Here is a 52,643-nt window from a genome sequence, read left to right as displayed (position 1 = left end):
TTTTAATTTCAATTGTGACTACTCTTTTCGTGACTTAGTTCAGCCAACTTAGTGGGTTTTTGTTATTCTGTTAAAAATTATGAGAAAAAAAGGATTAATTTAACCAAAATAAAAAAAGCAATAAAACTGCAAAAATGAACATATGCATATTTCAGTGTTCCATTTCGATTTGCCACAAATTTATTAGTAACTTTGTTGACCTAATGGCTGTTATAGTCAAACACCTCTTTTTTTTAAATTGCAGAATCAGTTTGTTATAACCAGGACTTTGAATTTGACATGATATAAAGCAATTAGGAGTTTTTCGAAAGTGAGAGTTTAAAGGAAATTTAAGCAAAATGGAGATTGCTGAAACTGGATTTATGTCTATGATGGGTTTCGGACTCATTGCAGTTCTTGGTGGACTTATTATGGCCGCCATCTCATTCTTCAGGTGTGTTTGAAAAGCAAAATGAAGTTTCTATTCTGTGCATTTAGTTAAGAGGAACAAATATTTAAAAACCTGAACGTCTATTTTTCTGAATGATTAACAAGATAGAAGATTGTTTTATACTAGTTTGTGTATTTTTACTAGTTTGTTTTTTAATGTCCATGCTTCTATATGTCTTACAAAAATAAACCTAAACCCACTTTACTTTCATGTTACTGAAATATCAATGATTGATTTATGATTAACTTTTCCTGCCTGTGTGTTATACAGTATTAAAGTATTGTTTTAATGCATCTAAATTTACCTTTATTTGGTTTTAGCATGAAGGAGACCAGCTTTGAAGATGTGGTCGCCGCACAAAAACGCAAAAAGGATGAAGAGGACAAGGAAAGGTCGCGCCTCAACAAACAGAAACGCGAACACTTCAAAGAAAAGTTCAAGCAGAAGAAAAAGAAAGGTTTGTCTTTGAAATGAAATGTTAATCTGTAGCAGACTGTTTGTCTTTCAAAATGTTAATGCATAGCATTTTTAATAAAGTTCTATTTTACTGTTTCTTACCTAAAACAGGTTTTTGACTGTTTTTTCCAATTGGTAAATTGATGTGTGTCCTAAATTTTACTAAATTTTGTTTTTGTTTTCCAAAAATTATTCATTTTAACACCGAACATATTACAAAAAGTCAATTTGTATTTTAATGCAAAATTCTACAAAGTTTTGTGTCATGAATTCTTTTAATCTTTGTAGTTAACAAGAATGATTTGTTTGGTTAAAAATAATTATTAAACAGCAACACACACACACTCCACAAAACACACTTACGTATTACTGTTCACACATATTTAACCAACTAAATCATTTAAAAGAAAAGCAGTATATACAAATGTTTTTCTATTTATTTTCGACAGAAGTCAACGGAAAAGTGCCAGAAAGTGTTTCCGCAGCTCATGAGGTCCAAATCAAGCGATCCGTTCCTGTCCCCAAAAAAGCCCCTGTTGCCCCGGTTGCACCAACCCAAGCAAAACCGAACCCCCAAGTTGAACAAAAGAAGGCCAAGGCTCTGAAGCAGACTGATCAGACGGCAGCGAAAGCAGTGAAAAAGACAGAAGTCCCAGCTCCAAAGGTAAATTTTAGTTTGTTTTTATACATAGGCAATTCCTTTCTTATATGAAAACAAGCCTTTACCATTTTTGTGTCCTTTTTTAGTCCTATTATTTCTGTATATTTTTGTTATGCAAAGAAATACTAATTAAAAATAGATATCAATCCCTTGTTATCTAAATATTCGCAAATACAGCAAAGTTATATGATTTTTTTTAAGTTTTAATATAAATCTGTGGTTTTTATCAATTTGTTAAAGTGTGAAAATATTAAATTATTTGTTGTACTTACTATTATTTAAAGATTCGTTGGAGTCGGAAATTCTATTTTTTTGGGCTGCTGCTCTTTTTTCTCTTCGCATTCGTATTATGTTTTGAAATCTTTAACTATAACATTTGTTTAGTATTAATGTTTGTTGTAAGAACACAAAAATACCTTTGTAACACTAAAATACGGTAAAAAAGCTAGACTTTTTGTGTCTCTTTCCTACTAAATTATGAGCATTAATGCCTCTGCAGTTATGTAAAGCTGTTGGAAAAATCAATAGAGCAAAAACCTTTTTAATCAAAAATTCTGTTTAAAAGGTATTTATTGATTTTTGCTGCCAATACCTATGCATTGGTTTCTATATATGAAAAGTGCACTAAATTCCGTTTATTAGTTTCATTAAGCACCTGTTTTAATTGGCATACCATCAGAATTTACATTAAAACAAAACTTGTCAGAGTGAAAGAAACAGTATACTGTTTTAATGGTACCCGATGTGAGACTCATTTGAGATATATATTTAATTTGGGAAATACACTTTGTTAGTTACAAAATTAAGCTGTAACACTTTAGAAAAGTAATCTCCCAAGGACAATAAAATGTAAAAGAAAGATTCTTGTCTTTGTATTCAAAGATCTTAAGACTGTTTATTTATTAAAACAGATAAAACATAAAATCATTTCTTAAAATCTTTCAGAAATATATATTACGCCCATAAGGCATTGGCAGTTTCTGCACAAAAAAAGTAAAAACGCCAATATTAGTAGTTACTGACGATGCCTTATGGGCGTAATATATATTTCTGAAAGATTTTAAGAAATGATTTTATGTTTTATCTGTTTTAATAAATAAACAGTCTTAAGATCTCAGTTAAAATTAGTTTGAATTTTTAAGATAATACAATTTACTATCTTTACTACATTGTGGAATATCCTTAATCAAATCCAAATAAAAAGGCTAGCATAATTCAGATGTATTAGCCCCATACCATCTCTCTACAGTTTGAGGCATTTTGTCCAATTAGGTCTTATTCTAAAGAATTGGACTTTTTCCAAAAGGTTAAGTACTTAGGTATTCAAACCATTTTTAGGTATTCAAACCATTTTGTCATAGATATCGCTGCATATCATGTTGTTGCTCTTAATACTTGAATGGTATCATAGATTAATCTGCTACTGTAGTTCTTATTGTATGTCACTTTTGATTCCTACAGCCCCAAGTTGTGGCTGCGTCCACCCAAAAATCTGGCCAACCAGCCAAGTCAGCTGCCAAAGCACCAAAACAACCAGTAAAGCAGCCAGTGGCCAAACCAGCGCCAGTCGAGCAACATACAGCACCCAGCAAAAAGTCAACCAAGCCTCGTGAGCACAAGGTGTCATTCAGCGAGGATGTTCAAACCGTTGAAAAACCCGTTGTTGCCAGCGTGGCTGAAGAATTAGGAAAGCAAAAGAAAAAAGCAAAGAAACAAGAAGGTATGGATTTGTGACTTTTTATGTTTTTGTTTTTTTATTACAGAGATTGTTTTATCAACATGGTAATATTAACATATTGTGTCTGTTTCAGTTTAAAAATTGTAAATAAGATGATTTTTTCACTAAAAGTATTTGCATATTTTGCCTTTTAATAATTTATTAAAGCACTGTGGTTACCAAGCACTTTAAAGAAGGCAATAAACCATTGTTTCGCATCCTTTTTTGTGGCCAGAGACCCAAACATTTTACTGAACTTGTTGTTAATTAACAAGTTGAATTTCATTGATATGATGTACACAGGGTCTTCAAACTGCTTTCACAAAATTTAGCTCGGAACCCATCTTAATAAATTTACCCATTGGAAAACTACTACCCAACCAAACCAAATGGCACTTAAAGATGAATGGGTTAAAAAACACTGCCATAAACTTTTTTCCTTTGGCATTTCAGAAAATCCAGTTGTTGAAATTGTCAAGGCAGCTGAATTGAATCGCGATGTGGCAAAGAAACTAATTGACGTCCTCAAAGCAAAAACAGGAAATGATTTGTTTTCGGTGAGTCACACTGATTTGTGCAAAATAAACATGCAAATGTACACATGAACTCTGCACCAACTTAATTAAAATAACAAACTATATTCTTTGTTTTTAAATTTACCGAATTACTTTGTTTTTAAACTTCACTGGATAATAATCAAATTTCAATTCAAATTTTATGTTCTAAAAATACACAAATGTGTTTTTTCGTATTTATTAAAATAACAAACTCTTTCCATTATTTTAGAATTTACCGATTTAATTTGCTGTTTTGTTTGATATTTAAAACTAAAGTAGAAATCACATGTCAATTTAAATATTATGTTCTAGAGTAGCGGTTCCCAAACTGGGGTCCGCGGACCAACTGGGGTCCGTAAAGCATTTTCAAAGGGTCCGCGAGGAGAATTAGTCTTTAAGCTTTTCAACATTAGGCTTTAGCGAATGTTTTTAAACATTATCTGTCATCATTATTAGTCTTATAGTTATGCTTAATTATTGGATCATAAAGCGTGTTTTATGATGTCTCTCGTGATATCAAAGCATCTATTATGCTGTACTACCAGCGAATCGTTCGCATTAGTTAGAAAGTTGTTACTTAGAAAGAATCGTGACTGCAGTAGTGTACTACAAGAAACATGGGTCATCCGACCCTTGAATTTTTATAGGGCCGCGAAATTTTAAAATAATTGCAACGGGTCCGCCAGGCAAAATTTTTAGAAAAGTTTGGGAACCGCTGTTCTAGATAATACAAATGTTGTTTTGTTTTTCTTGCCATATTTGTTATTTAGAATAAAAACTTAGCACAGAGTAAACATTATTTGCTATGCTAATGCTATGTAATAATTAATTACCGCCATGTGCTGTTAACACAACGTGTTTTCAGTCGATTCCAGAGTTTCTTGATCTCAAGGTCAAACTAAAGTCAAAGGAAGCGGAAAATCAACAAAATTACAAAGAATCCGCTTCCAGCAAAATCAAGATCCAAGAACTCACTTCTGTAAGTTAAAACGCCCAACCTTTTCACAAAAAAACAATCAGTTTCTCTTTGTTTACAAAAGTGTTAAGGTTAATTCTTGAAATTGTTCGTACATACTACAATAAAAAATGGGGTAGTTTAAGAAATAAAAATATTCCTGATTAAACCACGAAAATTTTTTTTTTTTTTTTTTTGATATTAATGCCCTATATCAGTGGTTCCCAAACTGTGGTACGCGTACCACCGGTGGTACGCGAGAGTCTTTCAGGTGGTACGCGACTACGTATAAAATTTTCAAAGCATCTGTATACATTTCCGAAAACTTTCAACTTTTAAAACTTTCAGATTGGGTAATTTGCAATCTTGCGTTTTAGTTACCTTTAATTTGAGGTTTCGCATGTTTATGACGTAACACTTATCTTGTTCAAGATAATAAAACGTTAATTGTTAGCAGCTGGTGGAGAAAAAACAACTACATAAATCGCATTAAAACTATTTGCTGTGTTTTGTTTAATTTGTGGCGTTTATGTCTTCTTGGAACGACATATGTCAAACTTTAATACAGCTACATGCTCATTTTCTTATATGCTAAAATAGCTATAGTTTGAGATATTCTAGTCAGATGTAGGCTTAACTTAAGTGGTACATGAACACTGTACAAAATCTTAAAATGGTACGCGAGAAAAAAAGTTTGGGAATCACTGCCCTATATTGAAATGAAATATATAAAAAACGTTAAATTGCCAGTTTGTTATTTAAATAATCTGGGAATATGTTAGAATTATAACTAGCCAACTTAATATATCAACTGTTAGTTTGTAAAAACTGTTTTCTAACATTTTAACAAACTGTAATTTTATTTTCTTCCAGAAAATCGAAATGGAACGTCAAACCAACGAGCACAAAATCTTCGAGTTCCAGAGCGAATTGGAAAAAAGCAAGCAAAACAGTGAGAACTTGGCACAGCAACTTCAGATTCTCACACAACAACATTCACAGGTGGGATATCAATTGTCTGTTCGCATACCTTTGTCCTTCTTAGAAAGCCAGCCATTGGATCTCATTTGCCCGGGGCTGTATTTTGTGTGTATGTTCAAGATTAGAAGGCGCAATAGATAATTACCACCTATGGCTTCCATTCCCACTTAGCTTTGATCAGAGAGTCTTTTCTTTCTTCTGCTGCTTTCCTGAAGTAAGATAATTATGCCCAACTTTGCAATCTGGAAGGTTTTGCTTTGGTACATGAGTAAAATACCTTTTTTTGTTTTATAGTTAAGGGTTTGTTAAAAAAAACTTTCTGTATAAACAGCAAGCAAAAGTGAACTACATATTTGTTAGGTCTATTATATACATTAAAATATATATTATTTATTGTTTAGGATGTTTAGCTATTTTTACGATTGTTTTTAATGTAATTAATCTGTAGCCGTGCTAAATTATTTTGACTGACAATAACATACTATTCCGAACCCAACTTTGCGACACACCATTTTTTAAACCATATTCTACTGAGCTTTACAATGGCAACTAAAATATACATTAGTAGAATTCCAATCACATTGACTTTTTACAAACAGAAAGTCAGTGCACAAACACAGCGTACAACTGATTTGGAAAAGATACCTGTTCTTTCGTGTACACTGTGTTTGAATTAGGGCTGCATAGTTTTAGGTGTATTGTTTGGGAAACAGGTTCCCAGGGAAGCGAAAGACCGTTAGGTCATCAAAGTCAGCCGCTCCCTGATAGCAATGTCATCATAAAACATGTACAGGTATACGACTATACGTTTAAGAGAAAGTCTGTTGGAAAAAGACCCAAGTTTGATTCGTGAACTGACTATGAGATAGAGTCGCGACTCTGCTGCCCTGGTTTAAATGCAACGTACAATATGTCATATGAATTTGGCATTTGGGATTAATAAGCCAGTAGTCATCAAAAACAGAATTTAGTAGATTTCATTTTGAATGTTTCAAATATTTATTAATCTATTTTCAACATTGTCATGAAAAGAGTAATTTGATTAGTTATATATTTACTTCTTGCTAATCAAAAAGCTGATTGACTGCCTTAAAATTGTAAAACTTGCAACTTAGTATTGTTATAAAAAATATGGTTAAAATCTAGACAAACTTTAAAAATATGATTAAAATAAACCAAGCTATTATTATTTTGCAGAGACAAGTGATGGCTGTGAGCAACGATAAGCTAAAGCAACTTAAAGACGAAAATGAAATTCTAAAACTTACAATCCAATCAAACGCAAATGAGTAAGTTTTGTCTATATGTGTGATTATGGATCTTTCTTTAAATTTGGATACATTTTTGTAAGAAGATGAATAAATATAACCATTTCTACTTTGTAATATATTTTAGTTTTTTTTTGGAACAAAAATCATTTCTAGGAAAATATGAAGTATTTTCCAAAAATAGTCGTTTTTTATATTTTCTCTATTTACTCTCTCATACAACAAGATTTCCTAAAAGTGAAAATATGTATATATTAATATATATATTCAAAAAAATGTCTAAAAACAGCTTATTTACATTGCAAACATTCTAATTAATACAGTGATACTGCTGAATTGCCAAAATGAAAATATTTTTTTTTACTACCAATTTGTAAAAAAATAGCAAGCTGAGTTTGTTTTTTGCTTGTGCAGAGTTCAGGAGAAAAATCGCATCGCGGTCGAACTGAAAGCAGTCCGTGACCAACTTCAACTGAGCGAAATCGCCAAAAAAGACTTGGAATGTAAAGTCCAGGAGTTTAACGGTTCTATTCAACAGCGTCAGGTCAGTAACACCTGCTTTTCGGTGATGTGTTGGGGGTGGATAAAATAGTGGCCTGTTTTAGTAAATGTGCAAATATCCTAAGATTGATGCCTTGTACTGTTTTTACTTTTAATAAAGCTTTTTCTGCTTACATGGAATGATTTTGCCAATTTAAAAAATTTGACCTAAAGTTTATCACCCCATTACAAAAATACCCTACCTAAAGTTGAAAAAATAAAAAATAAAATGTTGAAAAAAAAAATATTTCAATTGAAAAAAATATTTACTTCTCATGTGTTTTAATATTTTTAAGTAGATTCAACATTATTTTACCATCTCATTCTACAAGGCACTTTACTATTAACATCAATCCTAATTTTCACCCCATAACTTTTTTATTTACTTCAATTCATATTTCCTTCTGTTTACATTTACCATACATAGAATATGTTTTATAATTTTGGTGCGTTGTGTCTTAAAATATTATTGGCATGTGATGCGATTAGATTTCTGATCGACTTTGCTTGTAGAATGATAGTAAGCACTCTGCCACATTTTCACAATATTACCAAGAATGTAACACTTCCTTTACTTGATTAGTTCAATGTTGTAGATAGAAGCTTGCATGTAGTGAGTTAAAAAATCCAAACGATCAAATTTTGCCACAAATACAAAAAACAAATTTGCGAAAAAAACTGTTTTGTCATTTTGTTTTTAATTTCAAAGTATAAAGACAGAATTTTGACATATAAATCCCACTTCAGGCCGATATAGAGAAATCCTATTCGCTAAGATTGGAAGAAATGACCGAAAAACTCCACGCGGCCCAAGGCCAATATGATCACCTCGAATCTGATTTCCAAAAAGCCCAGTCAGATTTGCAATTAACTCAGGTGGGGGTTTATCTGGTGTTGGCTGCTTTTTGTGTCTCTATGTGCACTGCATGCCTTGTTTTATTGCGCTGTAACAATGCATGTTGTTGCATTTTTTTTTATTTTATGTTCAGATTTCATATCGTTTAAAATTTGCTGCAGACAAATAGACGGTTATGCAGAGTACAAATTCCTTGTATATTTATACTTTTAAGCATTTGCCATTGGCTTGTAGAAAACTAGGTGTAGTAGATTGTTTGGTATAGTATTGATACCAAACCCAAGTAAAACATAACAACTTATTAAACAAAAGTAACTAATAAAAAATTGAAAACAGCCCATTTCATATTTGTATTTGTACAAAAATTATTTTAACACTTTTTAAGCATTTTAATTTAACCTTTTATTAATTATATATATATATATATATAAACATGTAAATTCTTTTTTTGAAAATATTAACAAAAATTATGATACTTTCTGCCTTGTAAAGTTGGTAATAATTACAACAAATAGAGCTTAATAGTTTGTCCCGTGTATGGTGCATAAACGTTAAACATGCTTTACGCTAGTGACTTCCTAAAATAGTTTTTGTGATGTCATTTGCATTCATGGCAAAATGCCAAATATGGGTATATCACATTGTATGCCTAAAGTTATAATTGTGACACTATGACATGGTTTAGTTTTTACTGATTTTATCAAATTTCTTATTCGTTCTTACACTTAATAATAAAATATTTGACTATTAAACATAGTGCCTCCTGATTATTAAAACATTGAAACTAACTTAGTTACATTTCATTAATTTGCATGATAGTGTATGAAGCACTTTATGTACAACAGACATTTTTATCTAATTTTACAAATTTAGATAAAAAAAATGTGTTATAAATCACTGTGTGCATGTTGTCTGCATAGAAACCTTAATCAAAGTTTTTATTTTGTGAAAAACAACATTGCAAATGCAATCGAACAGCATTTTGCAGGAAAAAAGTTGTCACCGTTTTTGAATGAGTGAGCGGACTTTTCTTCCGCATGCCTCACTAGGTTTCATTTTTATTTTTTTTTTGCTCGATGCTGCCACCTAACAGACGGAGTCTGCTAAACTTTTGGACCAGGTCGTGCTCTTGACCGAGGCCAACGAGCAGAAAAGCGTCCAGGACGACGACCAGTACAACAGTCTCATGGAGACCAAGCAAGAACTGGAACGGCGTCTCGACGACATGGACGCTAAGGACAATGAAAAAGCGGATGAACTTGCAGTAAGTTTTTTTTTTTTTTTTTTTTTTTTTTTTCAATTTAATAGTGTAAAAAATGTTTGTAGCTTTTTTTTTAATTGCATGACTGTTAGGTTGTGTATTTTATTTCTAGGATTTCTTTATCATTTACCATTTATGCAAACTTTTAACATTAAATCTTAACACTTTTTTTTTTTATGGTTTTGAAAATTATTGTCACTGAGCTGAGTTGAGTATATGCTAAATTTCTCCAACAATAATTTTTTGTTTTACAACTTTCAATAAATGCTAATCATGATAATAAAATCACCTATTAACCTTGTGCGCAATTTTTTTATGTATGATTTTCAAATACATACAAAGTAGCTATTAAAAATGGTTTGTCTTGCCCAAAAAACTTACTCGACAATATTTGATACGATTAGAAAGCAAGTTATTAAAAATGGTGTTTGTTTTACCTTGTAAATTTCAACAGCGCATTATTTTGTGTGTTTTTTTAGAAACTCAACATGACAAACAAAGACCTGAAAAAGAAGTGTGATCAGCTTTCTGCTGAAGTTGAAAAACTGCAGATAAACATAACAAACAACAAGGTAAAGAATACAATTACAAAAAAGTAACATAGTATATGCTTATATTTTCAACCCAGTTTAATTTCCTTCTTCTGTTGGTGGTGCAGCTCGACATAAAGACCGTAAAGGTTCTTTTCGTTGTCCTTGTGTGTTATTTTTTATGCTCTTTTTTTTAAATGTTTGCAAGGAAGCACAAAAATAATTGAAACTTGTAGGATCTATAATTTACCAGTGAATAAAGTCTATTTTCCATTTTGTTTTAATTAATTTGCCCAAATGTAGCGCAATGGTAAATTGCCTATTTCTTTCAGAATGATTCTTCCTCTCTACAGCAAGATATTGAAAAGCTCAAGTCACAGTGAGTATATTTCGTTTATTGATTGTAATGAAGTTAAATCTTGTGTATGTTTAAAATCCCAAAACCAAAACATTTTTAAACTTTTTTTGTGTTACACATTTTCAAACTTTTTCTACATACCAAAAAGTTATTTTTTTTAAGTTTCAAAAGTGTTATTCCACCATAAAAAAAATCTATGGTATGTTTTATTTTCTCATATTTTTTTTAGCTTACTGATGATTTAATCACAACAAACATATCCAGAACAAATAATTTCCTTATAAATATAGATTTCTTTAGGTTTTGCCGTGATGATAGGAGTCAATTATTTTAAATATTGTAAGCTGGAGATTTATTAACTTTTTAAGGATCAACGAAAAAGTTGAAAGAATATCTTGCCTTGAAAAGCAATTGAAAGACACAACCGGCGACATCGATCAAAAACACCAAGCGGAGGTTGAAAAGCTCAAGAAAAAGAACAATGTAAGCTTTCTTTTAATATAAAGGCAATTTCCAAACCCCAAAAAATTATAAGCTGTACTATTGCGATTTTTTTCCCTCATTCACATTTCAACCAACACAGGATCTTCGTGAGCGAAATTGGAAAGCAATGGACGCGGTTACAGCTGCCGAAAAACTGGCCAAAGATCGCCTGGCTAGCGCCAAGGTTAGCAGAGTGCATGCAACAATATCCTATTGTGCATTAGGGGGCAAGCACGATAAACCAATTATCTGCTAATGCACAGCCAGAGTGGTTTAATAATGGATAGAGATTAAGCCCTTTTTCATGCATTCTAATTATTTGGCTATTTGTTGTCTTGTTTGCTTGTATTGTGCTGTCCTAAGTTTGTTTAATTTTTTTGTTTTTGTTACCTTTTTTCTGCCGTCTTTTTTTTGCATACAGCGAATCAAAGGAATTTTGTTTTAACGGAAAACCATAATACAATAAGAACAAAATATTCCACGTTGTTAAAAAAGCAATTTAATTAATCTTTAATTTTAATTGTAGTATATTATTAAATGATTTAAAAACAATTGTCACTGATTTCAAACTATTCATTTCAAGGTTTAAAACATATAAAAGTAGGCGAATTTGGTTTAAAACATATAAAGTAGGTGGATTTTTTTAAACCTCCATCCACCCTGGCTTGGGTTAATTAGATTTGAAGATTTGCCCTGCTTCTGGTAATCCAATATTGCCATCCATTAAATAATTCATCATTTTGCAACCCTTGTTTGTAGATAGCGTATAATGTGGATAACAAATGAGCTGTTTAATGATTCACTCTTATACGCTATTAGCTGTTAGCTGTTCTTCCTTTTAATTTTCCTTGAGGAATACAACTGCTGGCAAAATCTTGCTGTAGTTGTTAGTTTGAAACTAGTACACATCATTTTAAATAAACAACATCTGTGGGTTAATGGTCATCGCTTACATAACAATCAAGTTACTTTGCATTTTTCATCATTTAGAAATTCTAATCTTATAATACCAAACAGGCATAAAGTTTAACATAGATACTATGATTGGCGAGTTCACAGAATCCTTAAACAGTGGACTTATATTATTAAATATATTTTAATTGTTGGTTGTATTTTTTTTGTGTTGTTTGGTATGATCATTTGTCTGTTTATGTGGTGTATTTATTTTAACTTGTTCAGCCTAATTTCACCAGCTTATAACAATTACTAGACTTGCTTTCTCTTTGATTTTACTACACAACTGCTTAGCAATGTTTTGCAATTTCTGTTCTTGTTTTTAAACTGCATTTGTATAATTTCTTTAATTTTGCTGGCACACAAATATAGTGCAAGACTTAATTTGCTGGCACACAAATATAGTGCAAGACTTGGTACTGAACATCGAAAGAAATCCTGAAAATCGAACTTATGCAGAGAAGATAATTTAAATGTGAAAGCAAGAGATTTATCCTAAAACCTAATATCTTAAATTTCCTTGTGAAGCAGACGCTATAAGTCAAAACAACCGAAAAGCTGTTATGAAATAATGCTAGTTTTCTTAATCTGTTACCTATTTTTGGGTAAGCTGCATTATTTTTAACCGTTTGATTGTTGTTTGTTTAGGATGACCTTGAGGCAACCTTGTCAAAAACCCACGTGGAAGTCAAAAGTGCACTTCAAAAAGCTTTCCCAACCGTCGAGTGCAATTGCAACGTAAATTAAATGTTTTATTACTTTTATCTAAATATTATTCTAACTATATTAGTATTTACAAAAATGTTTTTTCCATAAACAACATTGTTCAGCTGCTCAACACATATTTTTTTTTTTTTTTTCTGACCTGTATAATATTGTTTAGTTTTCTTTCTACCGTATGTCTGCTTATTTTAAATCTTTTTCCAACCTGATCCGTAAAAAACACAAAGGTTTAAAAAGAAAATCACTTTATTGAAAGTACAATACTGCCGTTACGAAAATGGCATTATCAGTTTTGCTAAAAACTTTAAATAGAAGTTACTTTCCAAAATTTTGCTACTTTTTTCAATTTTGTATTTGTGCAATTACTTTGCAACAATTTTCTTTCTTAACTTGTTTAAGACACTAAACCCTTCAAATAATGTGCTTTTTTCATTTCAAACCTTTTTCCAACTTTTACTACTTGTTCTTTGTCCCAATAGTTTTCAAACAGTTTTTTATGTAAACCCTTCAAATTTTTTTTGTCTTTCTTGTGAGCTGTAAAATGTTGTATTGTGATTTTGCAGGACTTCAATGAGTGGGTTATTAACTTTCTCACTTCGGCTTCGCAATCAGTTGTTGTGGAGAATAAAGTTGTCGAATCCACATCTAGCGAAGAATTGGAGGCCCTTAGAAAGGTAAGAAGACTTGGAAAGAGCGTGTTTCAAATTTGAACTGATTTTCTAAACGGTGTATATATCAACAGTTTTGATACAACGAAGTACTATGGGTTAAGCCATTGTTTCTTCGCCATGGGTTGCAAGTCAATATTGAGTCGTTATATAATTTGGTTGGTTCTCCAATTGCCAGCAGTTTTGTATGTTTCGATTTATTGAGAGTAGTTTGAAGCAAATTTCTCCAAAATTTGGAAATATAGCGGAGGCAATACAAAGACCATATTAATTTAATTTAAAAGTTGTGAATGCTAAAATCTTGTGTTTTGTTGACTTTCAAAGGTTGAGGAACACTGGATTAAAGTGTGGGGTTACATAATATAGAACTGTAACTCCTGTAAAAGCAAATAAAATTTGCAGATTCACATTAAAACTTCAAAAGATTTTTCCATTAAATTTATGTTGAAAGCAAGCTAAAACAAATTTAAACTGTGCTAAAAATGCGAACAACAAAATCTAACAATCTGCTGTTCGAAATTCGCAGGAAAAATCTGCCTTGGAGGCGAAGGCGGAGAAACTTGGTTCAAAGAGCGACGCTCTCCAAACATCGCTCAGTGCTGCCCTCCAGCGGAACAAGGAGTACGAGGAGCTGACGTCATCCCAAGAAAAAGACATCGCAGCAACCAGGACCGAGCTGGAGAAATTTAAAGTAGCAATCAGCTCCACTGTGAGTTGCCAAAAAAAGACAAAAAAGATATAAAAGCATTTTTTTTTGTTTTTCTAAATAATTTCAAGTATAGTAGGATTGAAAATTAAAATCCTTTTAGTAGCCTCACTTGATAACGAATACTTTTGCATATTATGATATGGTGGGTTACAAGTAGTCGAAAAAATGGCCAGTTAAAGAAATCATATATATGGATGGATCTTAATAGATACTTACACACATACTATGTGTACAAAAATTAGGCTAAAGTCGTTTTTTTGATAAAAAATAACGGCTTCTGTATCATATAGTACACTGGAAGCCTTTGCCAGACTAACCGAACATGTTTTCAAAAAAATATCTAGCTAGTTTTCAAAAATGTTGTTAAATCCACACTGCAAAAATATTGGTTTGTCAAGTGTGGTAACTGCAAGGCAATTTTATGGATTTATAATCCTACTATTCTTGGAAGTTTTAGAATTGCTTTTAACAAACTGCTTTCATTTTAATTCACCTTTTTATTTAAAATAGTATTTAAAAAAAAAAACTTAAATTTTTAACAAAGTTTGCTTTGTTTTCACCGCCGTTATATTTTCTCCTATTTCTCAGGAGGAACATCTGATTCAACTTCAGAGCGCCGCAGAAAAAGAGGAAAAAGAGAAGGAGCAGCTCATCTTAAGAGCAAAGGAAGAGAAAGAGAAAGCGCTCGTGGAGGAGAAAAAACTGAGGGAGGAAATCGAAAAGGTGAGATTCAAAAATGTAGCAAGAATATTAAAGCCCATATACATGTGTGGGAAGCACTTCAAACGTTTTAAACTTCTCTTAATTATGTTCTAACATCTTGAAATGAATAAAGAAATATTCGAACCCTCGCTCACAGTATGTTTTAAAAAACATTCTGACGATGCCTTTACTGGCGATATATATATCTTTAAAAAAATTTTCCTCCAACTGTTGTGCTCTTAAAGTTGCTGAAAACATTGGTCTAGAAAATGTTTAGTATATCTCGATTTTTTCAAGTTTAATGAATAAACCAACCACTGTAATACCATTTGAAATAAATGAATGAACTTGTTATTATTATTAGTTATTATTTTAAAGTTATCAAAGGATAAACCAAGTATAGTCAAAAAATCAAGTATTAGGCCTGTTAAAAAAATGACTTAACGGGCTTTGAAACCTTACAATGTAAACTTTTAACCCATTTGCGTTTCCCTATTTTTTTCAGTCAAAGCTTCCTGACAAAATGCTATTATTGTTTCAGAATTTTCTAGAATAAAGCAGTTTTTTGTGTGTAACATTTTTGAGGAAGTAAAACGTTCAACGTGCGCCAGCTGTTTTAAATAGCTGATTGTTCTGCTCGATATTGAAATTGATTGAGGACAAAGTTTAAAGTTTAAAACTGATTTTGAATTATTTCTTAGTTTAATGCAGCGTTTCTCAACCTTTTTTCGCAGCCACCCATTTACTACGTTTAACAGCAAAGATTTGGCGATCTGTTTTACTGAACTTTTGTAAGCCTAATAAGACAGTAATAAGTTCGAATTTAATTAAGATTAGCCATGTTTTCGTTTTGCTTGGCAATTTTCCAAAAATCTAAAAACATTTTTTGGCCGAATTAATCTAAATAAATCTATCCATATAAAAATACTGCAGTCGGCGACCCAACCAAATTAATTGGCGTCCCAATTCTCTCCACTAAATTTTTTTGTTAGTAAACAAAACATAAGGCCATACAGAAGTAGGTATCATTTTGAACGTTTCGAATAACTCTTTATTCATTTTCAACATCAAAATGATACCTACCTCTGTATGGGCTTTGATATTCTTATTACGTCTTACTACAACCTCCAACCATCATGCTCCAAAAAATAAGGCATTAGCATAAGTCTTCGTTTTTTTCTAAATTTTGGAGCTGTTTAGAACCAATCCTAACAAATTTGTAACCATGGAAACTACTGCAGTCGACGACCCAACCAAATTCAAAAGGCCACCCTATTTTTGGTCGCGACCCATAAGTTGAGAAACACTGGTTTATAGTAGAAATTATATTTTTAATAACAGGCTTTAAAAGAGAAGTCTGGTGTTGTTGAGGAGGTGGTCAAGGAACGGGACAACCTAAAAGTGAAGCTTTCTGAGGTACGTTTACTACCAATTGTTTAACTTTAAAATTATTCTTATTCTGCTCTTCATAACAGTAGAAAACTTCATTTCATAAAAAAAACATTTAAAGTATATTTTTTTGTTCGTAATTTCATGCAAAGATTTGTGTAGCACACCATATGTTCTTTGTAGTACGCATTGCATGTTTATGGAATTAGAACAACTTCGGGTGGCTTAATATCTTAACTAACTTACTGTAACATCTGAACATTCTTATCTTATTAAACAAAAACATCTTCCGATTTCACTGGCCAACTTGTTAAACTGTTATTTAAAAAAATGTGAACTTTAGAAGATCGAATTTTTTGCAAACTCTTTGGACCAAATTTAAAAAAAAAAATGTAAAATTTTTGGCACCAAATTATATAATATTGAAAAGTATTTGAGATAAAAATCTGCAAGATTAAAAAAAATTTCTTATTTTTTAAAAACTATGAATTTGTTCACTTCATTCGGCTAAATTAAAATGGGAAATTTTTTGATATCAACAAAAAAAAATGGGAAATTTTTTGATATCAACTGATAAAATAGTGAGATTTAGTATTTATGATAAAAGACGCACAATTAATAAAACAAAATTTTTTTTTAATTGATTTGAAACTACGATTTTTCAACTTCATTGGGCCGAATTATAAAAATAAAATGTAAAATTCAAAAGGTTGAGTTAAGGTATTTGAGATAAAAATCTGCACAATTAAATAAAATATGTTTTTCTTAATCGAATTTTTTTTTTCAATTTATAAATTTTTCAAAATCAATTTTCAAAACGCCCCGACTTGGACATGCCCTTGAACCTTATAAAACACAATAAATGTGAAATTGAAAAAGGCTGCATGGCTGTGGTGGTAACATGTAGCTTTGCGCAACATTAACAGACCGAAAGCGAACTTAACGAAAGTCAAGCCAAACTGTCCGAAGTCTCATTCCAACAAGAGGACGAAAGTACTTCACAACCGGTAAGGCGCCTCCCGTGATCTCATGACCTCGTGAATGATGCTCGTGAGCATGAAGCGTAATTCACCTTCATATGAGCATGCCCGTCGTCGTCGTATCATGTCGTGGCTAAATGACAACAAAGTGTCATGCGCGTTTCATGCAATTGAAATAACCTATTGCCGAAAAACGGCAATAAATATTTGGAAATGAAATTGAAATGACATATTTCGGAAAATATTTATAAAATTTTCGAAGGAATGCTTTTCTACATCTTACTCGTTTAGATTTTGAATTAAACGTAAACTAGGTCTTTGAACCACTTTTTTATTAGTTTAAAATGAAAAATACTCAGAATAATCAAAGCTGTAATATTCTTCACGCAACTGTCAATTTTTTGACAATTTTTTTTATAAAATTTACTACACATAAAAAAAGAACTTTTTTTAATAAATTTTTAACGTTTTATATGAAAATTACCCAGAATTTTAACAGCTGGTAACCTGCTGTGTTATTTTTTACCAAACTAATTTTTTAAGTTTTCCCCACAATTTTTTTTCAATTTTACTCCAAATAATAAACAAAAAAATGAAAAGCTAAATTCGGCACTTGGTTGTCATTTCGGCGTGTGTAGTTCCCCGACCCCGACGCGGCATCTGTAGAATCCCAGTCGCCGGTTCCGGTTTCAGACGGCGAAGTTAAACTAACAGAGGACGACCAAGGCTTTTTAATTATTGAGCATCAGCCAGCCAATCAGCAGGTAGCAATTCTAACCCTGGTGTGCAACTGACAAGCACGGCTTATATTGATTGATCGGTTGTTAATTGAGGTTTTCGTTTGCGAAAGGCGTTTTTTTTATGGCAAAATGAATTTCTTTTGGTTTGATTTTGCGGCTTTTTGTGTTGAGTGATTTGAACTATGAACGACAATCATTATCGGCTGTTTTATGGTAGAATTGCTGGAGGTTTTGTTTTGACGTAGAATTTATATGAAGACCCTTACAGAATACGTCAGTGTTATAAACCAGTCATTTTAAATCGACCTTAAGTCTCACTAAGTCCAAGTCCTGTTCAGTTAAAGTTATAATTAAAGCCAGTAAATTTCAACTCGAGTCGGTAAACTATTACAATTGGTAAACTCATATGATTAGTCATGATCGATAGCTATAGGACGCAACATAAAGTATGCAAGTTGTTTTATGTGCAAAAAAAGCAAAATAACCAAATTATAAGTTAATTTTAAAACACACTCGATGAGTTGACTTTAGTCATTACAACTCTAGAATACGGGAGTTTTTAATATTTATTCTGCAGTTCTAGTTTAGCGCTTTGACTGATAAACCTAAATGGCGCAGTTTAGAGTTGGTTTTGTATGACTTCGGTTAAAGGTGTCTTCTTTGATATCGCTAATATGGAATGCATTACTTTTGGAGCATGTGTGATATTGAATTGTGCTTTTGTTCTATTCCTTAATATAGATTTTTTTGTCTAACGGTTCAAATTATGGGTCACTTTGTTAATTTTTAGCGGAAATCCAAATTCTATAAATGTTTTATGCAGCTTATTCTTATAGCTTTAGATCTAAAAATTGATAAAAAAAAGTTTGTTGAATTGAATGTTTTATTTTGTCCTAATGTGAATTTTGTAGTCATAAAAGGGTCCTGTGGTGTTGAAATGCTTTGTTATTTTTTTATTCATTCTCTCCTATTTAAAATTTTTACATTGAAGTCCTGTAAAAGATGCAACGTTACTGTTTCTTGTAAAAAAAACTTCAAACGGTTGTTTTTTTTTTGCGTATTTTGCAACAATTTAATCAAAAGTCTGTTGTGTGTTTATTGCTATAAAAAGTCCAGCCTTAACTTTATGAAAAAAAATCTTCAGTCATTCATACTATCTGATTTCATTTTGCCATGAAAAAGTCTTTTCATGCATGACTGCTTCAGGCTGCTGCATGCGTCACGTGATTTTTGCATGAATTTTATTTTACCCCCATTTGTTTGCATGCTCCTAAATTTTCGCACAAATTTCAATTTTGATTTTTCTTCCATTCAGTCGCAAGAAGTGGCGCAAACCAATGGCCATGACGAAGACGAGATGGCAAAACTGAAGGCAAGCCGCGTTTTTCGTTTTGATTTTATTTAATTACCACTTAATTATCACTGTTTTTTTTTGCTTTTTATTTGCTTTATCCGCGAAACGATTTGTCACCAGTCACCTGTGACCTGTGTGTAGATTTTTTTCTTGTTTTTTGTTATTGTTCTGAATTTTGTTTTTGTTCCGTCTAAAAAAAAAAATTGAAAAGCGCGATTTCAGAATTTATGATTTGTTTTTTCGTTGTACCTAAATGCCGACTAAAAAAATTGATAAATAGAGATACTCTTGAACAACCAAAAGGACTGTTTAATTTTTTATTTTTAATAAAACGTTAAAATTAAATTAAAAGATAAAAACTGTATTCAGATGTTTTCTTGCGCTCTCGAGCTTTGAACAAAATTAAAAAGAAATCTTTATAAATGGCCGTATTTGTCCAGTTCTAAATAGTATAATCAGGTAGCACTGTATAAAGACAAATTGTATTAAAATCTCGACAAGCTTTCGCACAACCGTGTTTTATTCATTTTTTTCTTCTTTGACCTGATGAAGCTTGTCGGGAATTTAGTGCAATTTGTCAGTATATGTTGCCACCTGATTACCCCATTAAAAAGAAATGAATATGTTTTTTGTTATGAAATGTTCCCTGTCTACTCAGCAGCGGCGCAAAACCAGACCAAAAAATTAAAATCCAAGTTTTATCTTTTCTAGGAGCGCCTGGACAAGGAAAAGAAGTTGACAAAAGATCTCGGGACAGCTGCTGGAAAACTACAGACCGTTCTAAAGCAAACCCAGGATCAACTGAACAAGGAAAGACAAAAGAACCGGGAACTCATTAAAAAGGTGGGCCATTAGCAAAAAAACTGTACAGACTTACTTACGTACATTATGTAGCTAGATAGTGAATATCAAAGCCAAAAAGGTCGAGTAAATCGAAATCAACAAGGACGTTTCGATAAGTTCTTTTATCATCATCAGTTTCTGTTAATGTGAAGTCTGGAAAAACACTTGTTATAGCTATTTGTTGTTTTCTTCCAAAGGCAAACGTTAGTATGCTCGGATCTGTAATGTAGCTTGATAATGAACCTTAGAGCCAAAAAGTATCTTTATAAAGACATTTCGATGCGTACTTGTATCATCATCAGTTATTCTGTACCCGTTTAATGAGGTGCAAAATGCACGGATCTGTAATGTAGCTTAATAATAATGAATTGCAAAGCCAAAGGCGGAGCAGATCGAAACCATCTTAATAAATACATTTTGATACGAGCTTGTACCATGATCAGTTAATCTCTGTGTACTCGTTAAAATATCTAAATATTATTTTTACAAAACTGTTTCACTAATACTTACTTTTCCACATGGTTTTTACATAGTCTTCGTCGTTAATTTCATATCATTTTGTGAAGTTTTGTCGCAAAAAGGTATTGTTTAAATTACCATATTTTTTGTATCAATTTCTCCCAATATTTAACAAACAATTTTTTTTACAAATTTAATGAAAAAAAAAACCTTCTTCCTACGTTTTCAATTAAAAGTGCATAAATAATTCAAAAACACAAATATCCAACTTTTTTCTCCAGTATTCTAAATCCGACAAGAGTTCTTCCTCTTCGTCCAGCAGCGAGCTCGATTAACCAATCACCGAACGACACGTCACACAAAAGCCGCCCTGTTACGTCACAACCAGCCACCAAAACGACACGTTGTCAAGTCATCATTGGTTTTCGAGCGGCCACTCATTTCGAACTCTGTATTCGCTATTTCGAACGTTGCTTTTTCGCGCCATCTTTTTTCTCCGACTTTTGTCGGAAGGCAGGAAACGTCAGTGGGCAAAGGATGCTCGATTATTTTTTCTTTCAAAATCCCTCGAGATTCGTGTTTTTTGAGCTGGGCTGATTTCATACCAGGGGTAAACTAATTTATTTATATAGGGTAGTTGTTCTCGACCATTTTATGGCTTGCGGCACCCCCAAAAAAGAAATAAATTGTCGCACCCCCACTTCTGTAAATCACTATAATGTTACAGTTAACGGAACTTGACAAATCACACATGTACTCCACAATGTTGGAAATTTAAGTTATTAAACCCGGATTTACACAAAGGGTTGTATTAAAAGGTTTCCCCCAAATAACAAAAAAAATTCCTAATGATTTCCAAATGAGCAATAAAAATGCTACCCCAGTTGGAAACTACTGATTGGGGTAACTTGAAGTTATCGTTTTTTAATTTTGTAAAGGTTTCTTCGAAAAATCATTTTTTTCTATTTTTTTTAAGTTTGTACTCTATTTGGAAGCATATTGGTTGGTGACAAGAGTGTTTTTGAGGTAAATCTGTCTTTTGTTAGAGAGTAAAATCATAAACAGGACAAGAACGGTTGACCGAGCCATATCTGTTGTAACCATAATTTAGAACAACAATAAAAAAAAATTTTAATCGCAGTCAAGCATCCTTTCACCCCCGACGTTTTCCAGTCGCCCTGTTCATACTTTCGCCTTAATTTCCTAATGCTTTGTACATACAAGAAAATACCTACCCTCTACTACTGCTTCTACCCCCGCAAAACACTCTTTTACCTAAAAATACCCTTCTCCAAAAAAAAATAATATTAATTGTTACGTCAGCCTTATTGTCATCGCTGTTTACGTTTAAAAAGTCGCGCAGTGTTCTCTCTTTGTCCCCGTGACAATGACGTAAGCCTTTTTTCGTTACCACGCCAACCACGCCGTCACTAGAGGCGGGCGAGAGGCCACCGACCGTATTTCGTATTGTCCACGTCACAGTGGCGGTAGTGTGACGCAATAGAGAAGAGCGTAGACGACCGTGCAATGGTGAAAATGTAGCATTGATTCGCCATTCTCTCTGGCGGCGCAATTTCTTTTTTCGCTTATTATTACGATGGTGAATAAATTAATGGACCAAAGCCTATTGAAAGACGTGATTATTTGTTTTCATCGCTGTACTTTAAAGCAAGATTTGATTTTTCAGTTTCGGGTTAAAAGATTTTTTTCGGAATCGTCTTCAGTTCTGGTTTCTGTCGGTAGCAATTGAGAAGTTCCGGTTCGACTAAATTTGTCTTCACACCTGTTTTTAAAATTCCGGTTTCGCTGAAGTTAACCGCTTTTTTGGAAATAGAAGTTAATCTCGATTTTTTTAAGTTGTTAATATTTTTTAAACCTCCAACTTCAGTAGGAACAACTGGTGCTATATGATTTATTATGTGTTTAATATTGATAAACTCCATCAACCCCTTTTTATGCTTTAACTTCAAACGTGTTCAGCAAAAAAGTAAAAAATCGCTTTAGGTTCAGGTTCTTTCAAAACAATCGGTTCAGTTCCTGTACATTCTCTATAAAATCTTACAAAAATTGGTTCAGGTTGGGAAGAAACCGGTTAAAGTTCGGGTTCGGTATGCCTTCCTTGTTTCGAGAGGAATCAAAGGTAAGCCTGTGTGATTTTCTTTAAGAATTTTTTAAATAAAATAAGCAGTCTTGTGAAAAATATCTCCAGCTACTAAATGAGGTGTTCAGTGGTGGAAAGAAAGTCGAAAGCCGGGAACGGTGTTTCAGTAAACTCATTTTTGCAGCTGTGGCTGCTGGTAAAAATTGTCCTATTTTTCAATTGTTTTTATCTTCCTAATTGTATTTGAACTGACTCTTTAGTTTCATGTTTTGCATAGCATTGAGCGATAACCTCCAGATTCCTAACGTTACTTGTTTTGGATAATCTTATTCGTTAACTTTACGTCATCTCTGAAAAATGGTTTATATATCCAAGTTGAAAGGTGCATTGTTTTTAAGGTTTTCGATAAAAAAGTCTAAATTACTTCGATCCACAAGGGTACGCAATTGTTTGAAACACTGACCCAAAAATATTTTTGACAAGACAGAACCGTTTTTTTTTTAATGTTAAGTTAAATAAGCTTTCTATGAACTACGCAATTTGTATAAATATTTATAAAAAAAATTAAATTAGGGCAAAAATTGGTCATTTTTATTTTTAAGAATATTAAAACACACGCTGATCCAAAAATGTGTTTATTTCTTTTTAAATTAAAACATTTCCAATAGTAGAATTATAAACGCCTAGCAAATTATAACAAAAAACTAACAGTATATGTACAACTTATAGCTTAACAAAAAACTACCATTTTTGGTACCTCACTATTTGCGTATTGATTTTATAAAGAAAAGAAACAACAGGAATGTTTTATTGCGAATAAAACTTGTTACTTGATAAATGGCAGCAGCACATTCGACCAACAAAGGGCTATTTAGTTTGCAGCTGTAAAAGAAGCAACTTCATGTAGCACAATAGATAGAAATCGCTCTTCTGGTGTAAACGAAGTATAAACCAGAGCATGCGGTTGAACTCCGACACGGAATTGATTGGGATAACTGTAAAATTCAAGACTGGGAACCGCACTATTACAAAAAACGGTTCATTGAATCATTCCGGATTGACAAATCTCCTAACACCACGAATAAAAAGGATTCATGGTATCCGGCAATCTACTCGATGTTGTAGCTAGACACAATGGCTGATAAACGCTCGTTGTCTGACGGCGCATTTCTGCACCGGATGACTCCGACGCGTCACAGCTTATCGCATACTTCAGCGACGTCTAGAATTATTAATTCTAATCTACGTTTTTTTCAACTTTTTTACTTCTCAGTATATAAGATGGCTAACTCACTCTCGTTTTAATTATTAACCCTGATGAGGTCAGCTGGTATCTGCTGCCGAAACGTCGGTTTATACTTCGTTTACACCAGAAGAGCGATTTCTATCTATTGATATGTTGCCTGGTGGAGCTAACTCTATTTTCATGTAGTACAGTTAAAATAGCAGGCTGTTAGTTTCATAGTGGTGCTTTAAAATGTTATAGAAATAAAACATCGACAAAAATGCAATAAAACGCTTGAGAAGCAAACACAAGACACAGTGAAGTGAAACACAAGGAAATAACACAAATTTACTGTGACAAAATGTTGGTAAACCGTTTAAATTTTACCGGAAATTATAACATTATAGCCTACATTTTTTTTGCAAACTGTTTCATCTTTCGAGTAAGATATTAATAGTGCTACTTGTTAATTGAACAAATAATGCTCAAAAGGTGAGTTGAATCTTACAGCCAAAGTAGGACTGTATTCCCGGCAGAAGTTTCTCAATCCGTAAAATAAAACTAATTTAACAAAGAACAAGCGCAAAATCAAGTGTGAATAAACACAAAACAACATGTCATCACAAAGCCAAATACAACCCCATTTTTCAGACTTCAATGGCCTAATGTTTTGGACAGTAGCAAGCAACCGGTATAGTGATGGCCTGTCCGACGATTTTAACAGCGTAAAGAATTTCGCGCGCTCGCCATGAACTCTTGAACTCGTTTGTTGAGCATGTTACGTCACAATTGGCGGCCTTAATGACCACTGGAGCTCTGCCTTTGATGAAGCACAGCAAGAACTTGTAGCTCCAGGTAGCTGTGTGACTCACAACCTCGTGAGATCTGTTGGCGCGATGAAGCCATTTGCATCTTGTCTCTAGTATGCCTCTAAAAATAATAAATAATAAAAAAATACTTTCAGCAGCTCTAATCATAATTGCAGGCTGTGCGGATCAGGTGGGGCCACTAGGCCCTATGCCCGCCTACCCCGAAACTCTAATTTTCGCCAAATATGAAAATGCAATTCTTTCACGCTTTTGCACAAATTTGCACACATTGTTTTGTAATTCTAGTTGAAAAAAAATAACTTTGAAGGACTAAAATGTTATAGATTATTTGTAATCCAATTTGAAAAACTAATATTAGTTGCCCAAGTTAGTGCTATGGTTGTTTCTCAAATTTCAGTCGCTCAGTAGTTAAATCAGCGACCGCCCTGGAATGGTAGGGGACTAGGGGTCGTGAGTTCAATTCGCACCACAGCCTTAGATGAAATCCTTGCTCATTTACCGATTTCAGGACTGACTTAACAACCTGATGATTATTTATTTAAAACATAAATTAGCATTTAACTGTATAATTGAGGGCGAAGTAACTGTGTACGTAGACCCAATTAACCCCTCTCTTTGTCATTAGCATAACTTGGTTTCTGTGAGAATTATACATTTTAGGAATTATGATCAACTACAGCAAACCCACCTGTTGTAAATGTATTTCTGGCCAACCAAACGCCGATCTGCATATGACGTCACAATAGAACACGCCAAAACAAGAACGAGCATAACAATGGCACGGGATTTTGAATTCTGTAATAACAAAAAAGAACAAATCATGCGACCTTCAAACACATTGTTTGCAACAGTAACTTGAAGTGTCCGATAATATCGGATCGCAGCCGATACCCGAAGCCAAGTTGTAGTATCGGTACTCGTCCGATACTGGTGTGGTATCGGCGCCGATGGGATATTAAACAGACAAGTCATTTTAACCTAGATTTGCAAACCAGCTGTTCTATTTTTTATTGAATAGTTAGGGTTTATTTTTTATTAAATAGTAATTTTAAACTATACGTAGCGACCAATTTAACAAATGAAATACGCTTTTCAACGCTGAGGTTTATTGTGTGCCTACAATCTTCAAACTATGGTTAAAAGTTTTTTATTTATTATTTTGCCAATTTTACCACACGCATCACGTCATTTGGTATCGGACGACCGTAGGTTTTTTTCCCAGCTATCGCGTATTGACATCGCAATAAAATTTGCATCCGACAGTTCTGCGGTAACTTACCATTATATTGATTGTTGTTAACTCCACCTATCTTCTACTGATGTTATAATTCCATATTGATATAGGCCTTTTCTTTGCCTTATATAGACTCGGGTTTGGATTTTCCGATTCGAATCCCCCATTTTCTTGGCGGTAGCTAGGAAACTATCAAGGAGCCTACTCTTTCTAATTAAAAATTCCAACTGGTGCTGATATCAGAATATTGGGGACGTTGGGTTTTCCATTCGGCACGCAAGCTACGTTCGTAGGTCGCCCTACAATCCTAGATATCACTACAACAAACAAACGCTAGCAACAAGACCATACGCCGAAATCTGGACCTCCATGCTGGACAAGTTATGAGGGGAATGTCCCGCATGTAAGACTAGCTTTGTTAACTGTTACTTGAACGTTTTGAGCTTTTAAGCTAAATTCTAATAAACCTTAATAGCAAGTTGCTTTATGAGGAAAAACTTTTGCTGTTTTTGACTGATACTTGGCCATAAAAGTTTAAAAGAACTTTTCCCATTGCTCAAAGGGCGCTACTAGTGGCCAAAATGGTGACCATAGAAACCCTTCCGATTGTAAACTCTTATAATGTAAGAACTTCCGAATTATGACACTCTATATAAAATCATAAAGGTTTGAAAATCAAAACTAGCAAATTTCCTTTTTAAAGAGTTGGCAATTTAAAGGCCTTTAAAATGTTGAACTTTTCATGGAACTAGTGAAACTGCGATTCCATTATCAAAGCAATTGACAAGAATTGGGGAAATTCCAAAAGCCATAGTGATGCTTCTACTACGGGTAACATAACACCCCAGTGCTGATTCTTTATCAATGAATGACTGGCAACATGGATTATGATGTAATAGTGAATTGGCTTTGTCATCTTGTGAAAACTGTGAACGGCAAACTAAATGTTTATAAATAAGATAACCCAACATTTCTTCTTATTAATAAATAAGATAACCCAACATCTCTTGCAATTAACGATAATGACTTCAAAGCGAATATATTCTTTAGCCTTTTTTGTCATCAAAGTCAGTCGTTAATCATTATATAATTGTTTATTTCGAAATGAAGAGACTGACGTTTTGGGCAAAATACTTTTCTCTTTACATCTTACGAAATGACTGACTATCATAAAACTCAGAAATTTGCTGTTTAACAGCTTAAATGTTTTCTTCAATAATTAGTATCTGGTTTTGCGCCTAATGGCGAAAATAAATTACTCATGTGTAAAATCTTATCCAGAGATTTCCTTTTCCCAATGATTTTTTTCCCGGAACCAATAGGTTGAATTGGTCAGCAACAGGTTTGTTAGATCAAATTACAACAGAAACTAATCCCAATTAATGATTTTTGCTCTTTATAATAGGCTGCGACTGTATTGTTTTGTCGAAATCACACTGCACTGTATCATAGCCTGTTCGAAACATGATAGTAGGGATTTCCGATACTTGGCATTTCATTCCGATACCGATACTCGATATTATGGACAAAAAGTATCGCGAGCCGATACCAAGTGACGTCACATATAGCCTTCTGTGCTCAAATAACAAAAATAGATTAAATTAGTTCAAAGGTATTTTTCCAGGATATTTGGTCGAATTTCCTTTAGTCTTAAGAAGTTTAGTTTCCACCAGTTGTTAATCTATTATGTTTCATAAATGTAACTTTCAACTTGAGTTTCAAGACATAATCGCTGTTTTGTTTTACAAGTCATAGTTGAAATTCCTATATTAATTTAATATCGGATCGGCACCGATACCTCCCAAGTTTTCGACGAGTACCGATACCACAACTTGGCATCGGGCATCACCTCCGATAGGATGCTTATGGACTTCTCTAGGCCTAGATGCTAGTACTACGATTCGCGCTGTGTTCGTTAAAAGCGTAGCTATTATTGAAAATATTACCTAAAAGCAGGGCTGCGGAGTCGGAGTCGAGACTCGAGTAAAAATACCCGAGTCCCGAGTCCGACGTGCGCATTCGCAGTATCAAACTTTAAAACTGTTAAGGCGGCAAAATGTAAGTTGTAAAAGTTTAATAGCAAATAGTGAAATATTTTTTCACCATGTAATGCGTGTGGATCAATTATGACACCAATATGAGTGGATTGCAGAAAATCGACCTTAATTTAGTTGCGTAAATGGGTAAAATACAGGCTGTAGAGTCAGAGCTGGACTCGGGTGTCTTTTTTTGGCCGGAGTCAGACTCTGGTGGTTTTTACCCGACTCCGCAGCCCTGCCTAAAGGTGACCTTATTTTTACAATAATACACTCTATTATAGATTCCACCCTTACATGGGGTCCTATACTTCGTGTTTTATTCCGGTACCGTTACCAAAGTTTAGGACAAAATATATTTTACTTAGTTAAATAAGCAAAGGTAAGTATATTTAAACACTGAAAAGTAATTTTGTGTGTTTTTAGGCTGATATGGTTTTGTGTTTAGAAGCACAGTTTGATTATTAAATTAGTTGTTAAATAATCCAATTTTACTGAAATGTATTCAATTAAAGCACAGCAATTTTAAGTCGTATGTCTATAAATGACTTCAGTCAATTCAAGTAATTTGTGGCTTAAGTCATTACAACAATAGTGTGTAGGGTAATGGTTAAGCTCTTTTAAATTAAGTCGTCTATCCTGATTTGGAGCACTTCAGACACAATAGAAATAAATAAAAAACATTTTTATGGATTCTCACTGTAGCTTAACAAAAGCAATACTATTGCGAGTTGTAGGTATGCAAATAGCCTAACACTAAAAAAAAAAATAAGCTGGTTCCTCACTTAGTTTTGCTATACTCCAATTAGTACATCATATTTTGATTCAACTTTTTCATTCACTTTGTTCACCAGCAGGCCTAGTTCGTATCGATAAAACAGCAAATTCAAACGGATATCATTTTTATTATAAGAAACGACAGTGCGTTTTGAATAGGCAACAATTTGAAAACGACAGACGAGAGAAATAAATGGGCGCTGTAATAATAAAACAACAGAAACCTAAAAAAGAGACAGAAAATCGATTTAATAAACTCGCTCGAGTAACGAGTTTATTTTTCGAGTGCCAGGGTAAGATTCAAGAGTACACGTAGCTATAAGTTTTGTTTCAGTGGCAAAATGTCCATTTTTAGCTATAATTAAAGTTTGTAATGAAAAAAAAAAAACTGTTTAGAAATCAGTTTGCAAATTAGAAAATACTTTTTATCGCACCAGTTTCATTAAAAAAACACAACTTTGATTTAACGACAGAAAAGCAAAAGTATTCTTATAAACTTGTAACATAATAGCAACAACATGTGCTAAATGGATTTCGTCTCAAACGGTTTGTTTCATTCGAGGTTACAACAAATGTGTTCCAGTCGTGTAAAAAAAAATGAAAAAACTCTGAATGAAACACGTCTGAAAGGTAATTCGGATTGCCCGGTACCCTATATTTTAATACGATACCGGTAGTTTTTTAATTAGGCCTTCATGGACCCCAGTTTAAGAACCCCTTCTTTAGACCAAAAATTATGGCTGAAATTTCTATATATATTTGGCATCAGATCGGTGCCGATAACATCCTAGTATCGGACGAATACCGATACCACTTGACATCGGGTATCGACCCCGACCCGATATTATCGGGCATCCCTAGTTCAAATCATATTTTATAAGGCAATATGCCGCGGGCTGGGAGGATTAACTCCGCGGCTAACTTTGCTAACCCATGAACACATCACCTACATAATATATATATTATATTGAGTGGAAAGCTTATTCACAATGAAAAGCTCAATAGAATATCGGTTTTGAACCGCTATAGCAATACATTCTTATTATAATGGTTATACTGCAAACCAGTGTTTAGATCCGATAATACGATATCGGGTATTTTGTCTGGATGGCCATTTCTGGGCCAAAAACCAAGCGAAGGTGATCACAAGACGCCTTGCCTTATGCTGTTGTCCTTGAAGGTCACGACTTTTTCCAGGATGTAAGATCTAAGAAAAAAAAATTTTTGACCAATTTTGACAAAAAGAACGATTTGCATTTTTTTTAAACTGAACCGTTTTCTGTTAATTTAATATTTTTTTAAATATTTAAAGGTACATATTTTTAGGAATGCTAAACAGTTGCAAAAAAAGAATAGATTTGTGGAATAAAACAAAATTTAACAAAAAAAAGTCGAACAGGGGAAAAAATTAGAATGTTTTTTCCTTGAGACAAAAATATTAACCAAATCATTTTTTTCAAAATCTTGTCACAAAAGATTCTTGAAAAGCAAAATTTTGGTTCGAGAAAATTACCTTCGCCATATAACAACTAACCGAGTATTATAAGTTAGTGCAGCAAGTACTTTTACTTACTTTGTTCGTTTTGCCATTTCCATCCCAGTCCACCTCGGGCTGTACGGATAGTCGTTTGAGTTTAGGGTGAAGGGTTGGTTGCGTTGGTTCTTGTGGTAAGCCGACTGGAAAACGATCGACGGCTGCTCGCGGGGATAGTAGTTGCCGAGGCCGACTGCGCGTTTCAATCAATTAATAAAATATAGATACACAAACGCAGGATACAAGCAAGGCAGGCTAGACAAACAACTAGCCTGCGGTGGGGCTCGAACTCACGACCTTCGGTCATACCGGGATTGTTGCTCTACCAACTAAGCTAGCAGACTAACCGAATCAGTCGAACAATGATACAAGCAAGGCAGCCTAGAAAAACAACTCGCCTGCGATGAGGTTCTAACTCACGACCTCAGCCATACCAGGACCGACGCTCTACCAGCTGAGCTACACAGGCTCATAGGGAAGCAAGTCGATAAACAACCATATAGGGCAGTCCAATGCCTGCTGCAATTACATGCTGTTCGTAAAACAAGCCTGGGACGAGGTTCGGATTCATGATCTCCGGCCATACCGGGACCGTCGCTCTATCAACTGAGCTAACAGATTAACCGAGTCAGTCGATCCATGATGTAAGCAAGGCGGGATAGAAAAACAACTAGCCTGTAGTGAGGTTCGAACTCACGACCTCGGCCATAGCGGTACCGTCGCTTTACCAACTGAGCTAACAGATTAACAGAGTCAGTCGATCAATGATGTAAGCAAGGCGGGATAGAAAAACAACTAGCCGAGTACCATGTCAAATTGTCAAGTCAATGAAAGTTAAAGTTACTTACTGTGTATAAGAAAAAAGAAAGTCTGGTAGCTGAAGAGGAGCACAATTTTCCTAAAATCTTTTGCGTCGTACTCGATGACTTGCCTAAAATAAAAACAAACTTTAAAACTAACAATACATTCTTATGTTTGAGCTAAAATATTTTAGGTACATTTTTGTAAGTATTTTTGTTTTTCAAGAAAATCGAAAATTGAAACTGTACAACTAAAAAACATAGGTACCCTTTAAAATGATGGAGGAACGCAGCGATGTATTCCCTTCGTTTTCCGTGGCTCTCAGTGAGCAGTTTGATCGTGTTGTTCAGTTTCTCCCTCATTTTTCTTGTGTAGGCGAGCAAGCTCATACCGGGGGTGTATGGGGGAGGGGTCAGTGACCCGCGACCACCAAATACACTGCGAGAAATCACACAAAAAACTGTTGATCAATTTAAGCGTTTAGCTATCGTTGGAATCTATATTTCAGGCACGTAAAGTTGATTTTGCAAAAACTATAAAAACGCACACAAACTGTCAGTTTTAAGTAAGAAACTACCGGAAGAGCTTTTTATAGTAAACAAAGACTGGCATACAAAAGACAGCATAATTGTGAACGCTGACAATTTTACTAATAAAAATTGTTAATTTATCACCAATAATGGCATATTCAATTATCCAACAACAGAACAAATTGTTTTTTCTTTAAATCATAAATATCTTCAAATACACCGCAGGCCATTGCGCACTAACCGAATCTGTCGATTAATGATGCAAGCAAGGCAGACTAGAAAAATAACTAGCCTTCAGTGAGGTTTGAACTCACGACCTCCGGCCATACCAAGACCATCGCTCAACCAACCTGAGCTACACAAGCTCAGAAGTAGCGAGTCGAGAAACAACTATGAGGCCAATGCTTGCTACATTCTGTTAGTACGAACAACCACATTTAAGGGGATATACAGTACCATATAATTTTCAATGAAAGATGTACAGTTGTACACACATATGTGTGTTAACGAAGTGTGATCTAGCCCTTTGAAGCTGCTTTTTGACCAACGATTACGGCTTATGTATCATAGTACACCGATAGCCATCGCAGACTAAACGAATCTGTTGATCAATGATGCAAGCAGGGCTTGTTTAACTAGTATACGGTGAGATTTGAACTCACGACCCACAGACCAAGCGGGACCGTCGCTCTACCAACTGAGCTACACAGGCTCAGAAGGGGCAAGTCAAGAAACGACTAGATCACAGTTGCTGTATTGTATGTCTGTCACTCTGTGTATCTTTGATCTCCAAATATACTCACTGATCCAGTCTTGCTGGCAAATACAAGAGTGGAATAACTTTCTTGCTTTCAAAATCGTTTTTAATGAGCAGCAAAGGACTGTGTATGAAGACATCGTGTGGCGGAGCGTCAACAAAGAAGTCGTCGCTTAATATGGAAATATCGACATCGATTTGCACAAGAACATTCACCACTCTTCTCAATCCATTCTACAAGCAATTTGAAAAAAATATTTAAAAAAAAAAAATATAGGAAAAACAAACAGAGCTACACAGTCTTGTAGTACTTTTTATAAAAAAAAACAATCTAGCATATACATTAGAGAAAAAATCCTCAAAGTTGCTTTTTTCACATTTTTAGAGGTAATTTTAATGATGTGTGATATTTCTTTAGAATATACCACCGCGAATTGGTCAAATTTATTTCAAAAAATCATATTTCTGTGTGCTTTTCTCTGATAGATTAATTGCAGGTCATTGTTTTGCAGTAGTTGAAAAAAAGGACATTTACAAAAAACATTTTCAGGAAAGAACCATACGACAAATTTTAGAAACAACTTGCTAAATGACTAACAAAATATTGTTAAAAGCCTAGACTTCAGTTTGCATTGCTTGAAATTTAGTTGTCCACACATACTTTGACAACGTGATGTGTCTAGAAAATTTACCTTGTCAGCTCTTTTGAGACAAACTTCAATGTTTTGCAACTCGTCCGAGTCGAACAGTTCGTCAAGGTGAGATGCAAAGGTTTCCTCAATTTCAGAGCAGCAAACACGATGGTGCTGTTTGTACAATCTAATAACAAGCAAAAAGTTCTAATCGTGCACTACATTTCAGAATTTAAATATCACACTAGTTAATAGTTATGGCAAAAAATTGAAAAAACTTTCAACAAAACGCCCTTATTTGTTCTAAATTAGCAAAACTTTAAATAAAAGCAGATTGCATGAGATACATTTAGGGATCGGATTTTGTCAAAATAATGGCATTAAAAGTCTAATTCAACAAAAATTGCACTTTGTAGAGTTTAAGTCACTACAGCACAGCATGCCAAAATATACATAGTGCCCTGTGATGCAACAATGAGCCAAAATGAAAACTCTTAGTCACACCAACTTTTAAAACAAAGAATGTACGGCTATTGCCTAATCTCAACCCTGCATAATACCATGACATGGTGAATTTATTTGAAAGTCCACTTACTCCATTACATCTTGAACAACCAACAGCAATCCATCTTCCTGGCTTTTGTCCCAGTTTACCAAGCTTTTGATGTCATCGTACTCCGGATCAAAATCCTCATAATCCGGAAGTAGGATATCCGGAGCAATATCGTGGTTGATCCCGTCAAATATTATTTGCACTATTCAGAAGAAAAAAAATGCTTTCAAATCCCTCAATAGACAGCAGAATAATATAAACTGCGTTAAAATTGACAAATTTCTGAGGTGATTTAGCTTTAAAACCAGCCCTTAATCAACTCAAATATTATTTTCACTATTCGGAAGAAAAAAATGCTTTTAAAACCTTTAATAGGCAACAAGACGAATAAAACAAACTGCATTAAAATTGACAAATTTCTAAGGTGATTTAGCTTAAACCAGCCTTTCACCAACTCAAATATTATTTGCATTATATTCAGAAGGGAAAAATGCTTTTAAAATCCTTAAATGGGCAACAGGCTAATAAAATAAACTGATTGTTTTTCGTAATTTAGCTCAAATCAGCCTTTTGACAACTGCATAGAACTTCTAACTTCAAATATGTTACGACACATTAATTTTTTAGAGTGATTTTTTACTAGTTAAAACTGTTCGAGATTTTTTTTTTCCAATTTACATGATTTATTTATTATATAGTATTGAAGTAATTTGATTTCTGTTAAAAAATAATAAAACAAAGACTTGTAACTAACCACAATTTTTTAAATAATGACTTTGACATTAATTAGTCAACTTTATAGAGGGGACAACAAATATCCATAAGGGAAAACACTGGGCAACCTACTTCGAAGTATTTCACCCGCGAATGGAACTGCAATACTGAAGATGTCGTTTTTATTCTTTCCATTGTCAAAAGGAGTGGCAGGGCCTCTGCAATTAAACCAGGGTGCAAATAAATCACTGAGTTTTACATTTAAAATAATGATCAGTAATTGCCGTTAATAACCACAACTATAATAACTGTGATCTAGCAGAGGTGAAGTAGTATTGGCTGGGTTATGATTAAAGAATACTCATCATAACTAATAAACTGGTTTTCTTCGAAAAGGCTATTTAAAATCAGTTGGAAGAACACTGAATGATCTTTCCAATTCAGTCGCTTTATTAGTTGAAACAGTGATTCCAAACTGGGGTGGTGCGGCACTCTTCGGTTGCCATTTATAAAGCTAAAGCAGGGTTTTTTAAAACTGGAATTCATGGACCCCTTGGAGGGCCATGAAGGCCCTAATAAAATATTAGTGTATATTTAAAAAGTAATCGATTCTTTAAAGAAAAGGGGTTTAATTAAAAATAAAATGATTTTGGACTGAATCGATTCAGACTTTTAAATTAGCACATTTCTGAGGGCTATTCACTATTGTGACGTAGATTTATGCTGTCATGGTCAACAAGAAACAAAAAAGATTAAGAACCCTGCGCTAAAGGGTCTCGAGACATTTTAAATTTCTTGTTATTCCAATTTTTGCTCCTTTGGTGGAATTTTTGGTAAAGTTCTTATGTAGGATTGAAGTGCACCAAATCAAGAATGATTTCCTACATAGCATGCAGTTCATGTGTGTAGTCTCAATTTGGTTTACTGTGACATGGCAGGTGACCACTTGGTGAAAAATGCTAGTAAAAGTGCCATGAAATATTTACATCTTGCGAAGGGTGCCAGATGCCTAAAAAGGTAAGAAACTTAAAAAAAAAAGAGTTAAAACCATTGATAAAAGTTAGCCTAGATAGATAGGAATCTATATTTTTTTATACAGTAGCGGAATAAAACATTTACGAGCTAACTGGATCTTCTGTCTTGATTCCGCCAACACAAAAGCCAGTCGGTCCTTGGATTAGTTTCTTCACAAAGGGTCGGATCCAGGGATACAATTTTAGATCAGATAAATCCATTATGAATAAGTTCTGGTTTCATTGAAAAATAAGTACAGTGAATGTTACATACCTAAATTAAAGTATTTTAAATTGAAAAGCAAAAGGTTATGTTTTTGAATGTTGTTCAATGGACCACTTACGCAGGAGGCATTTTATTTTTATCAACTGCACCAGATTATTTTTCAAGTTTTTTTAAATCTAAAATTACTTATATACTTAATATTTAAAACTCGGGTATAAACTCTAGTTAACAATAAGGTATTTATTTTCAAAGGGTAAAAAAATATACCAAGTTGTATAGTATAAACCAGTAGTTCCTGAAAATTGTGCTACATTCTGTTAAAAGTGCACACCCAGGACTTTTTAAAGGAAATTGATAGGTTACTTTTAAATGTACAATCAAACTTGAATTGAATATTCTAATTTAAACACCGTTTAATGTTGTAATTCAACTACAATTTTGAATTTGAAGGTTTAAACTATTTATTTACATTGGTGTGGTTTTTTTGAAACTATTGGTTAGCCTTAGCATAAGTCCTAAAAATTATTGTTCCAATAATTTAGGTCTATGACAAAAAAAGATTGGGAATAACAGCTATATATGAACAAATATTTTTAATATATTTTTTTCAGCTTAGGGAATATAAATGATTCCAAAATTAAAAAAAAATCAAAATTTGTTGCAAAAGAGCAGGTGCAGACTTCGTAAATAGGAAAAGATAATCGTTTTCAATTCTTGTTTATGATTTAAATTTATGTTATGCTACTAAGTTTCGATGGTAAAAATCGTTCTTGCCAAAAAACATTTAGGATTTTCTCAATGAGCTGTGTTTGATATAATATTAACGCCAAGCAAATCAGTCTAGTAATAACCAATTACCCGGCTTAGATAGAGTAACAATAAAAAAAGTTGTTAATAAAATGTTTTACGCAAAACCTTGTTTTTTTTAAATTTAGGCTGATTCACATAAATAAAATGCTTAGTCACCCAATTCCACAACTGAAAAATAAAGGAAAGAAACAAACTTGTTGTTTCTTTTTAATTAACAAAAGAAAAAACGCACGTAAGAAAATGCGTCTGGCGGCTCTGTGTACATGGCGTTTGGCACGTTTGCATTCATCGTTTCTGCACTTCGACTTTCTCTCGAGTAATTAAAAGTGGCCTGACCGGTTTGCTAGCAAACTTGCGAACTGTATACTTGTATTTTGCACTTTGTGTTGCGCGTTTGTGTATTTATAATTTTTAACTATGTCTCGATGCGTTTTAAGTCGACTGTCAAGTTATTGCCGCACTTCAAATCCCTATCTATGCACTTCGATAAGGAATTTTAATCAGCCGGAACCTAGGTGAGTTTTTGTGTTGCGTTGAAAGTTACTATATTGAAATAGATTAAGCGATGGTGTATATCAGGATGGTCCAAGGTTGCTAGGTACCTGAGCTTTTTTGCAGGTCATACACAATACTTGGCACTCCTGTATTTATGTTTTTTTATTATTGATTTAACCTGTTCAAGTTTGACAGCGTTTATTGCGTGTTTTTTTAGATCTTTGCATAAAAGTCTTACCCCCAAATGTTCTTAAAAAATACAATGTTCTGGTACTTGAACAATCTTGCTCTGTAGTTGTGACTTGCCGACCTGAGTTTTGACCACTCTAACGCAATGTTAATTATTTAAAATACTTGCACATTAACTATTAACACTGTTAAAATTTTGACGTTAGAAAAAAAAATTAAAAAAAAATTGAAACAGTAAGCCACTCAGATTGTGCACATATTTCTGCTAAATATGTATTATGATCTTTTTAAACAATATTTGTACCTAGTAGGGCTTATGCATTATATGTAGAACCTTCACTATTTTTATTAGCTCTTCATGATTAAGATGCTGCGGCACTATTTAGTATATGATCCTTGGCCAAATTGTAAAAAAAAAACAGTTTGCCACTTTTGGAACTTTAACCTCTTAAAAACAGTTCACCATTTTTGGAATTGTATGGCAGTATAGATAGGTACCTATTGACCACAAAGTATGATTGATTTTTCTATTTAACATATTTTATTATATATATATTTGTTAGACAATTGTCAAGTGCCGCTTCGAACCAATATGATGTCACAATAGTTGGTGGTGGGATTGTAGGTCTTGCAACAGCTAGAGAACTGATTCTTCGCTGGCCAAATTTGTCCTACGCAGTTTTAGAAAAAGAAGATGAACTAAGTAAATATTTCTAGAACTTTGATTTTTTAATTATCGTTTTTGTGTATAGTGTTTTTGGAATTTAATTTTATCATTACTCTTTATTATTAACTTAATTTTATCATTAAAACATTTTGCTTGTTATTTTTTGATTAAACTATTAGATGAATTAAAAGTAACTTTCTAGTAATTGGTCTATCCTATTGCTTGGTGCATTTAAACTGTATAACTTTATATGCAAGTTCTTACTACTACAAGAATGTTCTCTCCTAAAGTTTTTCTTCAATATATATTTGACCCAAATTTTGTGTTGCCAGGTATTCACCAAACAGGGCACAACAGTGGAGTGATACACGCCGGCATTTATTATACTCCTGGTTCATTGAAAGCCAAACTTTGTGTGGAAGGACTCAAGCTAACGTACAAATACTGCGACGAACAAAATGTACCCTACAAGAAAGTGGGAAAAGTAAGTTGACAAAATTGGCAAATTTTTGCTTTTCGTTTTGCAATTTTTAGGATCATAGCAAAATGTAACGTAATCAACTTAATAATTTTAGGTATTCTTGTTGCTATCTTTAGCAACCATGTATATACAAAACCAATGTTTATAACCCTTATAGATTTATATAGAGTTTGTTTTAGTATATTGGTTGCAATCTACTTTAAGCCATTTTGGTAAGTTAACAATTTTTTTGTCTTGTTTCAAATTTTTGTACTGTACTTATTGGAAACTATCACTTTTGGATTTTTTTAATCCACTTAATAATTAGCTATTTACATCATTAAAATTGACAAAATAAATTTGAAATTGACAAAATAAATTTAAATATTTAAATAACTTAAAATTATTCTTGAGTCAAAATACATTGGCAAAGTAAATACACTGTTTTAAAAGTTCTACTACAAAAACAATTACAACCCTAAAACAGGTAGTTTGTTTTAGAATGTCAATTGAAGTCCACTTAAAGCCATCTTTGTTGTTATTTCTTATCCAACAAGCACCCTTTGTATCAGCCCTCACAAATTTGTAGCACAATTGAAATCCTACTGCATTTTGCATGACAATCACATATAATTCTTCTTTTTCGGGATGTCAGATATTTAGTTACGCTTACTGAAAACTCGTAAGCTTTGGTATTTAACATGTGTTTTTTAGCCGAAACATACAAAGTATGATACAAATAAGTGTCACCATATCAACTTAGAAGCCATTTTTGATCTGAACAACACAATTTGCCTTGCCTTAGGCCAGGGGTGGGCATTTTTTTTTGACAGCGCGCCGCATAAGAAACAAAATTTCTTCTTGTGCCTTGTCAAACAAGGGAGCATAAATACACATAATACAACATGTGATTCTCTTTGAAAGAATCTTTCAAAAAGATTAGAAATAAGTTAGGATGCTTTACAAGAATAATTTATTCAATAAAATATTATAAAATTAAGAAAACACTCTATTGAAAATAAGCCACAGGACGGATTAAAATACCAACTTTTGCTTCTGCAGCTCATTGTAGCGGTTACAGAAGATGAGATTCCCAGACTTGATGGTTTGTACAAAAGAGCTTTGGAAAACGGGTGCTCTGTGTCGATGGTTGATCAAAACCAAATTAAGGAGATTGAGCCACATTGCACGGTATAACAATGTTAAACTTATGCTGATACCAACATTCTCCATTCTAATAATTTTCAACAAATTTTAACGCACTTATTGCCACTAAAAAGGATGTACAATCGTACATGTAAATATTGCATTATTGTAAGCAAGTTATTAGGTCAGCAAGTCATTTGTGAACTGAATTAATTCCAAATCAAGTCCATCACTATTATCAATAAAATGATAAACTATTAAAATTGGTAAACTCGTCTGAATATAGCAATAAGTCTAAAAAAAGTAAAAACAAAATATGTAGTACAATCTAATTGGGTATAAATATATATATAAAAATTTTAGAGTGACCGCTAAACTTTAAAAAAAATTAATTTTCAAACATTTGAGAATCACTGGATAAGGGTTTAAGATTAGATAACACCGTAGGCTTTTTCAAAAATAAATAATTATCAAAAAATGTTTTTAATATTTACATACATGATTGTCCATGTGGAACCTAATAATAGATATAGTCTAACTTGTTTTGCATTGTTGCTTTTCTATTAAAATGATTTGTTTCCAACTGTATTTTTGTTTAAAAAGGGATTAAAAGCGATTCATTCGCCCGAAACCGGCATAGTTGATTACTGTTTGGTGGCCAGGACATATGGTAAAGAATTCACGTCACTTGGTGGAGCTATACACACAAACTATGAAGTCGAAAATTTTCAAGAAAACGGAGGTAATTTTATAAGAAATGTCAATTTAAAGCCTAACCACCGGAAACTTAATCATACATATCCACCATGTGTATTCTGTTATCAAGCCCTTCTGAAATCGTACTGGCCAACGATAACGGTACACATATATAGTACACAAGATGCCTACGGAAAGGCTTTACCGAAATCAGTTAGCCCGACAAGGATTGTAGTGCAAGCACCTAAACATACTGACCATACCTAACAGTGTTTTTTGTGTTTTACTTTTTTAGATTCAACCTTCCCCATTTCTATTACTGGAAAGCAAAATAATGTAAGTCGGGTTTAAGCTTTCATCAAATATATATAATATACATAATTATATGAATATTTATGTTGAACAGAATTAGATTTAGTTGTACCTGTATAGCAACCTCTTGACAACATGCATTCCAAAAACATTTTTCAAATATTAACAAGGCTGTGCATTCCATAGTGATGTATACATCAAATAAACACATGTTAACAAAAAAATTCAGTATCCTTCAAACACATGATTTAGTGTAGGAAGTAGAGGGGTGTACGTCTTACAAATTTGTTGCAACCTGTAGCTTACATAATAATTAGGGAAATTGTACATATTTTGTCAGTTTGTATGCCAATTCAAAAATTACAGTTACCATGCCTAATTTCATGCATTTTTTTCTATACTGTAGCGATTGCTGAAATTGTAAAAACAATATTTCTCATTTCAGCAAACTATAAACTCCAAATATGTGGTTGTTTGTGGAGGATTGTATGCTGACAGACTGGCTGCAAAATCTGGATGCGCAAGCAACCCCAAAATCGTACCTTTCCGTGGAGATTACCTGGTTTTGAAACCAGAAAAGCGATACCTGGCTAAAGGAAATATCTATCCAGTGAGTGATATACTTGTTTTTTGGTGTCATAATTCAAAAAATGCACTTTTACAGTTATCGGAAATATTCATCTTGAGGACTGTTTATATTGAGGTATGATGGCTAAAGATTTATGTTCGATTAATTTCAGTCACTGTTTTGACTAGAAATGATTGATACTTGACATTTTCTCAGGAAATTAATACCTCATATTTTGTATGAAAAGTTTAACGGTTTTCAGTACAACACACACCATGTTTCGGATTTTTATCCAAATATAACTTATCATTTAAAGTTTATTTACCTTCAGATGTTTTCTTATTTATTTCCTAAAAAATTTCTGAACCATATTACGTTGAAATGAAAACCAGGGCTGAAATACCCTTATTTATAATAGTATGGAGAGTAACCACCAAAACTACCACTTGGTGTTGGCCATCAATGCGATATCATCTGACATCCCTACTTTTAAATATATTATTTTATGTGTTTAGGTGCCTGACCCAAGATTCCCTTTTCTTGGAGTCCATTACACCCCAAGAATGGACGGAAACGTCTGGCTGGGACCAAACGCTGTGCTTGCTTTCAAACGAGAGGGTTACAAGTTCTTTGATTTCAACCTAAAGGATTTTTCAGAGGCTGTCGCATTTTCGTAAGTATTCCAAAGTCAGACAACACATATTAGTTTACTATTACGTTTGCATTACGTTAGATTAGACCAGGGGTTCTTAAACTAGGGTAGATGGACCCCTTGGGGGTCCGTGAATTAGTTTTAGCGGGTCCATGAAGGCCTAATTGAAATATTAGTGTATATTTAGGAAGTAATCAATTTTTCAAAGAAAACAGTTTAATTAAACACTAAACGGTTTTGCACTGACAGTATTTAGACTCCATTTCACTTTCACATTGTTTAGACCGAAATCAACAGATTTATAAAGTTCATTTGTATTGTGACGTCAATTGATGACGTAATTTAAAAAAAAAATTGCCTATTGTGGTCCACGCGAAGCCAAACAAAATTTTAGGGGTCCGCGGTAAAAAAAAGTTGAAGAACCCCTGCTCTATTTAACCTGGGAATGCTGGTTTAGAATTAAACTGGTAAATACTCTATTTAACCTGGGAATGCTGGTTTAGAATTAAACTGGTAAATACTCTATTTCATCTCGTCAATGAACAGTATTTCCTGCAGTGTCGACTAAAGATGCAACAATTTCATGCTTGAAATTTATTTTTCAGGGGTCTACGAAAACTGGTTTTCAAGAATTTGAGCGCGGGCTTCGGTGAATTGTATCGAATTGCAAACAGAAACGCCCAAATCAAACAACTTCAGCGATTTATTCCTGAACTCACGACAAATGATGTTACCAAGTAAGATTTCACTTTTTACATATAAAAATACTTTGCATTTTTGAGTTAAAAGGCAAAAAACAAGCCATATTCGACTGACAACAGTGTACAGTACATTTTAATATGCATTACTTTAAAATCGACTTGTCAATAAAAAAACCTTGCTCTTAAAACTACTGCACCTCGTAAATCAATAACAAAGAACATAATCCCGAAGTATCCAGGATCGCCAAAAAAATTGTAAGGTGGCAGTTGGACAAATTAAACTAAAAACCAATTGTGCTGAAAATAAACTAACAACAAATTTTAAATTTTCAGTTGAGAACTATAACATTTTTCACAGACGATTCAACTAAAAACTAGTTTTCCCTACTTAAGCATTCCTGAACATAAACTAATGTTAAAAATAGAGTTAGCTCAACCAGGCCACATATCAATAGATTGAAATCGTCCTTAATTTATAAACCGACATTTCGGCAGCAGACACCAGCAGACCCTCATCAGGGTTAATAACTATTAAAACGAATCTTTGTAAATGGCCGTATTTGTCTAATTCTAAATAGGGTTATCAGGTGACACTATATGAGGGGAAATTATATTAAATTCTCAACAAGCTTCTTTCGCACAACCGTGCTTTATTTTCCACTTGACCTAGTTAGGCACGGTTGTGCCAAATCTTGTCGAGAATTCAATACACTTTGTCTTTATAAAATGCTACCTGATTATCCCAATTAAACGAGAATGAGTTAGCCAGCTTATACACAAACCCATGTTTTTTGCAGAGGTCCATCCGGTGTAAGGGCACAACCCCTAGACTCCAGCGGAAACTTGGTCGACGATTTCGTCTTCGACAGTGGAACAGACGCCATCGGGAAACGAATGTTACATGTTCGTAGCGCCCCTTCGCCAGCTGCCACCTCGTCAATGGCCATTGCTAAAATGGTCGCTAAAGAAGTGGAGACTAGATTTGGCTTATAACCTTATAATGCTGCTTCGAAAAGCCCGAAAAATTTTATACAATTTTTTTTTATCTTTCGAAAATTTTTATTATTAATTTACCGACAATCGGCTGGCAGTTTTACGACTGAAGAAAACCTTTTGTCGTAACACCAAATTCAACAAGGAACCAACGGTTTCAAGGAGCAACGCGTAACAAAAATATTGGGCAGTGAGAAGAATTTACATAAAAATCTACTAGGATCTAACAAAACTGATGCAAAGCGTTAAATAAAGTTAGGGATTCCGAAAAAATTAATTCAGAGTGTCCTTAAAACATTGCCAGAAATCAGGGGGGCGAAAGCCTGATAGCGCCCATATTTTTACAAATAATTCTTGATTTGTCAGTGATGCTTGATATTTTGTGCTTTTAAACACACCCTTCAGTAATAATATAATGCTTTTATTTATTCAAACCATTACGCTTGTGCCAGTGTTCTCTCCAAAAATTCTATACAAAGAAATTCTGTTCATTTTAGAATTTTTTAGTTTTATTATAAGGTTGATTTGCTAGAAATATATATATTATAAGGCTGAACTGTTGAAAATATATACCTCAAAATAGAAAATAATTGTTTTTTAGTTCAAGTGGTTATGTGTTGTAACTTATGGAATACAAGGCTAAACAATATGATTTAAGTAATATCAATTTTTCGAGGTGAACAAAAATCAGCATCTGCGCATCATTCTGCATCTTAAACTAAACTCTGCTTTTATTTAATGTGCCATTATGCAAATCAGGGGCTACTTCATTATCCATGAAGGGCACGCAGTTTTAAATAAATATTGGCCTAATTAAGATGTACATAATTATCAATGCCTAACAATATTCATTTATGTGAGGGGATTGGTAATTTTTGTATTTTTTTATTACAAAAATAACACACTGTTTGGGAGTTGTGTTATTTTGGAGCTGACCTGGGTACCATGGCCTTTGGGGGCGATCTGGTAAATGCAGTCGCTGCCTTTGTGAACCCTGATTAAAAAACGAAAAAAAACAACAGTTTAGTTATTTAGAAATGTATGTCTTGACTCTTGAGGTACTTAAAATGTATACTTATGTTGGTCTGGTGGATTGTTTTCTATTTTATTGTATGTTGTATTATTTACAAAATGTGTTACACGACATTTAAATAAACCACTGGAGTTCTGATAAACAATGTATAATCAAACCTCAAATGTCTTGGTAGATAAATGTTATTTTATTAACCTTGTGACTTAAACAATAAACTGTCTTGGTGTTTTCTAATGATTGTTTTGAACTACTGTTTTAACCATTTTGATTTGAATGTTTCGAATTGGTAACCAATTTACTCATTAATTATATCGAGCAATAGTCTTAAATGGTCCTGTTTGTATTTGCATTGCTTGCACTTTATTCTTATACAAATAGCTATGTTTTACTTCTGTATCAGAACTTATATAAGTTTTATCATAATTTCTTTTTAATCGTTGGTGTGCTATTTATTTATTTTATTGACAGAGCTGTAGTATTTCATTTTGATGAAACCTGTTTATGTCAATAAAACATCGAACAAGTAATAACTGTTTTTCAAAAATCTTTAATGTTAGGATAGTATGCAATTTCAACATGAGAAAACAAATGAAAAATAAACCAAATGGTCTATGGCTAGTTATTATCATGAGTCACCAAGTTTTATCTTTTTTACTCTTTTAGATTTATTATTCTTCCTTTTCTTTTTTACAGGTTTAGTTTCGTTAACGTTTTTACGGCAAAAAAGAGCAACAAAAAAGCCATTAGTTTTGTCGTCGGGCTCAAAGCGTAAACACTTTTCAGAATCCTTCTCGAACCCAGAAATCGCGTGACCTCTTCGTGCCCACTGTGGCAAGCATTTCTCCAAAACAAAGTTAGGATTTTGGAAGAGGACATTTTGTACCACAAGCTCATTTTCAATGTCGTGAACCGAACATGTCGAGTACACCACCTTCTCTGCCTTAGGAAACGACAATGCGTGATTTAAAATCTTGAGTTGAAATTCAGCTAGGGCTTCCAGTCTGCTATGATCCGGAGTTTGTGTTGAATCTGTTAAAGAGGACAGTCTATTAACGATGCCAGAACCTGAACAGGAAGGGTCAACCAGAAGGTATTTTACGTCAGAGTACATTGTGTCATTGGGAGAAACCAACAAAAAGTCTTGCTGCTTAGTCTGGCAATTCGTAACACCGGCTGTGTGGAGTAACTTGTCCATTGTGGCTAAACGCTTGCGGTCCAAATCGAAAGCGAAAATCCTCCCTGTGTTGTTCATGGTCGCTGCCAACAATGAGGTCTTGTTTCCAGGTGCCGAACATGCATCTATGACATCACAGTCGCTTTGCGGGCTTAAAACTTGGGCAGGAACGCAACTGGCTTTGTCCTGAAAAATAATATGGCCATCTAAGTATAGCTGATTTGCATGGAAGTCGGTTCGTTCGTGGAACATCAGAAGGTTGTCAACTAGGCCATCGATTCTAAACTCTTTGGCTTTTAAATTTCTATCCTCTTTGATCAAAACAAATCCATCTTCAGTCAGTTGCTGAACCACTGTAGCCAGGGTTGTTTTTAAAGTGTTCACCCTAAGATATTTAGGGAGACATTTTACATTCTTGTCTTCAGATATGAGGGCCTTATTCGAGGACACACCTCGTTTAATTTTTAGTCTAACCAAAGCTGATTTTAATTGTGATTTGTTGTTAAGAATATGCTGCTTGAGTTTACCACCACAGCGAATTCCCTTGCCGAACAAAAAGTCATAAATAAGAAGCAAAACTTGTTCTTTGCTTAATCTGTTTGTTCGAAATTTTGAGATGACCAAAACCTCTTCTATTGCTTCGGAATACTTTAGTGTTTCACATACCAAAGCGTAAAGTTGCTTTGGACTCTTGTATTTCTCTGCGAACACCAAGTTTTTAATTGAGCCCCTTCGCTTCTTGAGCTTTTGAATCACACGCTCCCCACATTGATACAAGCTCATAATTACTAATTTAAATCATCCTAAAGAGTGGTAAATAAAAAAAATGGTTAACTAGCAACAGCATACAAACCAGCATTGCCAAATTGCATTCCAGTGCCTTTTTGACAATGATCTTTGGCATGTAAGGCTTGTCCAAAATCATGCAGTCAGGAGTGAGTAACGAATGCAATCAGGAGTACTGTGGTACTTTCATTATTTTTACTTATATGACAAATGAGGACATTGGTCTACAATCCTACCACATTTTCATGCAGGGGTTTTTGCTAACATTTTTGGGTTAGGGTGCGAGTTTAGGTGGGTCAAGCATTAATAAATACTGGTATATTTATACCTTTCTTGCAATTTAAAAAAACTTTAGACAAACTCGTTTTGTTACTGTAAAAAGACCAGTGTCAATAACTTTTTTGTAAATGGCACATTTGAAGTTAACGATGTTTGACTTAAGTCACTGTTTTCAAATGACTTGACTTGACTTAAGTCGTAAGACAAATGACTTTGGTTGAAATTAGGTGTTTTCATTAAGCATTTTATCATTAAATTTTATCCTAATCTTTTCACGTAAAATAATTTGCCTGCCCTCTATTGCCTCGTGGTATTATTTAGTTAAAATATTGCTGATAATCAGACGAGTTTATTCAATTCTAACAGCTTACTGTGTAATTTTTAGGACAAGTACCTTGAAATGACTTGCTTTAATTATAACTGGACTTTGTTATTATTGACTTGTCTCGGACTTAAATTATTTCACATGACTTGACTTAGGTATTAATAAATGACTTGACTGGGGCTTAAGTCATTCCAAAAGGACTTGTTTGCAATACCGGGTTTCACCATTACTGGCCTTTTGGCAAACGTTTGCGTCAGGGAGGTATAATTCTGGCCGTCTAACGTTTTTATAGTTAACCGTCAGTTAAAGCTAAAACTGTTAACGACGCTGGTCTACAATCCTCCCACAACGCAAATTTTTTGGGTTAGGGTCAAGTATTATTATTAAATAATGAGTATAATAATACTTGACCCACCCACACCACCCAAACGCCAACTCGCACCCTAATATTGTGTGTTGATTTAATACCTGTGGTATGATTCTCGATTAGACCAGCGCCCTGTTAACTAGCAAAAATGCGAACACGGAATGCATTGAAATATTACAACTAGAAGCATCAGCGTTATGTTTCACGTGTGTAGTGTTCGAAATCATGTTATACCACGCGACATGCTTGACCGAACTCCCAATACTAAATAAAACTGTGATAGGGATGTGCACTGCGTAGTCGGCTCGGGACTCGACGGAGTCGGTTTGTCTTGCTGGAGTCGATCTCTGGACTTGGAACTCGAGTAATACCACGTAAGACTACCCGAGTCCCGAGTCCGTATAAAGTTACGTAAATGGGTAAAATACAGGCTGTAGAGTCGGTCTCTACCAAATCGCACATTTGGCCGGAGTCGGACTGGGGTTTGTTTTGTCTGCCTGAGACGGACTTGGGGTATATTTAACCGAGTCCGCAGCTCTGGATAAAACCTATGATATTATTTATATAGATTCAAAATATATTAACAGTTTGTATAATATCATTGTTTAAATATAAAGTATGGTTAAAAAAAACGTTATACGTTTAAAAAAATATATACGGCTTTAGGTTAGGGCGGTAGGTTTAGCCTTTTTTTCTCCTCCCTAAAAATCCGTAAGTCACATAAAAGCACCAATTTGTGTGGGCCTACATAAGTTAACAGCATGTAGTTCTCACAGTTTGAATATTATATGGGCCGAAAATTTATTTTCGGGACATATCTTGTTTTTGCCGTTATTATATGGGCCGAAAATTTATTTTCGGGACATATCTTGTTTTTGCCGTTATTCTTTTTTGGTTTCCTATGGTTTCCTATGGTTTCCTATGGTTTGTTTCAGACCGAGTTTTGTCCGAAGCTTTATAGAAAAAGTAGACATCGTAGAACCTTCAAATTTTCAGACATGGCGTAGAGTGGTATGTAGGTGCTTTGTAAAAGTTTATGAGGCTGCACTCCCAGGGGCCTTTGCTTGGGGGGTAAAAACCTGAAATATTGCGTTTTAGCACTTTGTAGCTAACGACAGCCATCTAGCAGCAGAAAAACTTTCATACAGAATTCGTTCATATTCGCTTGCTTTGTCCAGCTCGCGTCGCGACGAGGCGGCTGCTGGCATCCCTGCTGCGCCCTATTGTCCCGCGCGTGCAACATTTGTGTTGGAAGTGGCTTGCCTAGTAAAACTATGCACATGCGACTTGCCTTTCATAAAGAGGCCTCTCTAAGTAAAAAACCTATTGCTCTTACAACACAAAATATTTTACCACCGCAAATTTAAATGCGAATCCTACAGGCAGTGTACACATCTCTGTTAGCACATGTTGTAATTGTTGCACCATTCAAACATATCAACACCAGGTCTAAGCAAATATAATTATACAAGGGCCGCAACAACAAAAAGCTTAAGTTTAACGCATTCTTAACGACGACGTTACAAAGCTACGTCATAACATGGCGTCATAAATAAATAAATCTTGCGTTTATTGGATTTAAATTGGCAAAACTTTCAATATAAAACGTGGCTTATTAGGCACATAAACTAGTTTGCATATTGCTCAAAACTACAGATTTAAACTCTGTTTCAACAGTGATTGCTCAGACCAAGGCATGGTAAAAATTTACACAGTAAAAGTTGGAAAAAGTATAGCAAACCATAGACGTTAAATCATTTAGAGAGACCAAAATGTAATAACATGGCCGTAAGCATTATCTACGTAAATTTTTATTGATCAAATGTATGTTTCGATCATTTGCCAAAATCTACGCCATATTTGAACCCCCTTCGCTTCAAAGCCATAAGTTATTATATTATTATACACAACTTATAATTGTGTGTAGATATGTTGGATTGGAGTAACATACAGAACAGGTGCAAATAGCAAATATTCTCCAAATACGATGTTTCCAATATTCTCCAAATCGTATTTCATCGTATTGTCGCGGTAATACACAAAGAGGTAAGGCCGTGAATAAAGTTTCACCCACCGTACAATTAACGGAGGGAAGCATTTCGAGTAGGGATGTTCAAGGCAGAATATCGGCGACACATTTATAATGCTTGCTTTAAATGCGGCGTCAGCATTTTTTGGGGCGACCAATTACTTCGCGATAAGCTTCGCCTAATAATTAAGTGTCAATAGGGTGTATTTACCGCCGCAAGTTTAAATGCGAAATTTTAAGGCAGTTTACGCCTCTCTGTTAGCACCTGTTGTGCATCTTGCTCCAACCAGCATACCAACATCAGGCCTAAACTTATCTAGCAAAACTTTCGATTTAATAGTTTGCGTATTAGGCACGTAATAGTGTTTTTCATATTGTTTGAAACGACAGATTTAAAGCCTGTTTTAACAATGATTGCTCGGACCAAGCTATGGTAAAAAATTACCTAGTGAATGTTTGCAAAAGTATAGCAAACCATAGGCGTTAAAACATTTTTAGTCTTTAAGAGAATGATAATATTTGATTTTCAAACACGTAAGCTGGTCAAAATTTAATAAAGTAGCCATATGCATTATCTAAGTAAATTCTATTTATCAAATATATGTTTCGATCATTCCCCAAATTCTACGCCATATTTGAACCCCTTTCGCATCAAAGGCATATTTTAAGTGGGGAAGTTTTCGGCCCATATCTGTTTTTGCTTGCAGAAACAAGTTAAGGAAAATGAAAAACAAAATATATAATATAAAGTACACAATACAAAATATTAAAAAAAAAATTAAAAAAAAAAAAATTAAAATAAAGTAAAAATTGAAAATAAACACTAAGCCCTGAAAATATATCCCCTGACAAAATATACAACAACCGCACCCCCGTCTAGTTCTTTTTTGGTTTCCTATGGTTTCCTATGGTTTCCTATGGTTTGTTTCAGACCGACTTTTGTCCGAAGCTTTATAGAAAAAGTAGACATCGTAGAACCTTCAAATTTTCAGACATGGCGTAGAGTGGTATGTAGGTGCTTTGTAAAAGTTTATGAGGCTGCACTCCCAGGGGCCTTTGCTTGGGGGGTAAAAACCTGAAATATTGCGTTTTAGCACTTTGTAGCTAACGACAGCCATCTAGCAGCAGAAAAACTTTCATACAGAATTCGTTCATATTCGCTTGCTTTGTACAGCTCGCGTCGCGACGAGGCGGCTGCTGGCATCCCTGCTGCGCCCTATTGTCCCGCGCGTGCAACATTTGTGTTGGAAGTGGCTTGCCTAGTAAAACTATGCACATGCGACTTGCCTTTCATAAAGAGGCCTCTCTAAGTAAAAAAACCTATTGCTCTTACAACACAAAATATTTTACCACCGCAAATTTAAATGCGAATCCTACAGGCAGTGTACACATCTCTGTTAGCACATGTTGTAATTGTTGCACCATTCAAACATATCAACACCAGGTCTAAGCAAATATAATTATACAAGGGCCGCAACAACAAAAAGCTTAAGTTTAACGCATTCTTAACGACGACGTTACAAAGCTACGTCATAACATGGCGTCATAAATAAATAAATCTTGCGTTTATTGGATTTAAATTGGCAAAACTTTCAATATAAAACGTGGCTTATTAGGCACATAAACGTGTTTGCATATTGCTCAAAACTACAGATTTAAACTCTGTTTCAACAGTGATTGCTCAGACCAAGGCATGGTAAAAATTTACACAGTAAAAGTTGGAAAAAGTATAGCAAACCATAGACGTTAAATCATTTAGAGAGAATGAAAATATTGACTTTTTAAACATGCTAGCTGACCAAAATGTGATAACATGGCCGTAAGCATTATCTACGTAAATTTTTATTGATCAAATGTATGTTTCGATCATTTGCCAAAATCTACGCCATATTTGAACCCCCTTCGCTTCAAAGCCATAAGTTATTATATTATTATACACAACTTATAATTGTGTGTAGATATGTTGGATTGGAGTAACATACAGAACAGGTGCAAATAGCAAATATTCTCCAAATACGATGTTTCCAATATTCTCCAAATCGTATTTCATCGTATTGTCGCGGTAATACACAAAGAGGTAAGGCCGTGAATAAAGTTTCACCCACCGTACAATTAACGGAGGGAAGCATTTCGAGTAGGGATGTTCAAGGCAGAATATCGGCGACACATTTATAATGCTTGCTTTAAATGCGGCGTCAGCATTTTTTGGGGCGACCAATTACTTCGCGATAAGCTTCGCCTAATAATTAAGTGTCAATAGGGTGTATTTACCGCCGCAAGTTTAAATGCGAAATCTTAAGGCAGTCTACGCCTCTCTGTAAGCACCTGTTGTGCATCTTGCTCCAACCAGCATACCAACATCAGGCCTAAACTTATCTAGCAAAACTTTCGATTTAATAGTTTGCGTATTAGGCACGTAATAGTGTTTTTCATATTGTTTGAAACGACAGATTTAAAGCCTATTTTAACAGTGATTGCTCGGACCAAGCTATGGTAAAAAATTACCTAGTGAAAGTTTGCAAAAGTATAGCAAACCATAGGCGTTAAACCATTTTTAGTCTTTAAGAGAATGATAATATTTGATTTTCAAACACGTAAGCTGGTCAAAATTTAATAAAATAGCCATATGCATTATCTAAGTAAATTCTATTTATCAAATATATGTTTCGATCATTCCCCAAATTCTACGCCATATTTGAACCCCTTTCGCATCAAAGGCGCCGCAAATTTAAATGCGAAATCTGGTGGCAACTCTAATCCAACATATCAACACCAGGCCTACACAACTTAAAATTGTGTGTTGATATGTTGGATTGGAGTAACATACTATACAGGTGCAAATAGCAAATATTCTCCAAATACGATTTTTCCAATATTCTCCAAATCGTATTTCATCGTATTGTTGCGGTAATACACAAAGAGGTAAGGCCGTGAATAAAGTTTCACCCACCGTACAATTAACGGAGGGAAGCATTGCGAGTAGAGATGTTCAAAGCAGAATATCGGCGACTCATTTATAATGCTTGCTTTAAATGCGGCGTCAGCATTTTTTGGGGCGACCAACTACTTTGCGATAAGCTTCGCCTAATAATCAAGTGTCAATAGGGTGTATTTACCGCCGCAAATTTAAATGCGAAATCTTAAGGCAGTGTACGCCTCTCTGTTAGCACCTGTTGTGCATGTTGCTCCAACCAACATACCAATATCAGGCCTAAACAACTAGCAAAACTTTCGATTTAATAGTTTGCGTATTAGGCACATAATAGTGTGTTTCATATTGTTTAAAACTACAGATTTAAAGTCTGTTTTAACAGTGATTGCTCGGACCAAGCCATGGTAAAAATTTACCGAGTAAAAGTTTGCAAAAGTATTGCAAACCATAGGCGTTAAACCATTTTAAGTCTTGAGGAGAATGATAATATTT

At 34.0% G+C, this 52,643-nt stretch overlaps 4 protein-coding genes and 1 non-coding gene across 5 annotated transcripts; 2 read left to right on the top strand and 3 right to left on the bottom strand.

The window, feature by feature from the left end:
• The first annotated feature begins 248 nt into the window (after positions 1 to 248).
• LOC146141094 (uncharacterized) lies at positions 249 to 22,201 on the top strand. Its single transcript, XM_083392809.1, has 25 exons — positions 249 to 433; positions 751 to 887; positions 1,336 to 1,550; positions 3,009 to 3,267; positions 3,718 to 3,821; positions 4,687 to 4,800; positions 5,650 to 5,778; positions 6,928 to 7,046; positions 7,440 to 7,569; positions 8,313 to 8,441; positions 9,515 to 9,685; positions 10,162 to 10,254; positions 10,545 to 10,591; positions 10,939 to 11,053; positions 11,154 to 11,237; positions 12,656 to 12,745; positions 13,294 to 13,404; positions 13,925 to 14,107; positions 14,696 to 14,830; positions 16,151 to 16,225; positions 17,125 to 17,205; positions 17,817 to 17,942; positions 19,234 to 19,290; positions 19,984 to 20,115; positions 20,856 to 22,201. Exons 1-25 carry the CDS (start codon positions 339 to 341, stop codon positions 20,907 to 20,909), a joined length of 2,985 nt encoding a protein of 994 aa, XP_083248935.1. The 5' UTR covers positions 249 to 338; the 3' UTR covers positions 20,910 to 22,201.
• A 7,544-nt stretch (positions 22,202 to 29,745) lies between these two features.
• Positions 29,746 to 35,575, bottom strand: LOC146141092 (BRISC and BRCA1-A complex member 2-like). The gene is made up of 9 exons (XM_083392170.1): positions 35,418 to 35,575; positions 34,431 to 34,516; positions 33,627 to 33,786; positions 33,092 to 33,218; positions 32,446 to 32,633; positions 31,380 to 31,550; positions 31,160 to 31,242; positions 30,351 to 30,504; positions 29,746 to 29,984 (listed from the first exon to the last, which is right to left on the bottom strand). Exons 1-9 carry the CDS (start codon positions 35,531 to 35,533, stop codon positions 29,921 to 29,923), a joined length of 1,149 nt encoding a protein of 382 aa, XP_083248296.1. The 5' UTR covers positions 35,534 to 35,575; the 3' UTR covers positions 29,746 to 29,920.
• Positions 30,707 to 30,780, bottom strand: Trnat-ggu (transfer RNA threonine (anticodon GGU)). The gene has a single exon. It is a non-coding gene; the product is annotated as a tRNA-Thr (tRNA).
• A 999-nt stretch (positions 35,576 to 36,574) lies between the features above and the next one.
• Positions 36,575 to 44,774, top strand: LOC146141091 (L-2-hydroxyglutarate dehydrogenase, mitochondrial-like). Its single transcript, XM_083391574.1, has 10 exons — positions 36,575 to 36,862; positions 37,595 to 37,734; positions 38,031 to 38,182; positions 39,221 to 39,349; positions 39,908 to 40,046; positions 40,296 to 40,336; positions 40,758 to 40,922; positions 41,396 to 41,553; positions 42,138 to 42,269; positions 43,031 to 44,774. The coding sequence occupies exons 1-10, from the start codon at positions 36,765 to 36,767 to the stop codon at positions 43,224 to 43,226; spliced, it is 1,350 nt and encodes a 449-aa protein (XP_083247700.1). The 5' UTR covers positions 36,575 to 36,764; the 3' UTR covers positions 43,227 to 44,774.
• Positions 44,775 to 44,821: 47 nt separating this feature from the next.
• Positions 44,822 to 46,221, bottom strand: LOC146141090 (28S rRNA (cytosine-C(5))-methyltransferase-like). Its single transcript, XM_083391935.1, has one exon. It carries the CDS (start codon positions 46,214 to 46,216, stop codon positions 44,885 to 44,887), a length of 1,332 nt encoding a protein of 443 aa, XP_083248061.1. The 5' UTR covers positions 46,217 to 46,221; the 3' UTR covers positions 44,822 to 44,884.
• Positions 46,222 to 52,643: the final 6,422 nt, after the last annotated feature.

This window comes from Ascidiella aspersa, chromosome 6 (genome assembly GCF_963924565.1).
Source record: "Ascidiella aspersa chromosome 6, kaAscAspe10.2, whole genome shotgun sequence".
In the NCBI taxonomy this organism is placed as follows: Eukaryota; Metazoa; Chordata; class Ascidiacea; order Phlebobranchia; family Ascidiidae; genus Ascidiella; species Ascidiella aspersa.
The sequence above is the reverse complement of the archived record's forward strand: the minus strand, read 5'-3'. Positions and strand labels throughout refer to the sequence as shown.

Coding starts and splice junctions, on each gene's coding strand:
- LOC146141094 (XM_083392809.1), top strand. CDS start 339: ATGGAGATTGCTGAAACTGGATTTATGTCTATGATGGGTTTCGGACTC. Junction 434..750: donor GCCGCCATCTCATTCTTCAG/GTGTGTTTGAAA, acceptor ATTTGGTTTTAG/CATGAAGGAGACCAGCTTTG. Junction 12,746..13,293: donor CCGTCGAGTGCAATTGCAAC/GTAAATTAAATG, acceptor GTGATTTTGCAG/GACTTCAATGAGTGGGTTAT.
- LOC146141092 (XM_083392170.1), bottom strand. CDS start 35,533: ATGGATTTATCTGATCTAAAATTGTATCCCTGGATCCGACCCTTTGTG. Junction 33,787..34,430: donor CGCGGGTGAAATACTTCGAA/GTAGGTTGCCCA, acceptor TCTTCTGAATAG/TGCAAATAATATTTGACGGG. Junction 29,985..30,350: donor GAAATGGCAAAACGAACAAA/GTAAGTAAAAGT, acceptor TTTTTTTCTTAG/ATCTTACATCCTGGAAAAAG.
- LOC146141091 (XM_083391574.1), top strand. CDS start 36,765: ATGTCTCGATGCGTTTTAAGTCGACTGTCAAGTTATTGCCGCACTTCA. Junction 36,863..37,594: donor TTTAATCAGCCGGAACCTAG/GTGAGTTTTTGT, acceptor TATATTTGTTAG/ACAATTGTCAAGTGCCGCTT. Junction 41,554..42,137: donor TCAGAGGCTGTCGCATTTTC/GTAAGTATTCCA, acceptor TTTATTTTTCAG/GGGTCTACGAAAACTGGTTT.
- LOC146141090 (XM_083391935.1), bottom strand. CDS start 46,216: ATGAGCTTGTATCAATGTGGGGAGCGTGTGATTCAAAAGCTCAAGAAG.